A 72,089-nucleotide genomic window follows, 5' to 3' on the forward strand; every position below is an offset into this window, starting at 1 on the left:
TAATCTCTAATCACTAATTTCTAGTTTTTCTCTCTCTATCAAAATGAAAAGAAATGAGGGTATAAATAGCATCCTCAATTACAATGAACGGTCCAAATCAAAAAAGAAGATCAATGGCCAAGATTATGACACCTAAACCCTAATTAGGGTTTATTACAAATAGTCCCCTTTTTACTGAACAATATTAAATGCATAGCCAAATATTAAATTTTGGCACAAAAATCTAGGAGACATAGACCAATGACAATTAAGGTGCCATGTCATCTATAACAACCTTTCTTCTAGAATCTTATTCCCTTTCCAATGCTCCTTCTTAGCATATACAATGAATCTGGATACGATTCCTTCGATCTCAGCAATTGGAATCTCGAGAAGATTCCTCATTCGTTCTTCCAAGTGGATGACCTGATCGAAAGCCTTGAGAAGAGCAGCGTCCCATTCAGGTTCAAGTTCTTTGGTCTTCTCAATCAGGAGCATGGTAGCAAACATCTGGTCCCGTTGCTCATCTGTAATAACATTTTCATCTTTGCAAAAGATGACCTTAACTCTTTCCTCCAATTCTTGCAAATCCACATCTGTCTCAACTTCGATCCTCCTGCCAAGAATAGTACGTAGTACCTCAAACACTCTGTCCTAGATCAGGTGGATAACCTCCTCAACATGATTGCATCTAGTACTAATGTCCTCAAAGAGAACTTCCTTCATCTGGAGTAAAGTCGACCACTGAAGTAAACTATGAGGTCCACCATCCACTATCTTTTCTTGTGCTAGGACTTTTCTCGATGTTTGTCTGATTACTTGCAGGACAGGAATGATAACATCTTTAGTATGAGCAAAGGCGGCTACCGTTATCATCAAATTGTGGATGATCTCAAGAACCTGGATAGCTCGGTGAATAGTCTGCATCATCCTTGTTGCAAATTCCATAGCAACTGTATGAGACTTGTCAATCCAAGAGCTCATAAGCTGGACCAAACTCCTGACCCTCTCTGCCTCACCAATTGATTGAAGGGGAAGTGCCTGTACGGGTGATCTTGCTGGATCCTGACGTCCCAAAGGTTGATTGAGATGGCTGAAATATGTTCTCCATGCACCGACCTCTCTCTCAAGCTTTCTATTTTTCTCCATTTCTTCCCTAAGCTTATCTTTCAATGCTTCGAATGAATCGATGGCCTCATCCAGTGTCTGTTCGGCTATGAGTGGACCAAGCTCAAATGTTTCTACATCATACTCCTCTGCAAGGATTTCACCTTCATACTTGTCCACTGCTGGTGTAGCTATCTATAATTTCCTGGATCCTGTCTCATCTCTGATCATCTTGGACATTTTAGTGGCCTTCCTCCTTTCTGTCATTTCCTGAGAACTTCCGACAAGGCTCTCTAAATCAATCACATTATCTTCGTCCTCAATCACAATCACCCTTGTCAGTCTCTCCTTTAACCAATCTGGAATGGCAGATCTTGTTTCTCTAACTTGTATCTCCTTAAGCAATGTTTCTTCCTCTCTGAGAGGAGATGTCACTTCGTTATCATTCTTGTCTTCATGTAGTTCATTGACTTGGAGAGATTGGTTTGATGAGCGTTGAGTTGCCTGTCCTTCTTCCTGTTTATCGTTCTGTACCATTGATTCCATAGACTCCTCCATTTCAAGTGTCCTCTTCTCTTGTCGAGAAGATGTGTCGGATGAACGATCTCGATTGGCCTCTTGCTTCTTCTTGGAGGATTCTCTTTTCTCAGGCCTCTCTTTTCTCTTTGAGCCTCTAGGATGGGGATTGCCTTCACTTACACTTCGGAGGTTGCCTTCACTTGCGCTCTTGGTATTAAGATTACCTTCACTTACACTTGCTCCACCTTCAGCTGGTTTTTCTTCCAAAGTAAAAGTCATGGATATGCCTTGTTCTCTCAACTTCTGATGCTGCACATCAACCCATCTGCGAGTACAAGACAAAATTGGAGCCATCAAAGCATCTAGATCCACAATCTCGGGTTCATTCCAATCTAGCCTCACTGATTTGCTTTCTCGATCATAAGATGATTGAAGATGTCTGCCACTGTCCTGAGCTTGGTCGGCCACTCTGTAAATTTTGCATTTCCTGATGAAGTCCAAAGGTAATCTGGAATGCATTTTCCTTTTCACTTCAAGATCATCTGAGAGATTCATCATAAAGTCCTCTATCTGAAACTCGTGCTTGTATTTTCTTCCGACTGTCTCCTCTATATGCCCATAAGGATCAAAACTCTCTCTCAAGGCAAAGAATGAAAATGAATATAAAGCTAACTACTTCTCTGCATCATCCATGGCTAGAGCATTGGGACATACCTCAACTGAATTGCCTAATATGATAGGTACAGGAACTCCATTTCCATGTCTGTGTCTAAATGCCTTCACATAAGCTGCCAACTGTCTAGTTATTTCAAGTAACACTATTTTGTCTGTCGGATATCTCGGCAACATGTATGGAGGTGAAGGACATCCATGAACTCTAATATAAGTAAATTTCGGAAATTGGATGAACCAAGCACCGTACCTCTTTACTAGCTCTTGTGCATCCTGTGATAGCCTATTGTGAATTCCACCTTGCAACGTCCTGGTGGTGCTCATCGTGAAGGTATCATTAACTAACTTGTAGTTACTTCCTGGCGGATGATGCAAGTGAACATAGGAATCACAGACTCTGACCTTGCCGGGTCCTCTTCCAATCACTCCTCTGTGAGGTAGTCCTGCGTACTCAAAGCTCCTGACCAAGGCATATATGATGTATGAACTCATGTGGAAAGACTTGGTAGCCTTCAACCTCCTTAACTGTACGTCCAAGCAATGGCTAATCATTCTAGCCCAATGAATTGTTCCTTTTCCTTGAACTATCACTTGGATGAAGTAGAACATCCACTTCTCGAAATAGAAGGCTTGAGGGGCTCCTGTGACTCGGTTGAGCAGTGTTATCAAATCTCTATACTCCTGGAAATCGATCCTGTGTGGTGTATTCGGAATCTTGCTCAGGCGAGGACGACTCTTAAGTAACCAGTTCTTATTGATGATGCTTAGGCAAGTGTCTGGATCATCTTCGTACATGGACTTGGCTCCTTCTATACTTTTGTAGATCATATCTCTGTGCTCTGGCAGATGAAAAGCTTCACTTTTAGCCTCCTCTGAAAGGTAAGCCAAAGTGTTTCCCTCCTTGGACACGATCGATCTGGACTGTGGATCATAATGGCGAGCACACTCGATCATCAACTCATGGCACTGGATTGCTGGAGGGAAGCCGACCGCCTTAATGATGCCACTTTCAATTATTCTCCTGGCGATAGGTGATGGCTTGCCAATGTAAGGGACCTCCCGAAACTTCTTCGTACTGAAGTTCCCCAAGTAGGTATCTCCAATGTTGCTCCACTTAGATGCGATCTTGGTCTCCAATTCTTCGTTCTTTTGATCTTCCTTCATGAGAGCTGGACGACTGGTGGATGCTCCCGCCTTCGGGGTCGCCATCGTAACACCTACACAACATTTCATAATAAGTAATAGATTTTGCAATGTATAAACATAGATTAGAGATTAGAGATTGAATTTAGGAAACTTCATGATAAGTTTTTGAGTTATCATTTCCTAAATTCGATTGAGCTACAGGAAACTTCAAAATTTCAAAATTCAAAATTTAAGATAAGGGAAGACTTCGCCATACCTTACTTGAGAGCTAACTCTAAAAATGCAAAATAAGGAAATCGCCTAGGTAAAAAAATCGAAATTTGAAGTATCAATGCGATCCTCCTCTAGCAAAGGCATCTTCCTTGTCAATTCCACCACCTTGGAGTCTTCAACGTGATGATGGCAAATTCGCTCCACTACAAACCAAGTTCACACTACCTTTGATGAAATTCGCACTTCCTCCTTGATGAAATTCGCACTTCCTCCTTGTCTTCTCCAAATTGCATGCAAAGGAATGTTTAAATGATGATTTGAAAATGCAATATCAAACCCCCTTATATAAGCGCTTACCCTCTTAATCTCCCCTAGGTCGACTTTTGGAAAATAAAGCAATTAAAAAAACAAATTTTAAATAAAAATCAAGGCCGACTTTGTTAAAATATGGAAAATAAAACCCAAGCGCCCCAATTTATTTATTTAAAATAATAATTAATTAATTTAATGCCTTCGTATTTAATAATTTCGATTTTTAAAGGCAAAATTAATTAATTAAATGTCTTGTGCGCACTTATTAAATGCCCATTTTAATTGAATATTTCAAGTTTTATCGATTTTTAGCATTTAATATAATTTGAAAATGATGTTGGCGCCAACATTTGGGAGATGTAAAGAGGTACAAACCACATCGCCCTGGTCCCTGGGAGAGGGACAGGAGCGATTTAGCATTTTGCTCTTGAATCTCTCGTTTTTAACGTTCAAGATCACCTCCTCTACGTCGAAACTGGCATCTTCATTGGGAATCCTGAACTTGATTGATTCAATGTTGCAAATGAATGCCCTTTAGATCATTTTCGCCCTGGTCCCTGGCTAAGGGACAGGAGCGAACTTTGCATTTACCCCTTGGCCTTTATCTTCTAAGTTGCCAAATTGATTCGTGAGGTAGGCAATGATCTCCTTGTTTGTTTCGCACACACCAAACTTCTTCTTTGTAAAGCAAATTTGTCCTTCAAGTGGTTTTCGCCCTGGTCCTTGACTGAAGGACAGGAGCGAACTTTAGTTTCTAGCTCAAATTTGTGATCTTTTAACATTCACTTCTTGTTTATCACCTTTCAAATGACATTTTCAACCTTGTATAACTTTGCTTTGACGTGATCTAGGAAAGAAAATGATTGATTTTATGAATATCGCCCTGGTCCTTGACTGAAGGACAGGAGCGAATTTGCCTCTTTGCTCAAGTTGATCACTTTTTGACGTTTGGTTCCTTGCTTATCATCTTCCCAAAGACATTTTCGACCCTGTGTGACCTTGTGCGACCTTGCCTTGACGTGGTTTTTGAAAGAAATGGCCAATTTAGTGAATATTGCCCTGGTCCTTGACTGAAGGACAGGAGCGAACTTTGGCCTATAGTGCAATTCCTTCATCATATTGATGTCAAATTGTCTTCAAGGTGTAAAATGACGTCCTTTATTCCTTCTTGAACACTTGAAACGAACGTGGCCTTCAAAATTTAAGCATACTTAGAGATTTCGCTCTGGTCCCTAGGAGAGGGACAGGAGCGAACTTAGGTGATTTCATCACATTTGGCGGTCTTTGCAACTTCATTCTTCGTCGAGGCGTTCCAAACATCATTGCCTCCTTGTACCTTGACTTGGAGTGACTTAAACTTGGAGGGAAATGTTAGATAACCTTGATTTCGCCCTGGTCCCTGGCTGAGGGACAGGAGCGAACTTGCACTTGTAGGCTCAATCACTTTTTGCCAATGCTTAAAACTATCTTCAACGGACTCGTCATGCTCCCTTTCATTCACCTTTGACATGGCATTCGTTTCATCTTGGCGAGAAATTTGTCTAAGGAAGAAATCGCTCTGGTCCCTTGGAGAGGGACAGGAGCGCCTAGGACAACATGAACTTCACTTGGCGTTTTTGTAATTTTCAAATTATCTTCAATGGGTTCGTTACGCCTCCTTTGCTTGCCTCAAACTTAAAACTTACTTGATCTTTGCCCAAAACTTGCCTTATAAGAAAAATCGCTCTGGTCCCTGGGAGAGGGACAGGAGCTATCACTAAAATTCGCCCTGGTCCCTGGCTGAGGGATAGGAGCGAACTTGCTTCTAGGGCCAATTTTCCTCATGGTGGTATTTTCAAGTTATATTCAACTGATAAGATGTACTTCCTTTGTCCTTCTCAAATTGCGAAATCATTCAAATCTTTCAAGGATAAGGCAATTTTGGATTTCAAGCTCCGGTCCTTCAATGAGGGACAGGAGCGATTTTTGTTCCTGGCACATTTCCTTGTTTGCAAATTTCTTCAAATTATATTCAATGGACAGAACATGCCTCCCTTTATCTCTTCCAATCCAAAATTCGTCTTGATCCTGCAAGGACAGTAAAATTTTGAGAAACGAGCTTCGGTCCTTCAGTGAGGGACAGGAGCGATTTTTGTCCTCGAGGGCAAATGTTCATCTTTTCATTGCAAATGACTCAGTCTGGACACTCCGTCATGTTGATTTCACCTTTCATTATGCCCTTAACACTTTAGTTTGATCAAAATGAGGTCAAAATGGCCTAGGCAAGACATTTCGCCTTGGTCCCTCACTAAGGGACAGGAGCGATTTGTCCTCAAACTCCAAAAATTTGCCATTTTCGAATCTCAAAATCTTCAAAGCTTCCAATTTACATTCAACTGCATCTCCTAGCGACCCTGCACAAGACAAATGAAACAAATTAATAACCAGGATGCATAAAATATCATTTTCGCTCTGGTCCCTGGCTGAGGGATAGGAGCGAACTTGCTTCCTTAGGCCAAAATATCATGATTTTAAGGCTTTAACCACTTGACAAGGCAAAAATAAGACTTTTCCAATGCCCGGAATCGATTATTAAAATTTCCAAAATTTGGTCAAAATCACAAAAATTCACAATTCCATCATCAACACTTAGGCAAAATTTCGGACTTGCATTCAAAAAAACTGACTGAACCTAGACAAACTTACTTGACCCCTGACAATTTACCCTATTTCAAAATTGCATCCTGCAGGAGGAAGCTCAATAATCTCTCAAAATTGGACAGGACTCTGGATCATCAAAACAGAAACCCTAAGGCTTAACCCTAATCCAGATGACTCAAAAACCCTAAAAGCAGAGAGAGAAACAGGCAAAACCGAGCAAAAAGAGGGGGTCCCCATTTTAATGGGGCGATGTGTGAAATGGTCACAACAGGAAGGAACACTCATGTGACAAAGGTAGATGGCAAACAAAGACAAACATCAACCCCCCCAAAGCACTTTATAAGTAGTTCATGTACAATAAGACACAAGATGTGCAACATCCCAAGTATACAATGCATGGTGGCACTTTATATCAATGTGTTTGCATAAATAAAATGCAACAGAAAGAACAACCAAAGACGAAACATCCTACTCAAAAAAAAAGATCCCAAGACCTGAAACATCCAAGATATTCACCAGATTGCTGAAAATAAAAAAACTGAATAAAATATACCTAGAGCAGAATCTAGAAAGAAAACGCATATGAATGGAAAGAACACAAAACAAATTTTTCAACAATATAAAGTTTTCGAAAAACAGAGTTCGAACGCTCAATTGATGTCTCTCGGAGTGCAAAAAAGAACCTCTAGCTTTGACAGCAAAAAAAAGCCATAAAAAAACAAAATCAAAAGTTCAAACCTCGAAATTTGGATAAAGCTCGAAAAGAGTTTTCCGACGATATAAGGTTTTTGAAAAAGCACCTACGTATGACCAAAAGAAAAAAAACCCCTATTGTAGGGCATAAATAAAAGTAATTTTTTTTTTTGACGAAAATACACATTCGCAGGTATAGTCGTACGGATTTCTGTGCCTCAAAATTCGTGGAAACGACCTTTTGAATCCAATTGTGAGGTCCTTTTGGCACCAAAATATACCAAAAAATCAGTTACCCCCAGAAATGGTAAAAAAACAACTGCACAAACCCCCGAATACTCAAATCTAAAGAACAAGACCTAAAATCTCTCATGAAGAGAACAGGGGCATGCAAATCTGGAGCTCTGATACCATATTGGAGTTGAGGAAAAATTAACTCTACAGCTCCCAAAGATCACCTGCAAAAAAGCTATGGAAGCCAGAATTCAGAGATCCAGAAAAAGAAGTCATATTGATTGTGCAACAAGAATGCAATTCAATAATTACAGTTGTTAAAATACAAAGAGAGAATCTTTATAAAAGGATACTCGAAACCCTAAAGGTGAAAACCCTTAAGAATTATAAGATTCTTAAGTTTAGCTTAAGCATGGAATATAATAGACTAATAATTAAATAAATAATTATTAGCTAATAAAAAATAACTCCAAAGCTAATAAAAGATAACTCCAATAGTAACCTTAATGTTGATCATTTTATTTTGTAACTTCTTAGATAAAAATTAAAATTTAACAAAAATTATTCAAAAACACAAAGGAAACGAGATATAAATCTTAAAGAATGGCCTAGGTCTATCGCCTATTGTTTAAGTTGTCGCCATTGGATATTCCCTTTGGTCCTTAGAAGGGGCTTTTTGATCCTTAGAAGGGGCTTTTTAGTCCCTTCTAATAATTTTTTTAATATTAAACAGTATATTTGTACATATTACAATGTTGTTTGGTCAATTGCATTGACCAAAATATTATTAAGGAAATGGTCAATACCCAACTCTATCCCTTGCTTCTCTAAATACACAACAAAAATGTCACTCTTGCAATTTCTCCCACCAAACTGTGAAAAAATAACTAGTTCAAAAACTGTTAAACTCTCTTTGGATCTCCTCTTTATCAAACTGTCAGACAACCATTCTTGAAAGAGTGGCCTTCAACCTACCTGTTCGAAGGGCAACCAAGTAAATCTACAATGTTTTTCATACAACATGCTACCAACTTGTAATCTATTTGTTAGACAAAATAAATATGTGCATAGCATCTTTTAGAGAGGAGAGAAAACAATCACACAAATGACTCAACCTATCAATCTCAATTTTAAATTAAAATCCATTTATATTCAAAGCAAAAATGGAATGAAATGCATACACAAGAAACACACAAAACAAAGGCACACAAAAAAGTGATAAAAACAAACTAAAAGGTCGGCACATATATGTACCAGGTCCCTGAGTTAAAAAATGGGATTTCAACCTATATTCTATAAAATATGCTAACCTAAAGCCAAGGAAAATTGTATGCTAGTATCCCATTTGAAATAGTAAAGAAAATGAATCAATGGTAAACAAATTTCATGAACCAACAAAGCTCAACAGGATGATACTTTAGCTTACTATTTGTAGATGATTTTTGCATGTGCAAAATGTTTAAAGGCCAATAAACAATACAATGCTACAACAACAAATTGCAAAGCAAGGCATCTACAAACATACCAGAAGCCCAATAGGGCATTGCAGATGTATGTCCTATGAGGTTAGTGAACTACTGAACTGCATCTAATGGAGAAGAACCTGCAAAGATGTAGAAGTCCTGTGAACCCCCAATAACCTGCTAACTTGAAGCTACAACAACAAATTGCAAAACAGGGCATCTGCAGACATACCAGAAGCCCAATAGAGCAATGTAGATGTATGTCCTATGAGATTAGTGAACTACTGAACTGCATCTAATGGAGACGAACCTGCAAAGATGTAGAAGTCCTGTGAACCCCCAATAACCTGCTAACCTGAAGCCAAAGAAAATTGTATCCCTACTTCCCATTTGAAATAGTAAAGAAAATGAATAAATCCAACAAACCTACCAAGAGCTTCCAAAACAATGAATCCAAAAAAAATATTAAACCTTGAACCAAAATTACTAAAATTCAATGGTAAACAGATTTCACGACTTGATAAAATCCATAACCAACAAAGCTCAACAGGCTGATACTTTAGCTTACTATTGTAGATGATTTGCATGTGCAAAATGTTTAAAGGCCAATAAACAATACAATGCTGCAACAACAAATTGCAAAGCAGGCATCTACAAACATACCAAAAGCCCAATAGGGCATTGCAGCTGTAACTGCATTTAATGGAGACAAACCTGCAAAGAAGAAGTCCAGTGAACACCTGATAACCTTAGTTGCACATCAATAACCTTTACTATGTCAGCCAGTAAAAAACCCATCCCATAGTTTTTTTTTTTAAGCAAAAGGCTAAGGCCTATAATATATTAATTATAAGATAAAAGAGATTACAATATATATTGATTATAAGATAAAAGAGATTACAATTCTAGGATGCTAGAAACATTTGACCCCTAAGCTACTAAATCCATCCCATAGTTGTGTCCATCAATCGAACACTATAATAAACATTAGTAAAAATATTTATGATAATAAACATTTAGGCTTTCTAAATCCACAACTATCAAATGAATGTTTTTTAATCACAAAATAATTTTAAGTAATGACTTTTGGAACAGTATTTTGTCATTCATGGCTTTTTACCTAGAGATAGTAAAAAATCCATCCCATAGTTGTTCATCAATAGAACACTACAATAAACATCAGTAAAAATATTTATGATAATAAACATTTAGGCTTTCTAAATCCACAACTATCAAATGAATGCTTTTTAATCACAAAAAAATAATTTTAAGTAATGACTTTTGGAACAGTATTTTGTCATTCATGTTTTTTACCTACAAAATATTTTGATGGACAACAAAGTATAGAATACAGGGGAATTCTATAATCATTTTAATGATATTAAAAAATCATCATTTATAAGAAATAGGAAGATAAAAATGACAGAATGGATAAAAGGTGCAGATAGCATAGCCATTCCCTCAACAATTTCATATCTGCTCACCCAGCTAAAATTACCCTTCCTATTATTAATCAATTCAAACTGAAATAGTAGTGAAGCTGATGTGGGAAGGCTTGTACTGATCACCTCTCCATGGGACTTGTGCTCGATAGAAAATTCCAAATGGATTACTGTGCAGGAGAAGATCAACTCAATGCCTGAGAACACAGAGAATTCAAATACTGGTTTAGCTGTTTTGGAAATATGGCTTCCTTCTAGAGCAACTAATAGTGATCTAGGAAGCAGGTCATAAAGAAATTCCCATCTCTTCTTCTGTGCACTGGTTATATGAACTCTTACTGGGTCCTGCTTCTCACGCCTGCATTAGAATCACACTTCATAAAATACATAACCAACAAAGCTCAACAAGCTGATACTTTAGCTTACTATTGTAGATGACTTGCAAGTGCTAAATGTTTGAAAGCCAACAAATAATACAATGCTACAACAACAAAATACAAAGCAGGGCATCTAACATACCAGAAGCCCAATAGGGCATTGCAACTGTATGTCCTATGAGATCAGTGAACTGCTGAACTGCATCTAATGGAGACGAACTTGCAAAGAAGAAGTCCAGTGAACCCCCAATATAACCTTGTATGTCAGCTTACAGCCAGTATATAAAACATCGATCCCCTAGTTATAACATCGATCCTCTAGTTATTCATCAATAGAACTCTATAATAAATATTTATTAAAAATATTTATGATAATAAATATTTAAGCTTTCTAAATCCATAACCATCAAAGGAATGTTTTTACAATCACAAAATAATTTGAAGTAATGACTATTGGAACAGTATTTTGTGATACATGTTTTTCACCTACAAAATATTTTGATGGACAACAAAGTATAGAACACAAGGGAATTATATAATCATTTTAATGAAATTATATAATCATTTTAATGATATTAAAAAACTATCATTTATAAGATACATTTGATCCCAACATAAGAAGATAAAAAAGACAGAATGGATAAAAGGTGTAGATAGCACAACCATTCCCTCAACAATTTCATATCTACTCACACAACCAAAATTATCCTTCCTATTATAATCAATTTAAACGGAAGTGATAGTGAAGTTGATGTGGGAAGACTTATACTGATTACCTCTCCATGGGACTTGTGCTTGATAGCAAGCTGTGTAGGAGAAGATCAACTCATTGCCTGAGAACACAGAATTCAAACACTGGTTTACCTGTTTTGGAAATATGGCTTGCTTCTAGAGAAGCTAATAGTTATCTAGGAAGCAGGTCATAAAGAACTTCCCATCTCTTCTTCTCTGTATTGGTTATATGAACTCTTAGAATCTCACTTCATAAAATACATAACCAACAAAGCTCAACAAGCTGATACTTGATACTTTAAACTTACTATTGTAGATGACTTGCAAGTGCAAAATGTTTGAAAGCCAATAAACAATAAAATGCTACAACAACAAACTACAAAGCAGGGGCATCTAACATACCAGAAGCCCAATAGGGCATTGCAGCTGTATGTCCTATGAGGTCAGTGAACTGCTGAACTGCATCTATGGATATGAACCTGCAAAGAAGTAGAAGTCCAGTGAGCTTCCAATAACCTTGTATGTCAGCTTAGATCCGGTATAAAAAAACATCCATTCCATAGTTGTTCATCAATACAACTCTATAATAAACATTTACTAAAAATATTTATGCTAACAAACATTTAGGATTTCTAAATCCATAACTATCAAATGAATGTTTTTTAATCACAAAATAAATAAGTAATGACTTCAGGAACAGTATTTTGTGATTCGTGTTTTTAACCTTCAAAATATTTTGATGGACAACAAAGTATGGAACACGGGGGAATTTTATATCATTTCATTGATATTAAAAACTATCATTTATAAGAAATATTCGATCCCAACATAGGCAGATAAAAAATACAGAATGGATGAAAGGTGCAGATAGCACAAATATTCCCTCAACAATTTCATGACTGCTCACCCAGCCAAAATTACCCTTCCTATTATTAATCAATCAAATAGAAGTAATAGTGAAGCTGATGAGGGAAGGCTTGTACTGATTACCTCTCCATGGGATTTGTGCTCGATAGCGATTCCAAATGGATTAGTTGTGCAGAAGAAGATCAACTCATTGCTTGACAACACAGAGAATTCAAACACTGGGTTAACTGTTTTGAAAATATGGCTTGCGCTAGAGCAGCTACGAGTGATCTAGGAAGCAGGTCATAAAGAACTTCCCATCTCTTCTTCCTTGCATCGGTTATATGAACTCTTGCTGGGTTCTGTGTCTCATGCCTGCATAAGAATATCACTTCAAAAGATACATAAGCAACACAGCTCAACAAGCTGATACTTCAGCTTACTATTGTATATGACTTGCAAGTACAAAATATTTGAAAGCCAATGAACAATACAATGCTACAACAACAAACTGGAAAGCAGGGCATCTACAGACATACAAAAAGCCCAATAGGGCATTGCAGTTGTATGTCGTATGAGATCAGTGAACTACTGAACTGCATCTAATGGAGATGAAACTGCAAAGAAGTAGAAGTCCACTTAATACCCAATAACCTTGCATGTCAGCTTACATCCAGCATAAAAAACATCCATCCCATAGTTTTTCATCAATAGAACTCTATAATAAACATTTAGTAAAAATATTTATGATAATAAACATTTAGGCTTTCTAAATCCATAACTATCAAATGAATGCTTTTTAATCACAAAATAATTTTAAGTAAAATGACTTTTGGAATAGTTGTCATTCATGCTTTTCACCTACAAAATATTTTGATGGACAACAAAGTATGGGACACGGAGAATTCTATAATCATTTTATTGATATTTAAAAACCATCATTTATTAGAAATAAATGATCCCATGTCCAACATAGGAAGATAAAAAAGATAGATGGATAAAATGTATAGATAGCAGTCATTCCCTCAGCAATTTCATATCTGCTCACTCAACCAAAATCACCCTTCCTATTATTAATCAATTCAATCAGATGTAATAGTGAAGCTGATGTGGGAAGGCTTGTACCGATTACCTCTCCGTGGGATTTGTGCTTGATAGCAATTCCAAGTGGATTAGCTGTGTATGAGAAGATCAACTCATTGCCTGAGAACACACAGAATTCAAACACTGGGTGAGCTGTTTTGGAAACATGGCTTGCTTCTAGAGCAGCTACAGTTATATAGGAAGCAAGTCATAATGAACTTCCCATCTCTTCTTCTCTACATGGGTTATATGAACTCTTGCTGGGTCCTGCATGTCATGCCTGCATTTGAATCTCACTTCATCAGTCCTTTACTCAAGTCCGAAGGATTAAAAAGAAAAAAAGAAAACCACAAGCCTAATGTTACCTTACAACATTTTGCTGCAAGAATATTAAAATAAACATCAGTGAAAACAAACCAAAACATTCATTCTCAATAAAATAAAATAAACACTGAAAACTGAAAGATAAAGAGAAAAATGGTCATCTAAATTTGAAGTGTTTTATCTACAGATCCAAAATTACAAAGGGGCAAAAACAACTATTGGGTATTAACATTAAAGCATTAAATCATCTCCAAAATCAAACATGTCATGCCAACTACTGTCATCGTCATGCAAACAACAACAAAAGCTTCAAGGGTAGAGGGTAATAATACTAAGGGTGTATAAAACAATTTGATAGAATGTCTCAAAAGAATGTGGTCTCAAGACTATTTAGACAGAGGGTTAATAAGGGAATAATAGTAAGGGTAAATAACCAGGGCTTACATACTATCCATCAGCCGAACGTCATTGTGCTGCACCAGTTGTTTGTGGTTGTGTTATTTATCTCTTGTTTTGTTTATTGAGGTGGCTTTCCCAATAGTGACCAAAAGATTGTGAAGGCAACAGTTTGTCATGTAATCATTGAATCACAACTAACATTTAAAGATTATACAGGTTTCAAAATATACCCAAATATGTGTAGCGGTCTGAGTTATATGAATTCCTTGAGAATTATGGATAATAGCATTTAATAGTAATTTAATGGTAAGAAGTAGAATAGGCCATCTTGTTAGACAAAGAGGAAAAATGGCTAAGAGATCATCTACTATGTTCTTGCTATTAAAGCTCTTCCCTTAGTATTGAGTAGTGTCATTTGTAGCTTCATTTCAGCAGATTGCAAACTTGTATGCAACTAATTTTCCTATTGAAAAGAGAATGAAATCAAATGAGATATACTTTATTAAAATATCCAGACCGGATGTGTGTTGTACTGAACACATTTTCTGTCAAAGAGCACGGAAAGCCTTCTGGTGAATAGACTTCGAGATGATTAGGTAAATACAACTCCAAACAGGTTTCCAAAAAAGGTTTCTCAATCAAAGGACAATGTTACAAAGAATTCAATTTGATATCTGCATAGATCAGACAATTTGAAATAACATGCAGTGCACGATGGCTGATAATGCATGTATCCTACTCCCCTGTTTTTCCTTTTCTCCAAACCTATGCTATGATCAATATTTATATTAATTTGATATCAATCGACATAGGAGATGTTAGTGAAATCAGACAGATCAATCTACATTTTTTCCAATACTTGTGGATGGTCACGTACCCAAAACAAGGACATTTCTTGTTCAATAATCATGCTCCGTTGTCTATAGAAGATGAAGCAGACAGTAAACTTAGAAAGAAAATTAACTTTGGTGGAGTCGAAGATTTGAAAGTCTCAAGCAGGTTACAACCTTGGTTGCAACTGTGAGCAGACAATTCTATGTAATTGATAAATGCTTCTACATTCTTTGTTCCATTGATGTCATATAAATTCTATGATGCTGAGGATCACAGATTCGACTTAGCTCATCCAAAACTTATAATAGTGCTTATTGTACTTAATCATAGGCTATTTTCTTTTTATTTGTTTTTCTTTGGAGAAGTCCACCTTGGTTATATTTGAATCAATTGGCATCTATCATTCTGCCATGTCTAAAACTATGTGAAATTATTGGCTACACAGAATGAAATATTTTGGACCCGTGCCATCATTTGTACTATTACAGAAGCAAAAAATTTGATTCTCATAAGCTTCAGCATGTAATTTGATTTTGGAGAGTATTACTAATGCATCAGGTTAGATTTACCATTTGTTCAATAAATCGAATTCAGATGACACAGACCCGTTACTATAGATTAATTGTGAGTTAGTTTATGTTAATATTAAAGTATCTGAACCATATAAAAGCCTAACTATTTATCTATCTTTATGAATGATAATCTTGATCAGTTAAGAGTAATTTGATAAGGAGTATCACTGCAATTAATCAATTATTTATGGACTACATAAATGAATTTAAGATGTTATTTATGTGGTCCTGTCTAGTTAGCTTATTTGCTGTTGAGTTAGATATTTCTTAGCAACAGGCCTATTGAGTGTAAATTGATTGAACAACTTGACTGGTCTTTCTTTTGTGCACACATGATTACCTAGAACCGAACACTTACTACCATTGTCACTGAGCTTCTTGCTGCCTCTGAATTCAGTGCCATTTTTGCAGGATTTCAAGCCTGTTCTTTTATCATCTAAAGATAGCCAGAGTCTATGGAATGAGAGATAAAACAGTTAGAAGTGTTTATGAGGTTACGGTTTGGCATTTTCATGGTAAAATTTGAACAAGTGGATTCATTTTGCAAAATGCAGCATACATGAGATTGTATGAATGCTGCTTAAATAGGTGCACTGCCAATTGATATTAAGTAAATTTTCACTTTTAAAAATATGAAAAAAACCAAGGCAACTGGCAAAAACAGTCCATACAGATTTTCTTGTATTCAGCAGTTTCAACTATTGTATGTCATGTAAAATTTGGATGTGCATCGATACAGGAGTTTATCTTTGTATTTTGCATATGATTTGGCTCTTCCCATTCATAACTACTAGATACTACACTAAAATCATTTGCAATTGAATAAGATGGTCCCATAATACTTGAAACAACTTTGTGTTTAAATATATGGGGTTGCTAGTTTACAACATGTGAATAGCATATCTAGGAAATTGCATTATATTGGGTTTCATGGCATGACATCATCCATGGCACTGTAGGAAAGTTACTAATATGGTGGTGAGAATAAGTTCATAATCCTTGGATATAATCCTTGAATCAGAAACAACTTAAGAGACAAACTAAAATGTTGTTTCATATTATTTTACTAAGAATCATATCCAACTGTTAGTATCTTTTGGTTCACTATTGCAGTATAGCAAATTCTGGTAAAGTCTATAGGAACAGTATGCACAAGAAACACTCAAAACAAAGGCAGTAAGTAACACAAAATGGTGGTAAAAACAATCTAAAATGTTACATACATATACATATTGGCTCCTATTTTTTATCATTCATGTCAACCTAATCAAACACTTCAACTTCAACTTCAATATTGTTGATATTAATTAGGGAATGGCGGATTCCAATTGCCTTAGGCAACATTGGAATCCGCCTAAAAGGGCTGGGCCCTTTTCCCATACGTATAGGGCAGAGCCCTATCCTCACAGCAACCCTTAAACTGCGCCTCACAAGCCTAAAAACACTCAACATGTTGCTAATAGGGCCGACCCCACTTACATGGCATTTAAGTAAAACAAATATAATTAAATTAAAGCTAAAGGAAGCCGACCTACACAAAAGGGTTTCTCTCCACATATAAGTAAAGGAAAGATCTTATCATTATCAAATCAATTCAATCTGCTTCTTCATGCGAAACCTATATGCCTAATGCGAACTCCAAGGAATCACAAGACATCTGCAAATTAAAGGTGGTGTGAAATACATGACAGCTACAGCAACATACATATAGAAGGAGGTGCGAAATCATGACAGCTACAGCAACATACATCTGCCATTAGAAGGAGGTGTGAAATCCATCACAAGGAATCAGCGAATTCCTTGAAGGTCTGCAATTTAGGTTAAGGCAACATCAGCATCCATCTCTCACATAATAGCAAGTAAATGTTGAAGGCAGCCACCTCGATCTACCATACCTCCAGTGACAACAAAATCTGAACCTACAAGCACATGAGATAAGTGTTGTAATGTTTGCATAACTATAATCCATAATCAAATCTGAGGATCTTTTCTGGCTAGGTTTTCCTCCTAGGGTGTTTTCCCAGGGTAACTGTGACTTGTCTCTATTTCTTTATTTTTCTTTGTTGTGTGAAATCTAAAACTATAAATCTCTAATCTAATTAATCTAATTAGTAAATAAATTCTGATTTTCCGAGTTTTAGTTAATCTGAAAGTGTTAAAATAACATGGTATCAGAGCTATAGGCTAGATCAACTTTCAAATTTTAGAATTTTAATTCTCCTTTATTTCCAGATTGTTGTCGCATTCACAGGTCAGGTCAATGGGGCTGAAAGTTGAAGATAGGCTTGATGGGAATCTCAATTTTACTGCATGGAAGGTTCGAAACAAGTTGGCTCTAGAGGAAGAAGATCTTCTCCAATTCATAAAAGCGAAAGAGCTAACTGAACCTACGAATGTAGCTGAGCTAAAACAATTCAAAAAGGATGTTGTCAAGGCTAGGAAGATTCTCATTGATTCAGTCAAAGACCACCTAGTCACCTCTATTGCCTCATTTACTACTGCAAGGGAAATGTTCAGATATCTACAAGGTACATATGAAGTTAACAATCTCAGTAGGGCAATTACTTTAAGACAACAACTACATAATATCAAAATGGCAAAAGAAGATTTTGTTATTTCCTATTTTATGAGAATTTCAGAACTAAAGAATCAACTAGGTTTAATTGGTCATAACATGGAAGACAAAGACCTTGTCATGATTGCCTTAAATAGTCTACCTCACTCGTGGGAATCATTTATCCAAACCATAAGTGGCAGGACTAAGTTACCTACCCTTGATCGCCTTAAGAATGATTGCATCCAAGAAGAGTCTCGCCTCATCACAAGAGGGCAAACCAAAATTTTCCATATAGATGATCACCATATGCTTGCAGCTCAATGCAAGAAAGGGGGAAATTGGAAGAAACCTTATCCAAAAAGAAATAGGGAATTCAGACCTTTTAGTTCCCAACACCCTTGGAGGAAACCAAGAGATACCTCTCGTGTCCGATGCTTTAGGTGTGACAAATTTGGTCACTATGCTAAAGAATTTCAGAATAACCCTAACCAAAGTGAAGTCAACCTAAATGAAGTCTCAGATCAAAATAATGACTTCTTATTCATCTCCGCTCTGTCTAGCAGTGTTCCTTCCGATAGTATTACATGGCTGATTGATAGTGGTGCCTCCAGACACATCACAGGCTACTGTGATCACCTTTCGGACTAAGTAGAAAAGGATACCAACTTTCACGTGGTAATTGGTGATGACGCTCGTTATTCAGTAAGAGGTTATGGATCTACTTCTCTAAATTTAGACTCTAGTATTTCCTTGCACCTCAGTGATATCTTGTTTGTTCCTGGAATTAAAAGAAACCTAATTTCCATTTCTGCTCTAGAAGATAAAGGTTATCAAATTGCATTTTCTGAGGGAAAAGTTCTTGCTTGGCCTAAGAAATCTAGTTTTAAATCTGCTCGTATAATTGGTCATAGATATGATAGTCTGTATAAGCTCTCTACTAACCCTATTCAAGCCCTCATTAATGAGGTTCCTGAATCCTGTCAGTTATGGCATAGAAGACTTGGACACTTGCATTATCAAGCTCTTCCATCCCTTGAAAAGCTAGTCAAAGGTATGCCTAAACTCAGTCAAATCCATGATAACACTTGTAAAGGTTGTGCTATAGGTAAAAATGTTAAAAGTCCATTTCATAAAAGTGAAAATAGAGCTAAAGACAAACTAGAACTTGTTCACTCTGATTTATGTGGTCCTATGTCTATAGCATCTCCTAGTGGATTTCTTTATTACGTAATCTTCATAGATGATTTCTCTAGGAAAACTTGGATCTACTTCTTGAAATCTAAAGAATCTGATGAAGTCTTAAGTAAATTTAAAGAGTTTAAAGCATTAACTGAAAACTCCTCTGGTAAAAGAATTAAATGTTTAAGATCTGACAATGGAGGTGAGTACACCTTCGGTAGCTTTCATGACTTTTGTGTTGAGTTAGAAATTAAGAGGGAGTTTTGTGTTCCATACAATCCTCAACAAAATGGTGTTGCTGAAAGGAAGAATAGGACTATTGTTGAGGCTGCAAAGGCTATGATTCACGATCAAGATTTGCAGACCTTCCTATGGGCTGAGGCTTCTAGAACAACAGTATATATCTAGAATAGATATCCTCACCGTGATCTAAAGAACATGACCCCTGAAGAAGCCTTCACAGGATCCAAACCAGACATCAGTCACCTCAGAATTTTTGGAAGTCCCGTTCATATTCATGTGCCCAAGGAAAAGCGATCCAAGTTGGATCCCTCCGGAAAAAAAGGCATGCTAGTCGGCTACAGTGAATCCTCCAAGGCATTCAGGATATACATCCCTGGTCAAAGGTATGTTGAGGTAAGTAGGGATGTTACATTTGAAGAAGATATTGCTTTTAAGAAATCAAAAGGTTCTTGTGTTATTGATGAAGCTAATGACAATCAAGATATGAATGTTGATACTAACCCTGAGATTCAGAGGGAGCTGGTTGAACCTCCACCTCAAGATGAACATAATGATCCACCAGAGCCCATGAATCCCACTGATATTCCTAGTGACATTGTCGTTACCAAAAAGAGGCCTCTTTGGGTAAGAAACACCATTCAAGAAGCCGAAAGATTTGCTGCCCCCAGTGGCACCTTCCATGAAACTAAGAGACCACAAGTATTCTCCAACTACGTTGCATTGATGTGCAATCTCATCGAAACTGAACCTTGCAATGTTGAAGAAGCCTTGAATCATCATGCCTAGAATATTGCTATGGATGAAGAATATCAGTCAATCATCAAGAATGATGTTTGGGATATTGTGCCCAGACCCAAAGGCAAATCTGTTGTTTCCTCTAAATGGTTATTTAAAATTAAACATAATGCTGATGGTAGTATTGAAAAATATAAAGCTAGATTTGTTGCTCGTGGTTTTTCTCAAAAGGAAGGCATAGACTATGAAGAAACTTTTGCTCCTATTGCTAGATATACTTCTATTAGAACAATAATAGTTATTGTTGCTGCTAGAGGCTGGAAACTACATCAGATGGATGTTAAGACTGCCTTCCTTAATGGTGTCATTGAGGAAGAGGTCTATATTGAACAACCTAAGGGTTATGAGATTCAGGATAGATTAACTCATGTGTGCAGGTTGAAGAAAGCTCTGTATGGCCTTGAACAAGCTCGTCGTGCTTGGTATGAAAGAATTGATAAATACTTGTTAAGTCTAGGTTTTCATAAAAATGATGTTGACACTAACATATACTTTAAGTTAGTCAATGATGAAATGCTAATTCTAGTTCTATATGTGGATGACCTATTCCTTACTGGTAAAAATGAACTTATTGTTAGATGCAAGGAAGAACTAGCTTCAGAATTTGAAATAAAAGACTTAGGTCTAGAAGTATGGCAAAGTTCGAACAAAATTTTTCTAAGTCAAGGAAAGTATACTATTGACATTTTGAAAAGATTTAGAATGATGGATTGTAAACCTATGTCTACTCCTATGGAATCTAACTTAAAGAAGTTAAGTGTTTCTGCAGCTAACTCTGATTTTACAGATCCATCAGAGTACCGACAGTTGATTGGATTACTGATGTATCTAGTTAACACAAGACCAGACATATGTTTTGCTGTGAATGCTCTCAGCCAGTTTATGAGCATGCCCAAACATGTTCATCTTGTCGCAGCCAAGCACATCCTAAGGTACCTGCAAGGCACAGTTGGTTTTGGGCTGAAGTATCCACTTAACACTTCAATAACTTTGGAAGGTTATTCAGATGTAGACTGGGCTGGAAGTGTCAAAGGCAGGAAAAGTACCTCTGGTATTTGCTTTAGCTTGGGATCCACAGTGATCTCATGGGCTTGCAGAAAACAATCCTCAGTGGCATTGAGTACTGCTGAAGCTGAGTATATTGCAGCAAGTGTAGCTTCTAGAGAAGTTGTGTGGCTTCGTAAGCTTCTTGCTGGGCTGTTTGGTCAGTTGTATAAAAATGTTTGTCAATCCAGTGTTTCATGACAGGTCAAAACATGTGGAAACCCATTATCATTTCATTCGAGATATGGTGCAAAGAGGTGCCATTCAGCTGAAGTACATCAACACTAATGAGCAGGTTGCAGATATCCTCACCAAGCCTCTATCCAAAGTGAAGTTTGTGTACTTCAGGGACAGACTTGGTATTGTGGAAAATGAATCCCTAATTGAGAGGGAGTCTCAATCTCAGTAATTCATTATGTTGTATCAAACCATCCTCTGCAGGCAATGTAAGGTGGAATTGTAATATTCTCAAAAGGAAGTGTAAATATTAACCATCCTCTGCGGGCAATGTAAGATGGTATTGTAATCTCCTCATGGAAAAGTATAATTATTAACCATCCTATGTAGGCAATGTAAGATGGTATTGTAATCTTCTCAGGGAGAAGTGTAATTGTTAACCATCCTCTGCGGGCAATGTAAGATGGTATTGTAATCTTCTCAGGGAGAAGTGTAATTGTTAACCATCCTCTGCGGGCAATGTAAGATGGTATTGTAATCTTCTCAGGGAGAAGAGTAATTATTGACCATCCTCTGTGGGCAATGTAAGATGGTAGAAAAGATCCTCTCCACCCTCTGCGGGCAATGTAAGGTGGATCCAGTCTATGCTTGTGTGCAAGCTAGAAGATTATATTATGTAATTCCATTCTTTACTTGTGTGCAAGATGGAAGATTATAGTTATGGTTCTCCTCCCTAATTAAGAGGGAGTGTTGATATTAAATAGGGAATGGCGGATTCCAATTGCCTTAGGCAACATTGGAATCCGTCCAAAAGGGCTGGGGCCCTTTTCCCAAACGTATAGGGCAGAGCACTATCCTCACAGCAACCTTAAACTGCACCTCACAAGCCTAAAAACACTCAACGTGTTGCTAATAGGGCCGACCCCACTTACAAGGCATTTAAGTAAAACAAATATAATTAAATTAAAGCTAAAGGAAGCCGACCTTTCTCTCCACATATAAGTAAAGGAAAGATCTTATCATTATCAAATCAATTCAATCTGCTTCTTCATGCAAAACCTATATGCCTAATGCAAACTCCAAGGAATCACAAGAGATCTGCACTTAAAGCAATCTGCAAATTAAAGGTGGTGCGAAATACGTGACAGCTACAGCAACATACATATAGGAGGTGTGAAGTCATGACAGCTACAGCAACATACATCTGCCATTAGAAGGAGGTGTGAAATCCATCACAAGGAATCAGCGAATTCCTTGAAGGTCTGCAATTTAGGTTAAGGCAACATCAGCATCCATCTCTCACATAATAGCAAGTAAATGTTGAAGGCAGCCACCTTGATCTACCATACCTCCAGTGACAGCAAAATCTGAACCTACAAGCACATGAGATAAGTGTTGTAATGTTTGCATAACTATAATCCATAATCAGATCTGAGGATCTTTTCTAGCTGGGTTTTTCCTCCTAGGAGGTTTTCCCAGGGTAACTGTCTTGTCTCTATTTCTTTATTTTTCTTTGTTGTGTGAAATCTGAAACTATAAATCTCTAATCTAATTAATCTAATTAGTAAATAAATTCTGATTTTCTAAGTTTTAGTTAATCTGAAAGTGTTAAAATAACAAATATTCCTGGCATTTTTTCTTGTAAAAACAATAGCAGCCACCTAAATTTTTTTAGAACATTCCAAACTTCTCAATACTAGAAATTGAGATTTCATTCTCTATTCTATGAAACTTGCTAACCTGAAGCCAAGGAAAATCATATCCCCATATCCCATTTGAATTATTAAAGAAAATGAAAAAATCCAACAAACCTACCAGAGCTCATAAAACAAGAATCCAAAACAACATTACACCTTGAACCAGAAAAACTAAATCCCAATTGTAAACAAACTTCACTCCTCAGTACAATATAACCAATAAAGCTTAGTTAGCTCATACTTTGGTCTTACTTGTGTAGATGAGTCACAAGTTTTGTAAAATATTTGAAAGCCAATAAACAATACAATGCTACACCAGAAAAACTGCAGAGCAGGCCATCTATGGACATACCAGAAGCCCAATAGGGCATTGCAACTGTATTTCCTATGAGGCCAGTGAAATGCTGAACTACATATAGTGGGGACAAACCTGCAAAGAAAAAGTCTAGTGAACCCCTAATAAGCTTGTATGTCAGCTTAAAAAAACATCCATTACATAGTTGTTCAACAATAGAACTCCATAATTAACATAAAGGCTTTCAAAATTCATAATACCAAATAACCAAGGCTTACTATCCATCAGCCAAACATCATTGTGCTGCATGAGTTGTTGGTGGTTTGTGTTATCTATTTCTTATTTTGTTTATTGAGGTGGCTTGTCCAATAGTGACCAAAAGATTGCGAAGGCAACAGTTTGTTATGTAACCATTGAATCACAACTAGCATTTAAAGATTATATAGATTTCAAAATATACCCAAAATATGTGAAGCAGTCTAAGCCATACAAATTCCTTGGGATAATACCATTTAATAGAATCAATGGTAATAAGTGGAATAGGCGATCTTGTTAGACCAAGAGGAAAAAAGGCTAAGAGATTATCCACTATGTTCTTGCTATTAAAGCTCTTTTCATAGTTTTTGGTAGTGTCATTTGTTGAAATGGATAGCTAGTTCAGATTATATTTTAATGTTGCCTTGTGGCAATTAAAATTTAATCATATTGTAATAACATGAGCGATTCAATGTAATATTGGGCTGGGCCCAAAATTGAACGCGTTATAACTTGTCGAATTTATGTAGGCCCCAAAGTTAGCACTAAAAGGCAAATTGCAAAAATTATGTAAAAGGGCGGCAACCTTGCCCAGCCGACTTGGATAAATCACGAGTATGAATCTTGTATATAAGCAAGATTCATTTCATACATCAAACACATCATTTTCATTTAAGCGAATTTCTTGTGTGCCTTATGCGAACTAAATCTCCTATCATTCAAGTTGTCCTCTTGAGCGAATCTGATCCAGGACAAGGATAGTCATCTTGAGCGAACTTGGGTATCAGTGTGCGAAGTTGGTGAGCGACCTAAGTCTCCATTCTGCTGTGACCTGATCTGATTATTGAGCGAACTTGCTAGGCATCTTGCTGGGCGAATAGGTGTCTTCATACTGCTGCGATCTCCCTCTCCAAGTAGCGCCGATATTATGCCCCTTCTAAGACAGCAAGATTTATATTCTGCAACAGCATATACATTGATTTCAGTTGGGCCAAGTCTCTGTGAATCTGCCCTAGGTTGATATCACAATCAGATAAGTAATCTGATCTATACTGTTCATGTAATCTGCTTATGAATAAAAGATTTGATCTAGATCTTTGATGCTGGGTTTTTCCTCCAAGAGGGAGGTTTTCCCAAGGTACTATTGTGTTGTTCTTGTGTTGTTTTGTGCCATAATGTGTTGCATTTTCAGTTTCTGTTATTTACTTTAAATCTGATTACTAAAATCAACATGGTATCAGAGCTTGGTTCGAATTAGGGGTAATCAGATTGATTGTAGTTGTTCCTCCTCTTCCTATTTGCTCTTATCACTTCATTCCAAATGTTGAATTGTCTTAGGGTTGAAGATAGATTGGATGGTGCATCCAACTTCACGTCATGGAGATTCCGAATCATGCTTGCATTGAATGGTAGTGATCTTGTAGACTTTGTGGAGAGATCATCCATTGAACTTGAGGCAGAAGAAGAAAAGATTTCATGGAGGAAGAAATATTTTCAAGCTCAGAGAATGTTGGTTGACTCCGTGAAGGATCATATTGTACCTATCATCTCTAAGTTGAAGAATGCCAGGGAAATGTTCAAGACATTGGAAGAGATGTACGAAATCAACAAAACCAGCCATGCCCTAGCTTTGAAGCAGCAGCTCCATCACATCAAGATGATGAAAGGTGAATCCCTCATAGCATACTTCATGAGGATTTTTGATTTGAGAGATCAGCTCTCATCCATTGGGAAGGTTGTTGATGACAGTGACTTGACCATGCTTGCTCTCAATGGTCTTCCGGCATCTTGGGAGTCTTACATTCAAGGAATTAGTGCAAGATCAGAACTTCCCAAGTTCGATCGTTTGAGAGCAAATTTCATACAAGAAGAGTCACGGTTGATAGCAAGAGGAATTGAGCATGATCATTATGATGTAGAAAATCAAGTCCTTGCTTCGCATATGGTTAAAGGCAAAGGAAGGAAGTGGGATAGAGACAAAGATTCAGATCCTGCCCCTAAAACAAAAAGGAAGAAGGACTTATCTCACATCCAGTGCTTTAAGTGTGACAAGTATGGTCATTTTGCTCGGGATTGCAAATTCAGGTCCACTCCTCTTGCTTCTTCTGCAGAAGTTGGCATAGGGACATTTCAAGAGGAGCAAAGGTCAAATGAAGACTTCCTTTTCTAAAAGGAGGAAATGTTAGAGTGAGCTTGACATCTTTAGCTTCAGAGGGAGCTTTGTCAAGCTCAAAGGGAGCCAGTTTCTTTCAGCCTCAGAGGAAGCCACATCTTTTGGGTAATGCATTCTTCTCTGGGAGAAGTTTGAGGTGAAAGCCCTCCTTCCACCCTCTACGAGTAGGCATGGTGGATCCACCCTCTGCGAGTAGGCATGGTGGACCCACCCTCTACGAGTAGGTATGGTGGGCATCATTGAAGAAATCCCATCCTCTGCGAGTAGGCATGGTGGTCCCACCCTTTGCGAGTAGGTATGGTGGGTATCATGGAAGAAATTCCATGATGAGTTCGTTCACCCTCTGGGAGTAGCTATGGTGAACGTATCATTTGTTTCATCCACGGGAGTAGCCATGGTGGTAGCCACTATGTGACTTGATTATTCATAGAATCCTCTCTAGCTAAGAGGGAGTGTTGAAATGGATAGCTAGTTCGGATTATATTTTAATGTTGCCTTGTGGCAATTAAAATTTAATCATATTGTAATAACATGAACGATTACATGTACTATTGGGTTGGGCCCAAAATTGAACGCATTATAACTTGTCAAATTTATGTAGGCTCCAAATTAAGCGCTAAAAGGCAAATTGCAAAAATTATGTAAAAGGGCGGCAATCTTGCCCAGCCGACTTGGATAAATCATGAGTATGAATCTTGTATATAAACAAGATTCATTTCATACATCAAACACATCATTTTCATTTAAGGGAATTTCTCATGTGCCTTATGCGAACTAAATCTCCTATCATTCAAGTTGTCATCTTGAGTGAATCTGATCCAGGACAAGGATAGTCATCTTGAGCAAACTTGGGTATCAGTGTGTGAAGTTGGTGAGCGACCTAAGTCTCCATTCTGCTGCGACCTGATCTGATTACTGAGCGAACTTGCTAGGCATCTTGCTGGGCGAATTGGTGTCTTCATACTGCTGCGATCTCCCTCTCCAAGTAGCGCCGATATTCTGCCCCTTCTGAGACAGCAAGATTTATAATCTGCAACAGCATATACATTGATTTCAGTTGGGCCAAGTCTCTGTGAATCTGCCCTAGGTTGATATCACAATCAGATAAGCAATCTGATCTATACTGTTCATGTAATCTGCTTATGAATAAAAGATTTGATCTGGATCTTTGATGCTGGGTTTTTCCCCCAAGAGGGAGGTTTTCCCAGGGTACTGCTGTGTTGTTCTTGTGTTGTTTTGTGCCATAATGTGTTGCATTTTCAGTTTCTGTTATTTACTTTAAATCTGATTACTAAAATCAACATCATTTGTAGCTTCAATTTTGCATATTACAAACTAGTGTATGCAGCTAATTTTCCTATTGAAAAGAGTATGGAAACAAATGAGATGTACTTCATTAAAGTATCAAGACCTAATGTGTGTTGTACTCAACACGTTTTCTATCAAAGAGCATAGAAGGCCTTCCAGTGAATAGACTTCAAGATGATTAGGTAAAGACAACTCCAAACAGGTTTCCAAAAAAAAAATCTCACACAAAACTTGATATCACACTCAATTTCCATAAGAGTTCACATTTGGTGTATAAATAAGACAAGCAAACTGTTTGAAATAAGATATGGTGCACGATGGTTGATAATGCATAACATCAACCATATTCTTCTTTACTCCAAATCTACGATATGATCTATATTTATATTAACTAAGATATGATCTAAATGATATCAATCCACATAAAAGATGCTAATGAAATTAGACAGATCAATCTACATTTTTGCCAATCTGATTCGCTTATTTGCTGCTGAATATATTTCTTAGCAGTATTCTCACACAAAACTTGATATCACACTCAATTTCCGTAAGAGTTCACTTTTGGTGTATAAATAAGACAAGTGAACTGTTTGAAATAAGATATGGTGCACGATGGTTGATAATGCATAACATCAACCATATTCTTCTTTACTCCAAATCTACGTTATGATCTATATTTATATTAAGTAAGATATGATCTAAATGATAACAATCCACATAAAAGATGCTAGTGAAATTAGACAAATCAATCTACATTTTTGCCAATCTGGTTAGCTTATTTGTTGTTGAATATATTTCTTAGCAGTAGGCCTATTGGGTGTAAATTGATTAAGCAACTTGTCTGGTAACTATTTTGTGCACACAAGAATACCTAACCGAAAACTTGCTACTACTGTCACTGAGCTTCTTGCTGCCTCTGAATTCAATAACGTTTTTGCAAGATTTCAAAGCCTGTTCTTTTATCATCTAAAGGTGACTTGAGCCAGTGGAATTAGGGATAAAACAGTTAGAAGTGTTTATGAGCTTAGGGTTTGGCATTTTCATACTAAAATTTGAACAAGTAGATTCATTATGCAACATGCAACATAAATGAGATTGTATGAATGCTGCCAATAAAGGTGCACTGCCAATTGATATTGGGTAAATTTCCCCTTTTAAAAACATGGAAAAAACCAAGACAACTGGCAAAAAACTGTCAATACAATTTTTATTGTATTTAGCAGTTTGAACTATTGTATGATATATAAAATTTGGATGTGTATCAGACAGGAATTTATCTTTGTATTTTACACATGATTTGGCTCTTCCCCTCCTAACTACTCGGTACTACACTCTGATCATTTGTAACTGAGTAAGATGGTCCCATAATACTTGAAACAACTTTGTGTTTAAACATGTGGGGTTGCTATTTTACAACATGTTAATAGCATCTCTAGGTTAGAATTGCATTATATGGAGTTTCATCGCATGACGACATCCATAGCAGTGTAGGAAAGTTGTTAATCTGGTGGTGAGAACAAGTTCGTAATCCTAGTTATATGCATACTGGATTTATTCCTTTAATCTGAATAAACTAAAATTTTGTTTCATATTATTTTACTAAGAATAATATCTAATTGTTAGTATCTTTTGGATCACTCTGGCACTATAGCAGATTCTAGTCAAGTCTAAAAGAACGGCATACACAAGAAACACTCAAAACAAAGGCAGTAAGTAACATAAAATGATAGTGAAAACAATCTAAAACATTATGCACATAAACGTACCGGGTCCCATTTTTAATCATTCATGTCAACCTCATCAAGCACTTCAAATTCAGCTTCAATAATCCCCACAGTTTTTCCCTAAGAAAAAAATAGCACCCAACTAATAAATTTTCAAAACATTCCAAACATCTCAGTAATAGAAATCGGGATTTCAATCTCTATTCTATGAATACCTGCTAACTTGAAGCCAAGGAAAATCATATCCCCGTATCCCATTTGAAATATTAAAGAAAATGAAAAAATCCAATAAACCTACCAGAGCTCCCAAAACAAGGAATCCAAAATAACATTACACCCTGAAGCAGAATTACTAAATCCCAATAGTAAACAAAACTTCTCTACACGGTAAAATACATAACCAATAAAGCTAAGTTAGTTGATACTTTGGCCTTACTAGTGTAGATGATTCGCAGGTTCTTTAAAATATTTGAAAGCCAATAAACAATACAATGCTACACCAAAAAATTGCAGAGCAGGACATCTATAAACATACCAGAAGCCCAATAGGGCATTGCAGTTGTATGTCCTATGAGGTCAGTGAACTGCTGAACTACATCTAGTCGAGACGAACCTGCAAAGAAGTAAAAGTCCAGCAAACCCCTAATTAGCTTGTGTGTCAGCTTACTGTTAGTATAAAAAATATCCATTACATGGCTGTTCATCAATAGAACTCCATAATTAACATTTAATTAAAATATATATGAAATAAACATTTAGGTTTTCGAAATCCATAATATCAAATGATTGTTTTTAATCACAGAATAATTTTAAGTAATAACTTTTGAAACAGTAATTTGTGATTCATGCTTTTAACCTACAAATTTTTTTTCTGGACAACAAAGTTTGGAACATGGGGGAATCTAAATCATTTTATTCATCTTAAAATTCCATCAATTATAAAGAAATATTCGATCTCAACATAGAAAGATAAAAAAACATAGAATGGTTAAAAGCTTTATCTCCTACATCAAAATATACACATTGAATTTTCTTAATTCAATTGTAGAATTTAATGACGGTGACAAGTAAATACCTGGTGCAATGTAAGCGCTAGAGCACATGGTGGCTTCCCTCTGCATGAGTCCGACTATCCAAAACAGATATCCGAGCTTCAGTGTGGATGTCCATTAGTACATTGGTGCACATCTCCATGCACAACCACAGGATTACAGTCATGGTACAGATAGCACTGCCATTTCCCCAACAATTTCGTATCTGCTCACCCAGCCAAAATCACTCTTGCTATTATTAATCGATTCATAAAAAAGTAACAATGAAGCTAATGTAGGAAGGCTTGTGCTGATTACCAGATACTGAAAACCAAGCTACCATATGAGGAGTTGAACAGAACCTCTCCGTGGGATCTGTGCTTGATAGCATATCCAAATGGGTTAGCTGGGTAGGAGAAGAACAACTCATTGCCTGAGAACACAGAGAATTCAAACACTGGGTTAGCCTTTTTTGAAAATATGGTTTCCTTCTAGAGCAGCTACTTGTTATAAACAAAGCAGGTCATAAGGAACTTCCCATTTCTTCCTCTCTGCATCAGTTATATGAACTGTTGCTGGGTTCTGCATCTCATGCCTGCATTGGAATCTCACTTCATTAGTCCCTCACTCAAGCCAAAAGGATTAAAAATAAACATGAGTGAAAATAAACCAAAACATTCATTCCCAAAAAAATAAAAGCAGTGTGGAAACTGATATATTAAGAGAAAAATGGCCGTCCAAATCTGAAGTGTTTTATCTATAGATCAATATTCCCAAGAATAACTAATGGGTGTTAGGTGAAAATGTATTAATTACATTATAGCGTTAAATTATCTCCAAAAGAAAACATGTCGAGCCCATCACTGTCATCGTAATGCAAGCAACAGCAAAACCTTCGAGGATAATAATACCAAGGGTAAATAAGCAGGGCTTACAGCTTCGAGGGTAGACGATAATAATACTAAAGGTGTATAAAACTTATTTAATTGTTTCACATGAACATTATTGTGTCAGACGGTATGGTTGGAAATGATCCGGCAGATATGTATGCAAAGGAATGTGGAACCCTAGGCTTAGCGCCTGAACTGTTTGACAGAATTTCTCTAAAGGAATGTGGAGTCATAGACACTGCGTGTGAACTGTTTGACAGAATTCCTCAAAGAAATGTGGTCTCATGGCGTGCCATGATCTCTAAATTCACAAAATGGTACATGTGGAATGACCAATTAAAGGAGATCTGTATTAATCTGGTTATGGCGAATGTTTCACCATTTCCTCCATCTGATACGATTGGGACTGAATCCATTCAAGTGGAGGGTGAAAATGGTGTGAATGGTGAGAAAAGGTAAGGAAGAAAGGAATCAGGAAGTTGCTATAAGAGGATTAAAAAGTTACTGAGACTAAATAATTTCAATCCAAAATGAAAGTTCCTTACTAAGTTTATCAAGCCAACTTGAATTGATTGGATTTGTAACAAACAATAATGAAATCTTTCTTGTCTATGAAGGATTACCTGGAAGAAGAATTTGCCCTCGGTTGCTCTGTCTCTTCCTCTGCTCTGCCTTTCCCCTGCTCTGCCAGAAAAATGTAACACCAAAAAAAAGACAGACAGACCAGCGTGCACGCTGAAAACCAGAAAAATTAAAAATGAAAACAAAGCAAACACACAGAAATTTGAAGAAAACAGAGAGAAAGAACAGGACAATGACAGAAAGGGACAATCAGAAAACAGAACATCGAGAGAAAGGGGCAATCAGAGAAAGAAAGAATGTCTGTAACGGAATGTAACTGAATTGTTTATATTTATCTTGATTTCAAATGCTTTTTCACGCTCCCATTTGAATTTTCTTTGCCGTTATCATTCTCACAACGGCTAGTATTTTATGGGTGATTTTATTTGTCGCCGGCGGCCTTCCAGCTAAGGGCTCCGGCACGATGATCCATCTGCTAAAGGCTTCTTTGGTCACCACGAGCATTTCTATTCTGTTTGATTTCCCTTACCCGCCATCATTATGTTTGATTTATTTTATATTATTCTAAACTATATATTAGTATAATTATTTATCTTAAACTATCTAAAAATGATATCTATTGGAATCAAAACTCAAGAAATCCACTTGATTTGATCTGAAGGGGACCAAAAAAATAATTTAGAGCATATAACTGTGAAGTCATCTAATAGTCTGTACCAAACAGATTGGCATACTATACATATTAGTATTAATCAATTAATGTTATTATACAAAGAATCTTCCTATCTCATGAGTTGTGACATTGACCCAACAATTAAATTTATAATACTTTTAGGGTAAGGACTTCATTGATGTAATTGCAACTTTTCTTGAATATGCTACAAATAATAAAAGAGACTCGAGTACAACAAAATCAATGCTCACAATAATCTTATTGGAGCTATCACTCTTGTATTTTTCAATTATATTTCATTAGACAAAGATAGAGGGTCATTTGACCTTCCCTTGCAATATGCCTATATCTCTAGTTAACACATAATAATCAAGTGACATTCATTCTCCTAACACGTGCAAAGATTAAGGATGGACATCTATTTTTCATTTTGACAAGATTTGTTGCTCATATTTTTGTTAACATCTAGAAGTATGTTATTAAGATGATGAAAAATACCGAGAGTTAATATTTTCAAATCCAAAAAAGAAATTTTATATCGCCAACTTGAACTGATTGGATTTGCAACAAGAAATGATGATCTCCATCTCTTCTTTTACTTTGCCTCTTCCTCTACTCTGCCACAAAAATGTAACACAAAAAAATAGAATAAATTATAAGATGAATAAGATGAACAGATGGACCAAAGTGCAAACTACACACGAGGAAAACAAAAAAAATCAAAATAAAACAAGCACTTGAAAATAAATTGAACAAGTAGATAAAAAGATTTGAACATTGACATAAAGAGACAATCGATAAACAAAATATTTGATAGAAAGGGGAAATCACAAAAAGAAAGAATTTCTATAATGGAATGAAACTAAATTGTTTATCTTTATCTTAGTTTGAAATGTTTGTCCCACTCTACATCCAAATTTGAACTTTATTTTCCATTGTCATTCTCTCAACTATTCATTTAGTGTTGTAATGCGGGGAAATGGGGTTCACTAGCTTAATGCATGCAAACTAGGAAGCTAGGCCTATTTCCATCTTTGATTACATTCAGAAGGAGAATGATCCACTAGACTCAAGATGGATCAAGCACAAAGTGGATGTAGTGGTCCTTCACTATTAAGTTGAAAGTGACTATGCAAATTGTAGGGAAGAATAAATGAATCAGGGGCAAGTAAGCTAAAATGATAGTTTTTTACATGTACAAGAAGGCAACAGGGCCAAAACCCAATTCTGGAAAAATATGCAAAAGTATAGACTGTAACTAACCTATAGTCCAAATTTGAGGTATAATTGCAACTTGGACTTAGTCACTTGGCTTGGGCCACTCTCAGGACTCAATTGCCCAAGGCGTCTCACTCCCATCAATTTCAGCTTCAACAAATTGCAGACCATAGATATTTGTCTAATGATTTTACACCTCTTTCCACATCTTCATCATCTATACCTACACATAGAAAAGAGAAGAAATTGTTGTGGATATAGGGGTTTGCCTAAGTCAAACCGTAGTTTAGGAACTAAACTTGAAATTGAATTGAATTGGAATTGAAATTGAAAGTGTGTTGTTAGGTAGCAAAGGATAGAACTGAAATTGAAATGTTTATACATTCATAAGCCTTTTTTGTGTCGAAATGCTCATGAAGATTCTTGATGTTGACTTGTAATTGACTTAGAAAGAGAAGATCATGGAGGCCATCACAAATACATAGATCTTCCACAAACTCCTAGTCTTCAATGTCTTAATGCTTGATCTCTTGCTCTTGAAATAGAGTTTCATCCTTGTAGTTGATAGATTGATTCATGGATCTCAAAATGAGGGAGAGTATATTTCTTATATACCTCTCCCAAGAATTTTGGGGTGCAAAGCACAAAGCAGGCCAACACAAGAAAAGATTTCTTGCTAAATCTACCTAACCATTGTCTGATCTCAATTTGGAGACAAACTAAGGGGAGCTAGGCACCCTAGGCATCATGCTCCCTCCAAAAAAGGTCCAAATTGGGACCTAAGGTTCTAAATGGGACAAGGAATTTGAAAAACATATATGTAATTTAACTAGGTCAAGCATATCGGGCATGAAAGTCTAGGAATGCTAAAATGGGGCCTAAATAAGCATGAATTTTCATAAGGGTGCAATTATGCAACACTAAATTTAGCCCCCACTTTAGAGGTAGTATGAATCTACATTCATACTCATGATAAAGGAGATAGAGGCAAAAGAAATTGTCATCAAGGTCAAAGAGACAAGGATCACCAATCCCCCAAGTGACTTAGAACCTTATCAATCTAAAACCAAGATAAAAGGAACAACATAATGGAGAGAGAGAGAGAGAGAGAGAGAGAGAGAGAGAGAGAGAGAGAGAGAGAGAATGACTATGCTAGCCTAGTAAGGTTAAATCTTACTATGAGTCATGTAAAGAAAATGGTGCAAAAGAGAGCTAAAATAGTCTAGCAAGTTGTGTTATGCTAGTCAATTGACCTTAAGGATAACCAAGGAAAGCATTGTATCCAAGGAAATCAACCAAAAGAAGATTACAAAGCAAAAGACACAGTTTGTTAAGTAACCCAAAAATAATGACTACAAAAATTGATCAGTGGTGTGTGCATAAAGTGTAACAAATAGCAAAGTCTATGCCTCCATATTATAGCAACTGCACACACCTTATCAGGAGTAGTTTCTTTAAGGTATCTTATAAACATGTTAAATATTTGGGCAACTAAGAGGGGGGGATGAATCAGTTGACAACTAATTTTTTTCTTCAATTCATTCACAGATCCAGAATAACCAACAAAATTAATTTAAACAAATATAACATTAAAGCACATACACAAAAAATAGATCACACGATGAACATCGGATATGACGTGGAAAACCCAAGAAGGGAAAAACCACGGTGAATGTTAGTTCTCAATAGATATCACCGATTAAGGTGATTTTTACTAAAGGTGGCTCACTGCAAGAATGCTCACTGTCAAAGGGCTCATTGCCCATAAAGGCTCACTGCCAAAGGAAGAAGAAAGAAAAGAGAATCCACCACTATGACATAATCTACAATACCAGAACTGCTTTCGATGCCTCTTAGCAACAACACACTTCATATATCAACATCAATCAATTTTTTCCTTTTTAGTCTCACAAATATTCCATACCTCCACACATTCAGATCATCCCCTTATTTATACTATCTTTGAACAACATAATCTTCTAAGTCAACCAAACAAAGATTTGAAATAGGTCAGCACTAAACATTCTGGTGGTGGAAAGGAATGAGAAGTAGACTTTACCACAACACACTTCATCAAAAAAATCAACATGTTACATCCATCATAAATACCAAACCCAAATCATGACTCATATACTACACAAATGTCATTACTCATTCTCTGATTTTGGATCAAACTATGTAAGGAAGTTAAGTAGCGGAACAACTTCCTACACTAAACTTGAGAGGAGGGTAATGCAAAAAAAATTTATATATCATTACGGCAATTAAAAAAACTTAATAACAATGAACATAATATCATGCATACCACAACACAATGATTTACGCGGGGAAAACCCTTTTGAGAGAAACACCCCACACTCCAAAAGTAACTCAATATATTATCGAGCAATAAATAAAATATTACAATATATTTGTAGATAAATCTCTTCATAGGAATACCACTAATCAGAGATTCAGAGGCAACTCAATAACCATAAGACTCTTACACCCAACCTCTATCTCACGCACCTCATATATAGGAGATACAATACAAGAAACTGTCAAACAATATTACAAAACCATTGGGTAAAACCACCCAATAAAGTAGAGTCGACCTTATCTCCATTCTAGATACCCTATGATGTGTCAAAACACACATCAACACATGTTCCTCCCTTTTACAACTCATTTATGTGTCCGATGCATTTTATTTTTCCTATTTCAGGAGTCTAAACTTCTGGAGGTCATAACTTGTGAACCGGGTGTCTGATTAACGAGTCGTTTGATGCGCTGGAAAGATTCTGAAGTGCTCTATCACCTCGTATATAGATATACTAGTTATGCCTACATTTAAAGGCATTTTAGATGGTCTAAAGTCCTCAAAATTAATTTCAAACCTTTCATTGCACCCTCCAAAAATATAAACTAATATCTTCAAAACTAGTAACTATGGAAAGCTTGAGACAACAGTTGGAAGGAGCTCTTGAAGATTTTGATGCAGAGAAATTGAAGAATATCAAACTGGAAGATGAACTCAGAACTTCTCGGGAATTTATCAAAGCACTTCAAGATAACCTGGTTATTGCAAAGAATAAGAGAAAAGAACTACATGTGCAATTGCATAATCAAGATGATAAAGAAAAAGAAACTCTCAGAAATATTGCAGACAAATTGAGGATAGAGAGCAGTAACATGATGAATGTGATGCAATATTTAACCATGAGGCTATGTAAGGATATTGAAGATAGAAAGAAGAATGAGGAAGTTTTGACCAGAAGACTTAATGAAAGATCAGATGAATCTTTAAGGCTCTGTCATGAAAATGAAATGCTTAGGACTAATTTGATTCACATGCAACATGATAAGGAAGAACTTATAAGACAGGTTAGAACCTTGGAAAGCGAATTGAACATTGCAAATGAACACAAAGACAAATTCAAGAAAAGTTCAGAAAGACTTGATGATATGTTGAAAAGTCAGAAACTTGATGGAGACACAATTGGACTTGGATTTGAACATGGAGAAAGTTTTGTTACTGCAAATAATCAAGATCACAACAAACCGGTAAGGCAACCTAATGCTTACAAATTTAATGGGAAATGTTTTAATTGCAATAAATTTGGTCATAGAGCAAATCAATGCAGATTTAGGAATTATCAGAATAGAAATGTACCCACTGGTCAATGTTCAAAATGCAATAAAATTGGTCATAACTCAGAAAATTGCAGAATGAATGTGAAACGCTATGTTTGTGGTAGATTTGGACATTTATCTAATCAATGCAGAACTCACATCAGTTGATAACTTTAAGAAACCACCCCCCAGGCAACTGTGTAAAATCCTGGCGAATCAGATATTATTTTTTGGGGGAAATTTTCATATGGATGGCGAAAAAAAAATTTTAAATGGGGAAAAAAATTATTTTGTATTGACAATTTTTTTTCTAGGGTACAAAAATTCCATAAATTTCTGGCGAAGAGTACCTTGTTCTATGGGGAAAATATTTATTGTGGGAGGCGAATAATTTTTGTTTAAAGGAACAAATTGTACGTTAGGAAATGGGAAATCATCACACGCAAATCAAAACACTAATTTAGCCCAATCATGAAAGCACAAAATGCAATGATCTATCCTAAGCACACTCAATAGAGACATGAAGACAAAACATTCATAAGTAAATACTATGCAAACCAAACATGGATATGCTTCCTTCATGCGGCTCCATTGTTCTTCTTTCCTCTTCAAATAGTTTGGTTGTGGATTTCACCTACAAGTGCACATACATGATTGAAAGCAAGTAGGTAAGAAAATTGCTCAAAAGTACTCGAAGCGTGATTGATTAGAAATTCGATAATCTGATTAGGGGATTTGATTGAAGAAATTCATCCAATTTATAGACAAATTGGAGAGAAGACAAGATTAGCATGAAATGGATATTGGAAGCAATTAATTTCAAAAACTGGCACAATTGAGTGGAAAGAAGAAGGTTATGACACCTTCTATGTCATGAATTATGACATATTGCCAATGCAAAGACTAGAGAACTAGAACCTTATGACATCTTGCTATGCCAAAAGTATGACGCATGAGAAATTCATGCTTCCACCAAAGCACAAAAGTAGGGAGAACTAGAGACAATTTAATTAGGTGGAAATTAAATTTGACAAATTAGAAAATAGGTGGAAATTAGGAATTGGGAAATTTAGGAAATTAGAAAATGAGGAAATTAGGAATTTAGTGAATTAATTAATAATTTCTCATTTATTAATTAATTCACAAAGAGGGAATGAAAAATTAGGAAACTATGAGTTAGGAGAAATTAGGTAAATCAATTAATTATTTGTCATTTATTAATTAATTCACAAAAAGAGGAATAATTAGTTAACCAATTAAATTAAACATTTAATTGTGATGAGAAGACTTTAGGATAAATAAATAAATTATTTAACCTAGAGGAAGAAATGACAAATTAGGTTAAATGAATAAATCATAAAACCTTAAAAGATGAATTAGCAACGCAAGGACGACAATTAGGTCATGACAAAAGATAATTAATGTCGATTTGATTTGATCATGATTTTGAATTAATGAATGACCAATGTGATAAATGATTTGATTGACAAAATGCGCCAATTGACGAGGAACAATGACTAATTGATCCAAATTGACGTGATTGAGAGGACGACGACGATTGACAATAAATTGATCGCAAAAGGACGAAATTGACAAGAGGACAAGGATCGATGACAAAATAGATGACAATGACCACGATCGATGACAAAATTGATCGCATGATGATAAGATTGACAAGAGGACAAAACCCTAATTAGGATTGACGATGTCCAAAATGATGACAAATAAGCACGCACATTGATGCGACAGGATAAGTTTGACCAAAATCATGACTGAAGATTGTTGTCGACAAGACCAAATTTAAGAGCGAGACGATTGAAGAATGCAGAAGAATGACTCGATGCTTGCACATGATAAAGACCAAGTGCGAATCATAGAAGAAATGTTAATGTGACACAAAAACCTAAAATGAGGCAATGCGTAAATGTTAAAGTATGACTCCGCAAGCGTTGACCAATTTTAGGTGCCTACATTTTCCCTCTTTGAGACAATGCGATTTTAAGCGTTGTTTCAAAGAACTTAAATGAAAATGCCCCAGACAACTGAAAACGACATATGCATGCCCCCTCGAGGAATTGGCCGGAAACATGCAGAAAAGAGGCCAATTGATCGATAAAAAATGATAGGATCGAACGGACTGACAATCGGAGATCGGATGCATGAAGGACAAGCAATTTAAGGTGTAAAAGACCGCAACCAATATAAGATGGAGAGGGTGCACGTCCATCTATGCACTGACAAAGGTCTATAAATGGGACCAACAGGGTGAAAAGAGCTCATTTGCACTAGCCAAAGAGGAGGATTTGTTGCTCTGGACAAGGACACTTGCAGAGAGATGGCGAACATTCCAATGGCGGATCACCTCAGAGAATGTGTACGCACTTATAGACGATCAGACGATGCAGGAGCAGCGGTATGGATCTCAAAAACCCATGTTTTCAATTCCATGAATTTTAATTGCTTGCGGGACATTGCGGGGCCCACAGGGGATGCCGAAAAGGACTCCTGCGCTTGTGTAGGGCGAATCCTGCGCTTGTGTAGGGTCTTCTGCGCTTGTGTAGGGAGACACAGGTGCAAGTTACCTAACACAGGCATAGGTTCCTTGACACAAGTACAATTGTGCAATGTAAACCCTAATTTTGGTCAAAATGACATGCAAATGATCCGAAAAGGGTGAATAAGGGTAGGATAGGTCAGATTAGATAAAAAACATCCTGATTTGGACATAAAACAAAGGAATGTAGCCTGTAGGAACAAAAACCCTAATACTTACAAATTGTGCCCCAATTGTGATGTAGAGTCGACAGTATCTGTTGATCACACGGGAGAACCGACAAGACTGTTTCATGCTACGACATAGACTCAGAAGCACGGACAGAGATATCCTAGCAGGACTTGGGATATATTACATCACATTCATGCCCGAGATTAGGGCAAACACAGGATTGCTTACCGCATTGGCAGAGCGATGGCATTCGGAGACCTCCTCTTTCCATCTGGCGACCGGAGAGGGGACAGTGACATTAGAGGATGTATGGCGCATCCTCCGCATTCCGATACATGGGGAGATGGTAGAGTATGACCCAGTGATAGGGAGAGATGCATTATGTAGGCTATTTGAGTGTGATACAGATGATATAGACATCATTGAGAGGGAGATCCGCTGGGAGACTATGGCAGGAGAGTATGATCAGCGATGTGTGGTGATAGTAGTGGTGATAGCATGTCTACTAGCAGGGGACAGACGAGGACATGAATTCCCTATTGGATGGGGAAGAGTGCTAGAGAGAATGGTGACAGAGGGGACGGTGTATGCATGGGGACCATGTGTACTGGCTATGCTATATTTTCAGCTGCATCAGATAGCATATCAGGGAGTTCAGACTCTGAGCTGTGGAGTCACATTGCTTTAGGTATGGGCATTTGAGCACATAGCCATATGTCGACCGATTACAGAGAGACAGGTAGTACCACACCGACCATATGTGTATTGTTATGGAGGAGCACTGAGACAGGGTCCTTTCGGATACATATTGTACTAGCGACATGAGCTAGACCGACTGAGAGAGTTTACATGGAGGCCATATCTTGATTGCCCTGGATGGTCAGATGATCATGCGGAGCTACCATATTGTAGAGAGGAGAGGTACTTGATTGGGCGACCAGTGAATCGCTAGAGAGTGATTGAGATGTACTTGCCAGAGAGAGTCAGACGACAGTTTGGAGAGAGGCAGGATGTAGGAGGATGGCACAGTTTGCCCGATCGCACAGAGAGACGAGTCAGTGGGGGAGTATGATTCAGCCACACATAGCATATGTCGACTTTGCACAGCTACAACAGAGATAGTGGGATTGGAGGTCAAATGTGGTGGATGCTGGGATGACAGAGGAATATGAGATATGGTTTGCACGACGACGGCCAGTGCCATTGACAGATCCGGACATTCCAGTACCTAGGAGACAGGAGGACTTCCCACTCGCAGGAGAGGAGGAGGGAGATGAGGATGGCGAGGAGGATGAGGGTGGGGATGAGGACAAAGGGGATGATGAGGACAGAGATGAGGAGGAGGATGATGATGAGGGGGATGACGAGGACAGAGATGAGGAGGAGGAGGAGGATGATGAGCCAGACTCAGCTGATCAGGAGGCATTGCAGGATATACCTATAGAGCCAGAGACAACTAGCATAGAGGAGATGGAGATGTGCAGGGCTACCATAGCTAGGCAGCAGGATCACATTGCGACATTAGAGAGACAGAATGCCATCTTGAGGACAGAGCGAGATACAACAATAGCTCAGGCACAGCGAGAGGAACAGAGAGTCACTGAGTTCATTGGGTCGATTAGAGATGCCAGTGCACGGGAGATGGCACAGATGCTGGTAGAGACTGGAGAGGAGATACGCCATTGGAGGACACTATATGAGGGTGTCGTTCCACCAGAGCAGAGAGCAACTTCCTATCAGGCACGGTCGAGGACAGAGAGCAGGGCACGCTCTCGGAGGTCATCGAGCAGCATGGGGGTGAGTGGACCTATGAGACCACCACAGCCAGAACTTGGGACAGGAGGGACATCATCCATGAGACATGGCAGGGATGAGGAGGATAGAGGGAGCACCCAATGACAGAGGCACGTACTCCTTAGGACAGACAGATGACATATGTAGTTTGATATTATGTAGTCAGCCTACGAGCCATACTTAGGACAGACAGTCCGATTTTGTATTCCAATATTATTGTGATATGCGATATGATATGCATCGATAGGATGGGATGCAATGTGTTATGACTTATATTTATTTTTCATGTATGGATGACTTATGCACTGTGTATGAACATGTATGGATATATTTTTATGTGTTTTTTATGCATTTATAATATGAAATGGATAAAATGCTTGATGTAATGCATGAGATGATGTTTGATATAAATGCAAATGTACTAACCAATGAATGCAGGATGCAGCATATGTGTGGAGATCAGAGCACTAGACCGAACTGACTATCTGAACTGACGGAAGAAACGTTAGTAAGAAGAAAAGAGATAGAGGACAATTAGAGACGAAAAACTTGCTTTTAGTGATGCACTTTGTAGGTGAGAACCTTTATTTTTATGTAGCAAAATGGATGCGTAGCATCATGGCATTGAAGGCCAGAGCTGAAATGCAACCCTTTTTGCAAAAGACAGACACATCACAGACAAACAACAATCACAACAAAAAAGAAAGGGACCATGAACCATCCCGGTCACTCTAAATCACTCAGTGACATCATCGAGCAACATAGGCACATGATTGAAGATAAATCAATAAAAGATACGATGCACAAATTAAAACAAATCAAACAAACATCTTGATCTTCATTGTCAAAAGTTGAAAGTGCTGAGAAGATGATCATGTTGTCTAATTTCAGGACATGTGGTACCCCGTCTAAGACAGAACACAGTCTGGTTTCGAGTATACCACACCCTGTATAAGACCCATGATAGTAGGAACAAGGACAAATGATTTTGAAGGTGATATTCGATTGATAAGACAATGTTGATCAGTTTGAATGTCTGGTTTGATGGAAAAGCTCATCTGTTAACGCATGATTTCAGTTAAAGAACAATGTGTGATTGCGCGTCGTTGGAGGGATGCTTAGTGATCTGTCTATGCACAAAGGGATGATTTATTGCAAAATGCTTTTCAAGTTTTATAATGTTTTTGTGTTCATTTTTTCAGGACTTTATTTGATGTTTTTTGGAGATTTTTTTTTTCAAGACATTTTTCAATTTTTTTTGTGATTATTTCAAGACATTTTTCAATTTTTTTGTTTTTATTTTAGGACATTTTTCAATTTTTTTTTGTGATTATTTTAGGACATTTTTCAATTTTTTTGTTTTTATTTCAATTGTGAAAAGTTCCAGTGATTGATCATGACAAGGGGAACGCACCCAATGCACATCTGAAGGACATATACCGAGGTCAAGACTGAAACATATATATAAGAAACCGGGGTATGCAAGACAATGATGTTGACCAATCACAGGCTTGGAACATAACATTGAGTCAGGACAAAGATAGGCATGATAAATCGGCCGAGAGAAAGCATAGCTAGAAGGCATGACAGATGACGGAGCAACGATCTCTTTACTCATGGTGCCTGATTGCCAGGTTTTCACCATGGTACTTGCCCAAAGCGCCTGTTTGCCAGGTTTTCACTAGAGGGCGAATCATTTTTCTTTACTTTTTTGCTCTTTTTTCTTTGTTTTTCTTTTTCTCTTTTTTTTTTTTTTGTATTTTTGCATTTTTTTGATTTTTTTATATTTTTGCAAGATCATACTTGAAGAAAAGCTGCTAAAAATTATGCCCAATATTTGCGAAGATGCATACTGTTTACAGGATCAGACAAAGGTTCACCTTCTGGAGTGGCAAGCTGATATGCCCCCGAGCCATAGGCTGCAGTTACTATGAAAGGCCCAACCCAATTAGGTTCAAACTTGCCTTTGATGATGTCAGTAGACTGTGCATTCTTAGGGTTTGCCTTTAAAACTAGGTCTCCCACTTCGAAGTGTCGCCCTTTGACTTTCTTATTATAAGAGCGACAGAGACGGTTTTGATATGCTTGCAAATGTGTCAGGGCTGTCTGATGTTTCTCATCTAACATTTCAAGCTGTTGTAACCGAGAGACTCTGTGTGTCTCATCATCAATTAGATGTTGCAAAGAAACTCGCAAGGAAGGAATCTCCACTTCCAAGGGTAAAATAGCTTCCGCACCATACACCAAGGAATAAGGTGTTGTGCCAGTAGGTGTGCGGATAGAAGTGCGATAGGCCCATAGTGCTGGATTCAACTGTACATGCCAATCTTGACCAACGTCATTGACAACCTTTTTTAGGATCTTGATAATGGTTTTATTGGATGCTTCAGCTTGACCATTACTCTGTGGATAGTATGGACTGGAGAAGCGGTGTTGGATATGAAACTTTTCACAAAGTTCTTTGACATCTCTATTCTTGAAAGGTCGACCATTATCTATGACTATGGCAAGGGGTACCCCATATCTGCATATGATATAATTTAGCAAGAATTTTGAAATTTGGACACCAGTGATATAGGTCATGGGGATGGCCTTGATCCATTTTGTAAAATACTCTGTAGCTGTAATGATGAACTTGTGTCCATTTGTAGATGTCGGATGAATCTTGCCAATAAGATCCAATCCCCACTGAGAAAAGGGCCCTGGAGATATGACAGAATGTATATCTTGGGCTGGTGCATGAATATAATTTCCATGGATCTGGCACTTGTAGCACTTTTTAACAAACTCGTGAACATCTTTTTCCAGAGTGGGCCAATAATACCCAGCACGAATCAACTTTTTGGCTAAGCTTAGACCATTAAAATGGCCCCCACATATACCATCGTGAACCTCGTGTAAAGCCGTTTGTGCTTCGTCAAAATCCAAACACCTGAGGAGGGTATGGTCAAAGGAATGACGGTAAAGGGTGTCGGCAATGATGACATATTTGGCCGTTTGTCGGATGAAGGCTCGGCGTTGGTTAACGGAGAGGTTAGGTGGTAAGATTTGGGATTTCAAATATTGATATATATCATTGTACCACGGGGAGTTAGGACCAACAAGTACGCACATCACATCTGCTGTCAGAATGTCAAAAGAAGGCACAAGCAATTGTTCAACCAAGAATTCACACTTGTCCATATTATGGGGCATATTCAACATGGAAGCGATTGTAGCCATCACATCTACCGACTTGTTTTGCATTCTTGGAACTTGACTGAAATGGATGGCCATGAATTTTGTCTTGAAGAAATCTACCATGTGCTTATAGGGAAGCAACTTTTCATCTTTTGTCTCATAGTCATCATTCACTTGTCGGATGACTAATTGAGAATCTCCATAGACTTGTAAATGTGTGATGTTCTAGTGGACCGCTACTCAGAGTCCTATGACCAGTGCTTCATACTCTGCAATGTTATTGGTACAATGGAAAGTTATTCTGTAAGACTTGGGAATAGCGTCACCTTGAGGGGTGACAAACAAGATGCCTGCTCCGGACCCGAACTTGGTATGGGACCCATCAAAGTATAACTTCCATTCATTAGAAGATGTAAAAGCAAAGACTGATTCATCTGGAAAATCTGTCAACATGGGATGGTCATCATAAACAGGAGCCTCTGCAAGTTGATCTGCTATGACTTGTCCTTTTATTGCCTTTCGCTCCATGTATTCAATATCAAATTCACTAAGAATCATCACCCACTTTTCCAGGCGACCAGTTAAAGCTGCTCTGCTAAGCAAGTATTTCAAAGGATCAATTTTTGCAACCAACAATGTTTGGTGGCTTAACATATAATGTCGGAGCTTTTGTGTTGCAAATACCACTGCTAAGCATGCCCTTTCAATAGTTGAAGAATTTAGCTCATAACCGACCAGTGTCCGGCTGATATAATAAATAGCTCTCTCTTTGTCGCTCTCATCCTGTTGGGCCAAGAGAACTCCTAATGCCGTTTCAGTTGCAGAAATATACAATATAAAAGGCTTCCCTTCTATAGGAGGCATTAGAATAGGCGGTGACAACAAATAGTCTTTGAGAGCTTGAAAGGTTGATTGACATTGCTCAGTCCATTTACACCTTTGTGCAGTAGATGTTGGAATGGATGACATTTGTCGGCCAACTGAGCTATGAAGCGACGGATGGACTGGAGCTTTCCTTGCAGACTTCTTAATTGACGGAGATTAGAAGGAGGAGGCATATTCATTATTGCTTTAACCTTAGCCGGGTCGACTTCGATGCCTCTGTGGGAAACAATGTATCCTAGCAATTTGCCGGCTGTGACACCAAAGACACACTTCTTTGGATTAAGTCTGAGCTTGTAGTTTGCCATTCGGTCAAAGATTGGGCCCAGGATGGCTAGATGACTATCTCTAGTGACAGATTTGCATAACAAGTCATCAACATAGTCCTCCATCAAAGTATGCATGAAATCATGAAAAATTGTCGTCATCGCTCTTTGATATGTTGTGCCTGCATTTTTAAGACCAAAGGGCATCACATTCCAGCAGTAAGTACCCCAATCACAGGTGAATGTTGTCTTATGTTGATCTTCAGGAGCAATGCGAATCTAGTTATAGCCGGAGAAACCATCCATTAATGAAAGCATCTCATATCCAGCAGTCATGTCAACAATGATGTCTATGTTTGGCAGTGGAAAATCATCTTTAGGGCATGCTTTATTAAGATCCCTAATAGATTCTAATGCCCCCAGTCACTTTGCTAACTGGTACCAAATTTGAAATCCAGTCTACATAATCAATGGGTCTAATAAAGCCCACATCTAGTAATTTTTTCAGTTCCACTTTGACCAAAAGAGCCACCTGAGGATGCATCTTTCTAAGTTTCTGTTTGACGGGCTTGGCATCTGCTTTCAATGGCAAGTGATGAAGGACTAATTCTGGATCGAGGCCAGGCATATCTGCATAGGACCATGCAAAGCTGATCTTCTTCTCTAGAAAGAAATTGATAAAATCTATCTTTTCCTATTTTGATAGTGAGGCAACAAAATGAATGACCTTAGGGTTGTGAGGTGTACCCAAATTGATTTCCTCGGTCATTTCCACAAGCAATGTTGATTTGTCCTAACTTGATAGGGGTATGTCCACTCTTCCACCTTTGGGCGCCTCAGAGAGGTTTTCACCCGTAGGTACGTCTTTTATTTTTACTTTTGTATGATCAGAGAGCGCCTTACGGTTTTCACTCAAAGACCTATTCTTTTGATTTTTTTCTTTTTCTTTTCCTTTTTCATTTTGATGCCTAGAAGAGGGAGTTGAATCCCCAAAATATGCTGTGGAATCCAAATCAATAGCAAATCCTGCCTTATGATCACCTTGTGGTATGCCTTCCCGTAGCCCTAGGAATTCTGCAATTGCTTCATCATTTTGAAAACAATCCAATGTGAGTGGTTCTTGTTGGTCATGTTGGATAAGCTGGGGATAAACGAGGGGCATGTCATCGTCGATTTTAAGGAAGGAGAGGACTGAGATGGTAAAGATGTGAATATCTGTAGTATCACTATCTGAACTACTGGAATTCGATTCGGAGCTTGGGTCCCAGAATGACTTTATCCAAGCATGAGGACACATTTTAGGAAGAGGAGTTATTTCATGTTTGTCTTCCATGGGCAAATTATCAGGGTCAAGGAAAATATTGTCAAGGGCATAGGAGCTAGACGAAAAAGAACTCCATTCCCATTCATTGGAATCAGTTTCGGGTCGGGTATCCTCAGGTGTTATTTCATCATCAGAGTTACGCCCTTTTCCACAAGTGGTCACTTTAGTAGATGAGGATCCAATTCGCAATGGCACAAAACCTAACCCTAAAGTTGGAGGTCGCATCTCGGGTATAACAGGTTCAAGCCTTCCCTTCTTGTCCGGGCCTAAGCCACTGCAGCCATCATATCCTTTCTTTTGCAGCATAGTAAATCCTTTGCCGTACAGTTCCACTGGCAACCTGATAGGTGGGGTCTCAGTTGGATCCTTATAAATCCAATCTACAACATCATCATCCATAGTTTCTTTGTCAAGTTCACCCCATCTTGTAAATATAGTGGGAGGTTGACATTGGATAACTACCTTAGATTCCTTTTGCAACAAATTTGGTTTGCCATATGATTTCGGAGATATTGGTAAATTCCCAATGAGGAATGTTTGATCCATTGAATATTCTCCACATCCTTGGTCCTGTATCTTCAACTTTCCCTTGACAGCATCTAACAATGGATTAGGATCTACAAAACTATCTGATTTGGCTTCTCTATTGACTGGGACTTGCTGTTGCGGAGAATCCTTTAGGGCAGCACAAAATTGAAATGGATTAGGATCTCCCGGAATTGTTATCTCAGTTCCATTGTAAGGATATTTTAAACATTGATGATAGGTGGATGGAACTACTTTCATTGCATGGATCCATGGACAACCAAGAATCATATTATAAGGGAGATCGAGGTCTAAGACCTGCAAAAAAGTGTTTTCTGTCACTGGACCGACTTTGATAGGCAATGTAATTATCCCTTTTGATGGGCGCTCAGCATCATCATATGCTTTGATGGTTATTCTTCTGGAAGCATCAATGTCATTTTCTATATAACCAAGGGCAATGACCACTCTCAAGGTACAAATATTAAGACCCGCTCCCCCATCTATCAAGACTCTTCGGATTTTGCAGTTATGGACAAAGACTTCAAGATGTAAAGGATCATTATGAGGAAGCTTATTAGGGGAAATATCATTATCAGAAAATGCAACATTTTGGGAAACAGCTAGATGTCCTATTCGAGCTTGGAACTGGTCAACATCAATGTCTGTCGGGACAATAGACTCAGTTAGAGCTTTATCTAAGATTGCACGATGCATAGGGGACATTTTCAACAACTCAAGGATTGATATTTGTGCAGGTGTCTTTCCTAGATGATCCAGAAGATTATATTGACTTGCGGGAGTTGGTTTGGGAGGAACTACAGGAGCTCCTTTCAGGACTATTTTGGATCGACGAGTGGTGACTGCACAAGAAGAATCTTGTCCCTTTATTCTTAGAGTGGCAACATACTCATTTGACACTCAGAAACAATTGATAACATTGTTATAACCAGCACTTGCATAATTAGCTGTTTGGGTAGAGTTTGAAGAAGATGCTTTACCCTTGTCATGATCAAGTAAAGGAGTTTTAAAAATTGTATGATCATTATTAGAAGTCACGTTGGGTGGATCTATCTCAATGACTCCTTGCTCCAACAAGTCTTGAATAATACGTTTCAATTGAAAACATGAAGCAGTTTTATGTCCTTTCGACCGATGGTATTCACAATAGGCATTATCATTCCACCAATGCGGTTTCACTGCTGGTTTTACCTTGATATCTGGTAGCTTAATAAATTTTGCTTGTATTAATTGTTTCATTACCGATTCAATTGGCTCTCCCAATGGTGTAAATTGTCGAGGAGGTCCATCCCTTGATTGGAAAGGTTTGCGTTGCTGGTTTTGTTGCTGACCTTGTTGTTGATTGTATTGTTGAGTGTATTGTTGAACATGTTGTTGGTATTGCGGCTGTTGAGTAACATTGCTCACTGGTGTTTGATTTTGTTCTACAGCTGACATATTAGGAGCACTCAATTTCTTGATTGTGAACGGGGGTTGATTTGCATTCACCGCTCTTGCATCAACAACTCCATCATTGGTGACATTTTTGTTTTTATACCAAAATCTATTTCTGTCTCCTGAACTGTTTGTGTTGTCACTGTCTTTATTAAGCTTAATGATTCCCTTGGCTACAAGAGTAGTCTCAATGTTCATCCCTTTCTTAATAAGTTTCTCAATAGTACTGGGACTTTTCAATTTGAGTTCATACATCATTTCTGGGACTAGATTTTGGATAAAAAAATTTACTTGTTGTTCTTCAGGTATATCTAAGGAAGAATGACTATACAAGCTTCGCCATCGTTGCAGGAAAGTCACCAATGGTTCGCCTTGCTTTTGTTTAGTGTTGCATAAATCTGACATGGTCACGTCACTATCGATATTGAACACAAAGTGAGATATAAACTTTTGGGCCAGTTCTGACCAAGTCTTTATATTTCTTGGCAGATGCGAATACCAATCCATGGCTTGTCCTGTGAGACTTCGTGTAAATAAGTGCATTAAATATGTTTCTTCATAGCTCACTTCAGTGCATGCCGCAAAAAATGCTCGAATGTGATCTTTTGGATTGCCATTCCCTTTATATTTCTCAAAATTAGGTGCCTCAAAATGCTTAGGGAAGGGAGGCATATATAAGCTCTTGTCAAATGGATTAGGACATAAATCTTGATCTGTATAGAGCTTCTTTATTCCTTTGGTTTCCAATGCGTCAACTTGTCATTGCAATTTCTCAAGTTGTTGTGCGATTGTATCAGATTTTGGAGGTTCATCATTAATCCTGGTGGGTATTCTTTGCTGATACATCATGTTTCTGATCGGTTGTTGATACTCTGACATTGTCATCTTTGGTGTCTCCAGCATATAATGTTCTTGGTACGCTTCTTGTTGTTGTGGTTGTGCCATGCTTTGATATTGTCCTTGTTGCTGTGCCTCTTGTAACCTAGGTTGATATTGCAATTGGGAATGTTGTTGATATTGCACAGGCGCTAATTGCGGTTGTGGAGTATGATAGCTTGTTTGTCTTGGCACATATTGAGGCCCATGTTGTTGTTGATGCTGATGAATCGGAACTTGCTGACCTTGTGCCAATTGTTGTTGTTGCGGTGTAAATCCCATCATTTGCAAAAAACTTTGTTTAGGTGGTTTTTGTTGTTTCTCCCTAAGATGGGGTATGGCACTTGCATTAACTTGCTGTGTTGTTTGTCCAATCCATTGTGATGGTTGCAAGTTTGTATTAACTTGTAAGGAGGCAGAAGGTGCTGCAATTTGTTGTCGAACGCGATATGGTTGTTGTTGTGCATTGTTGGTTTGCACATTCGATTGTACCATTTGTGTATTACTCAATTGTTGCAACATTTGTTGTTGGTGCAAACCACTATCCATAGCTCTTTGTGTCACCATTATTGAAGGATCTGTCACCATAGTGTTTGGCAAATGTATTGAGCTTAACGGGACATAAGAACTTTGTTGCACTGTAGAATTGTTTTGGACATTGGTGAGATCAGGCATTCCAGTCGTGAAGCTTTCTTGCATCTTGGATTTTGATCCAATTTTATGCATGTGAGGAACCACTTCTTGTTGAGGGACAAGTGTCAATGTTTGCGTGGTCTTCATTTGATGTTGTGTTATAGGTGTTGTGTTGAATAATGGATTATTTATCGTCTCAAATGGTGATGGCTTTTGAGGAATAGTCACCGTCAATTCCTTTGAAGCATGTTTACTCATCAAGGTAGGTTGAAGTTCCTGTTGCACATTTTTTTCATTTGGATGTGAAGAGAAACTTAATAGCTCACTGCCTTGTTGCGATTGCACATTAATTTGTTCATTTGAGGAAGCCACATTACTCATCATATTAAGATATTTTTGCGGGAACATCTTGAAGACCTTGGTCAATAATTTGTCCATCTTTTTTGTCAACTTTGGATCTTGAAGGAACATATCAACATCATCTGAAGCATTAGAATCTGATGAAGAATCTAGTTGGACATTTGGATTTGTTTCTTGTTGAATGCCTTGATTTGAACCAAACCCTTGTGAAAGAGTTTGTTCCTCATGTAATGTTTGAGTTTGAATGTCGTGTTGCAGGTTTGGTTGATTCCAATTGAAAGGTGCACTTCCTTTTGGTGTTGGTGGAACACTCCCATGTCCTGGTTTCATGGGTACAAATACTGGTTCATATAATGGAGGTGGTCCAAGTTGAACCATTCCATATGGTGGTAATGATGTGTTTGATGGACCTTCAACTTGCACTACTTGACTAGTTTGAAACTGCAAATTTGCTATGTTGTCCATGGGTTGATACGTTGGTTCTCCCATCTTCTTAGATTTTTACCTTGTCTCAATAGGCATGTCACTTATGCAAATGTAATATTTTTGGAATTTTTGAAGGATAATATATGATATGCCACTAAATGCAAACTAAATAGATGAAAATGCAATCTATGTTTTTGGTTGTTTTTCAAGATTCTGACAAACTTTTGAAATGCAAATCTAAAAGAGACCTTTAGGAAATTGAAATGATGTCTAGACCTTAAAGGACAAAAGGACCAAGTGACAAAAGGACAAGATGACAATGTCTCCCCTATATGCTTGGATACTAAGCTAGGTTTGACGAAATGACAAAAGATAAAAGTTTGATAAGGTCAAGACTTCTTAACAATGACTTAGGGTTTATCAAAGATTTGGATTACTCAAGTATGACAAAACCTAGTTTTGACACTATATGCAAAAGGACAATTAATATGCAAATGACCCTAATATGATATGATAATGACTTAAGCTTAATGAAGAGACCTAGGATATGCAAATGTGAATGAATGACAATGGTATTTTCTCTAATGCAAGAGGACATATGCAAATGGATGACTCTTATTGATATGCAAAGGAGTATGACTTAGGTGAAACCTAACCTTGGTACTTGACAATGAACTTTGCAAAATGCAACCTAGAATGAACTTAAATGTAAGTGACATGTATGTTGAGACAAAATTTTGAACAATGTTTGACAACCATGTTTGAAGATGTGCTTTGAACCTTGTACTTTTGTTGGATGAATGTCTCTTGTGTTTAATCTTATGTTGGATCAATTTGCCTTGTTCTTGAAATGAGATACAATTCAACTTTTGACAAGCAAAGAATACAAGATATTTCAACTTAGACTCAAGACAATCATGCTCATTCCCACATTTCTTATGGTAGGCAAGGACATTAGGTACTTGAGAGGTAGACTCATTATGGGATTCAAGGAGAATACATAGATGCTTGACCCCACAGGCTCCCCTCCACGGCACTCACTTCTCAGGGCAGCCAAGCATCAGTCCCCATGGAAATCTCCCCATGGCGAACTTAGTATCTCTTCCAAGTATCCGAACTTGTCCTTCTCAAGCAACTAGAAGGGTTTTTGGCCTCTAAATACAAGGTGTTTAGTAAGGATTTCTGTTAAGTGTTACTCCTTGATGTCACGCAAGCGTGATTGAGACATTAAGCCCACCAAGATACCAAACAAATGTAGTCGCCCAAGCATGATTTAGACCGTGAGGTCCTACTTAGATGTTGATATGAGAAAGAGTCCAAGGGTCATCACTTCCCAAGTAACTACAATTCCCACGTAACCCTTCCTTCAAAGCTTTCGCTCATCAGGTATTTGTTTATAGTGAGTTAGAATGCCAAGGTATTCTAGTTGTACTCACTTTGGGTCATTCCCTTCTCACAATTATCACTTGCTTGCAAAAGCAAAGTGGTCGGGAAGGCAGGCCCTCTAAAGGTGACACACAATCAAAGACACGAGCATGGTATCGAAGATCTGGATTTCTGATCACCCTAAGAAGGATGAGAGCATACTCTCCTACTCCAATGTCACACTCAACAATCAAAGCAAAAACATGTTCATTCCAACCTATCTAGAAATCACTAGGTACCTAAAACATTAATGACAAACACCAAGTTTAGTTGTTTCTCCAAGGCAACCTGCAAAACCCAAGTTAGAAGTTTGAGGTGTTTATTCTTTGACTATCGATTCTGCATAAAACATGTTAGTAGTTTGATTTGTTGTCTTTGCCATGCGTATGCCAAGATTCTGCACAGATAATTAGTACCAAAAACCAAAAAAACAGAAAACAGAATGCAAAAACAAGACAATTTTCAAGTAAAACACTGCATTTTTACCTCTGTTCTGGACTTTACACAGGCGCAGAACTCAGGACACAAGTGCAGGATGCATGACATAGGCACAAAACTTATGACACAAGCGCAGGTTGTCTTACACAGGCGCAGGTTGCTTCACACAGGTGTAGAAGTCCCCAGAAAACCCTGCACGACCCTATTTTTGGGTTTTTGGCCTGCAAATCAACTTGAAGGCACTCAAAAACACAGTTAAGGGGTTAGATGGTTAGTGTTCACGTCGGGTTCACCAATTAATGTATGTTAGGAAATGGGAAATCATCACATGCAAATCAAAACACTAATTTAGCCCAATCATGAAAGCACAAAATGCAATGATCTATCCTAAGCACACTCAATAGAGACATGAAGACAAAACATTCAAAAGTAAATACTATGCAAACCAAACATGGATATGAATGCTTCCTTCATGCGGCTCCATTGTTCTTCTTTCCTCTTCAAATAGTTTGGTTGTGGATTTCACCTACAAGTGCACATACATGATTGAAAGCAAGTAGGTAAGAAAATTGCTCAAAAGTACTCGAATCATGTTTGATTAGAAATTCAATAATCTGATTAGGGGATTTGATTGAAGAAATTCATCCAATTTATAGACAAATTGGAGAGAAGACAAGATTAGCATGAAATGGATATTGGAAGCAATTAATTTCAAAAAATGGCACAATTGAGTGGAAAGAAGAAGGTTATGACACCTTCTATGTCATGAATTATGACATATTGCCAATGCAAAGACTAGAGAACTAGAACCTTATGACATCTTGCTATGCCAAAAGAATGATGCATGAGAAATTCATGCTTCCACCAAAGCACAAAAGTAGGGAGAACTAGAGACAATTTAATTAGGTGGAAATTAAATTTGACAAATTAGAAAATAGGTGGAAATTAGGAATTAGGAAATTTAGGAAATTAGAAAATGAGGAAATTAGGAATTTAGTGAATTAATTAATAATTTCTCATTTATTAATTAATTCACAAAGAGGGAATGAAAAATTAGGAAACTATGAGTTGGGAGAAATTAGGTAAATCAATTAATAATTTGTCATTTATTAATTAATTCACAAAAAGAGGAATAATTAGTTAACCAATTAAATTAAACATTTAATTGTGATGAGAAGACTTTAGGATAAATAAATAAATTATTTAACCTAGAGGAAGAAATGACAAATTAGGTTAAATGAATAAATCATAAAACCTTAAAAGATGAATTAGCAACGCAAGGATGACAATTAGGTCATGACAAAAGATAATTAATGTCGATTTGATTTGATCATGATTTTGAATTAATGAATGACCAATGTGATAAATGATTTGATTGACAAAATGCGCCAATTGACGAGGAACAATGACTAATTGATCCAAATTGACGTGATTGAGAGGACGACGACGATTGACGATAAATTGATCGCAAAAGGACAAAATTGACAAGAGGACAAGGATCGATGACAAAATAGATGACAATGACCACGATCGATGACAAAATTGATCGCATGATGATAAGATTGACAAGAGGACAAAACCCTAATTAGGATTGACGATGTCCAAAATGATGACAAATAAGCACGCACATTGATGCGACAGGATAAGTTTGACCAAAATCATGACTAAAGATTGTTGTCGACAAGACCAAATTTAAGAGCGAGACGATTGAAGAATGCAGAAGAATGACTCGATGCTTGCACATGATAAAGACCAAGTGCGAATCATAGGAGAAATGTTAATGTGACACAAAAACCTAAAATGAGGCAATGCGCAAATGTTAAAGTATGACTCCGCAAGCGTTGACCAATTTTAGGTGCCTACACAAATATATAATTGTATGAGCGAAAATGTTTACTCCGAAGGAAAAAATATTTAAATGTATTGGTGATTTTTATCCACCGCTTGAAAATTATTTAAATGTATTGGCAATTTTTATCCACTGCTTGAAAATTATTTAATTTGTTTTGGCGAATATTTTGTTATTTATGGTACAATATATAATTTATTGGCGATTTCATGTATTCATTGCCATTAATAGACAAGGCACATCACATCACATCAGTAGATCACATCACATAATACATTGAGTCCAGACTATGCACAATGTATCAATAAGCACGACCTCTTTGACATGTGAAGGGTGACACATACCTAAAATCTATCAATGATTTTAAACCGTTCGATGATCGTAGATCAATGGCTGGAGTTTATTTCAGCCCAATTTTCTAAAGAGAACTTAGCTCACCAGAAAGTGCCCGGAATGGAATTGGATTCAATAGACATGTATCAAATGTCACAAATCACGATCAATAATTTCATTCATTTAATATATATCTATTCACTTACGACAATTGACTCTGTCCCCATGACTTCCAATGTGATACTTGCCAATTTGGTACTAGTTCATAGCTGTTTCCATTTTCGCATAATAGTGCATTTATGGGAAAGATTTGCAGAGATACGAAAGATTTAAATTTTTTTATAGCAGTTAATATTGTTAAAGAAGTCTTTCAGCTTATGTTGTTTGAATAATTCTACATGGAAGGAGGGCCAGATTCTTAGGGCAAAATTGTAAACAATTCCACTACTTGTGTCCTAGCCCCGCCCCTCTGTAGTTGTTTTTCCTATGTCCTCAAACCCTAATAGGATCAGTGCCAGTGGCTCACTCATTTTGGCTTTTAAGTTTTTAGGGGACTCAAGTCTCAGACGAAAAAATTGTAAATCTCAAAAGCATAAATATTAATGATAATTTTTCAAATTCCAGTTTATTTTAGTTTGCCTCTTACAGTCTTATGGATATAAAAATGTTTTCTATAATTCTATTTCATTTTTATTAATTAATTTCTTTCAAATGCTTTTTGTATATGAGCTACGTTATTTCAATTATTTATTAAACAATGGAAATAAATTTAATACTGTGGTTTTTTTTTATGTAATTCTATAAAAAAGAAATTCAATTTGTTCCATTAATTATTTGTACATTGATTATGGTTGATTATAATTATATATATATATATATATATATATATATATATAGTCATTCAAAATACAAAATTTCAAAAGTTTCAAGATACAAAATTTGCAGTCATTCATGCATAAACGTAGACAGAGAGAAAACCCTACTGCCCACAACTTATAGCAAGCAGACAAAAAAACCAGTTCATTGCCGATAGGCCGCTCACTCAGTCTCACTATCCCCCTGGGTCGCCTCCACCCAGTCCCTTCCCTCCTCGAAGGTCAATGCTTTGGCTTTCCCTTTTGCCACTTCAGCTTTCATTTTTGGAATGCAGTTTAGGCACCCGAAGTCGAGGTCGCCCTCCAAGCTTGCCAGTAGTTGTATGGCCCTTCCTTCTTCAACCCTATCTCTCAATTCCCTAACAACCTCCATCCTTGGCACCACATGCAAAGCCTTCAGGACTTCATCCACCTTGGTTAATTTCACAAAGAGTTTCATCGCTTCCCACCCCACTCGGGCACGTTCATGGCACTAGTATTTGATTTCATCCTCTAGGCCACGAATAAAAGGAAGCAACTCCTCCTGGTTGTCCCCTTCCTTAATTCAAATGCCAACTCCCGGCACCACCCACTCCAAGATTGAATCCAGGTTAATCAAAAAAGCCCCATCAATCAATTTGACCAATGAGAGTTTTACCTTTTCCACCTCTGGTTCGAATTCATAGGCCCACACTAGAATCAAAGAGTAAACATCCATGTTAGTTCGATACCGGTGACTGATATGTGCCACCTCCTTCGCAAGCATCAGTCGAGCTGTGGCCCACAACTTCTCCTCCTTAAACCTGAATAGTCCTTGCATTCGTTTATTAGATACTTTGCCCAAAAAGGGCACCAACTTCTTGTCTGTTTGAAGTGTGAAATTGGCCTCCATGGTCACCTGCAATTTCAAAATCACTTCCTGCAAAAAATGTCTTACAGAAGGTACCATTCTACGAACTATAGGTTTGTTATGCTTCAAAGCAAAAACTGGTACAAAAGGTGATAAATTCTACCTCTGTCTTATAGGTCGGGTAATGAATGTGCACGATAAGGCATTAATGCCATGAGATCAAGAAAAAGATTTCCTGACATCCTCCCCTTCCTCCGTTCTTGTGACATGCCGCAGAAAACTCCTTCTACACCAATTAATCGCCACCTTGGCATTTGTCCTTTCCAAATTTGCTCGCCTTAACAGGTTGAGGACTGCACATTTTTTAAAATTAATACATTAAATTTATGTTGAACTTTTATATATATTTTTGAAACTATTTTTTAAAATTACATATCGTAAACATATTTTCAAAGAATTTTGTTAAACTTTAAAATAATATTTTAAGTTTAATATTGAATGTTTTCTTTTTTATATTAAACTTTTACCTTTCAAGTTGTATATCAAAATTTATATTTTTATTTAGTTATTTGTTTTATTCTAGAAACTAAGTTTCATGTTTTATATTATTTTTTAATTTCAAATTTTTACAAATAATATTAACATTCTATTTAATAGTTATCTCAAACTATTGCACTTCTTTATTTACAAATAATATTAACATTATATTTAATAGTTATCTCAAACTATTGCACATCTTTAAAATTTAAATGTCTCTTATTATGGGACCGACGACATCTGACAACACTCAAGTTCTCAATAGGTATCATTGTCCGTCGGATGAGCAAAGATCAATAGCTTAGGGTGGATTTTGGCCCAAATGTGGGTAGTGAACACATTTGTGAGAACTTCGCCCAGAAATCAGAATTGAACATTTTAAATTTAATTAAATAGAATTAAGTCTATAGTCTATAGACTATAAATCTCTTTTTCAGGCGGAATTTTAAAATCATTAAATAGACTTTAAAATCAGACCCGAAAAGTGACACGAGTATGGTGACGTGCCAGAAAAATGGCAGAAGTTGTGGGACCCACTTCATCTGAAAACAGGTACCATCGACCATTGGATGAACAAAAATCAATGGCTAGGGTGGATTTCGGTCCGAATTTGGGAAGTGAACACCTTTTTGAGAACTTCACCCGGAATTGGACATTTTAAATTTAATTAAATATAATTAAGTCTATAAAGCTTTTTTTTGGGCGGAGGTTTAAAATGATTAAATAGACTTAAAAATCAAACCTGAAAAGTGACATGAGTATGGTGACGTGCCAGAAAAATGGCAGAAGTCGTGGGACCCACTTCATCTAAAAACAAGTACCATCGACCATTGGATGAACAAAGATCAACGGCTTAGGGTGGATTTCGGGGTGAATGTGGGAAGTGAACAACTTTCTGAGAGCTTTGCTCGGAAAAGTGACACGAGTATGGTGACGTGCCCGAAAACTGGCAGAAGTCATGGGACCCACAACAACTGACAACATGTACCATCGTTTGTTGGATGAGCAAAGATCAACGACTTAGGGTGGATTTTGGCCCGAATGTGGGAAGTGAACACATTTGGGAGAACTTCGCCCGAAAATGAAACGTTTTAAATTTAATTAAATATAATTAAGTCTATAAAGCACTTTTTCAGGCGGAAGTTTAAAATTATTAAACAGACTTAAAAAACAGACCCATAAAGTCACAACAGGTACCTTGGTCCCTCGTCCGTTGGATGAGCAAAGATCAATGACTTAGGGTGGATTTCGGCCCGAATGTGGGAAGTGAACACATTTGGGAGAACTTCACCCGGAATTGAACGTATTACATTTAATGTCCTCAAAATTTATACTGAAGTAGTGAATGTTTTGTCCTTCGACATCGAATAGTTATTAATAATAATTAATAAAATTACAACATGATTCTTAATGTCCTCGAAATTTATACTGAAGTAATGAATGTTTTGTCCTTCAGCATCGAATACTTATTAATAGTAATTAATTTTGTCCTTCGACATCGAATAGTTGTTAATAGTAATTAATAAAATTACAACATGATTCTAGATATTTTGCCCTTTAGGTTTGACTTTTCTACTTTTCAGAGTTTTCAAAATAAGAGACTCATAAATCATAATCGTCTTTCATTTCTTGGACAAACCTGTGAATTGAGGGAGATTAAAAAACAACTACTAGATTGAGGAATGCAAGTTGCAACAGAGACTATCTGCACCAATCTCGTGAAATAGAAATTCTAATTTCTGGGTAAAATCTAGAACACCTACATCCCGCCTTTTTTTCTTTTGGTAATCTCATGGTCCAATTTGAGGGTTAGCATTTTTAGGTTTTTATCTAGCATTATTTTGAATTATTGACAATAATAGTGATGGGGAAAACGGGAAGCAGTAGTTCAACAAGAGGCCAAGTGAAAAACAAAATGTACCTAACCGAACTGGTTAAAACACCAGGTTTCACTGATGAATACCATGATATTTATGACCCTGCTATTCGTGGTGAAAGGCGTATCATAGATATTAGATATGCATTGTCTAGTAAGGCGGCAGATGCAAACAGGGTAAAATTTACTGTTTTCAACCCAATGTTAAAACAAAAAACAAATAAAATCGAATCGTGGGATGTTGGATTGGGAAGCATGGTGTTACCTGAAGTATTCCCTTGCCCTGATTTTGTCATGGTCTACGCTAAAAATTATGATGAAGATAAAAAAGCAATTATCAATAAAAATACAAAAGAGGAAATTCTATCCATAAATGAGGGAGAATTTGCTCGTTTGTTGAACCTAGGATTTGAAGCCCAAAACTCAAACGTCCAAATTGACCTTGAAAAGATGGCAGGGAATTATGAGAGTCTCAATCCAATTCATAGAGATTCATTTATCAAAGCTCTAATAAAGAGCGGTACTGGTATTGTGTTGGATCAGAATCATAAGCCTCCTTATGATTCTAACATTTTTGTTCCATGGGTTGGGGATACCATTTCCTTGCTATCGTTTTGCCTGGGATTGGAAAATGATAGGGAAGTGGGTGCAAGCCTTCTTGAAATGATTTATAATATCCATTGTGTAGGTCAGCTAGTAAGATATAATTTTGTTGAGCATGTTGTTCAATCCATGCAAAAACAATTACTAATGATCAAAAAAGGTTCCTGTAAGACATTTAGGTTCTCATCCTACTTGTGCTATCTTCTTCTATCCAAGTATCATGCAATATTCGAGACCAAAAAGCTTCAAATTGTGAGCTATAAGATTGATGAGAAGACTGGGAAGAGAACAGAGTGTCCAATATATGATTGGACGCCAAAGATAAGGATGCATGATAACATAAAGAACTACAACCATTTTGTAGACTTCTTTTTGGCACCAATGTATAATAAAATTACAAGCACTCCAATGCCTAGGTTGCCTATGTCTTGTAGAGATTGCATTCAACTTGGAAGTCAAATAGAATTGGCTGATTGGTTCTTCATGGAAGAATTCACTGTTTTAAGGTTTTACAGATCGGCAGTAAAACCATACAGACTTCCAATACATGTGACAGAGAGGGTATTTGCATTAGAGTATGTATGACAATTGGAGAGCACAGATAGGCACTTCCATGGTCAGCAAAAGAAGAGCATATTTCCTTCCTTGCCTTTCTCATGTGGAGGGTTCACATTTGAGAGAAAAGCATTCAATGTGGCACATTATTTTTTGAGAGTTTTTAACTTTGGTGATGAGGGTCTCTGGTAGTATGATCCAATTGATGTAGTTCAAGCAAGGCTTAAGAAAAATGGGAACTCTTTAGCATTATGTCAACATGAAAGTAAACCATTGCTAGAAAAGCTTAGAAACATGAACTCCTGGGATGAGGTTAAAAAAGAGATGGAGAAAATTGCAGCTGACAAAAACATTTCAATAGAAGAAATTTCATCACAAATTATGGCATTGCAAATGCACATAGAGAGGACAACAGAGGAGGGCTAGGGCATCCAAAATAGTTGGTCTTACAATTTCTACCTAAAATATGCTAATCCATCTAGCAAATCTATTCCCAAATCAATTCTGTACGAATGTAAAGAGAATTATTTCTCTCAAAGCAAAATAAATGATTTTTGGACTATGAGGAGGAATCTTGGTGAACCAAAGACAAGTGCAGAATTTGAGAGCATCGACAAGGATGCAGAGTTTAGCAAATTGTGGGATATGGAGCATGACAGGACTGAAGGTGATGATGATGAGCATGAGGTTGTCATTGAGCCCCCTCCAACAACTACTACAGTCTCGAAAATATTAGGTGGAGTCAGTGAGTCCATGAAAGAAAAATATAGCAAAGGGGCAAACCTTGTGGAAAAAATGGGTTTTGAAGGTGGTGGTCTAGGTGCCAGAGGAGATGGCATTTGGTATCCACTTCAGGTACAACTTCCATCACAGTCAAAATTAAAAGGTCATCTTAAACTAGTCATTGGACTTGATTCTTCAGATTCATCATGGATAGGTACTACTCATTACCCTCAGGGTCCACCTACATTTATTTCAGGTTCAAATCCACAACCACCACCACATCATGGTATTCCCATTGGTGGTGAATCAAGTGCCACTTCCACTAGTGGGGAATCTGGGGATAGTATTCCTATTATTGTTCAGTCAAGTGCCACTATGATTCGTGGGGTTTGCATGGGTACTACTACTGATACTGGTTATCTTAGTGTTGGACAAGGGCAACAACAAAATATCTCTCGCAAGAGGCCACTAGAGGTAGATACTCAATCTCATACTATTGAGAATCCTATATCAAGTGCCACTGACACTACAAATCAATCATTTGCAGCTTCAGATCACACACCTCAAAAGACTATGAAAACTACACATGAAAGTGTCAGTGGGAGTGGGACAACATCAAGAACTGTTGTTGGTAATCTTGGTCAAGCATTAGTTAAAACCACACGAATAAGTGGAACTGGAGCCTATGGTATTCCTATGTCACCTTTCAAACATTCAATTGCTTCAGCAAGCCCAGATTTTCAATTTTATGATTACTATGAAAAATATGAACACACAACAAAAGAAAATAAAGAAAAAAAGAAAGCACTTCATAAGAATTCCGTGTCTGAAGTTGTAAACAAACAGCCTGCAAGGAACAGGGTATTTCCAACATATGACCCATAGAAAGATATGATGGAGTTCATGGTTGTTATGCCCTCGGGCCCATCTAAAGATAAAAATCCACCACACAGTCAGATAGATCCCTCTCAATTTCAAGTTAGCACCCTCCAAATGGATTTTTCCAAAGTACATAATGTGGATAAAATTAGTGTGTCAAAAAGGACTAACGAAGTGGTCTACACTTCATTGCTAAAGGTGGAGAGAGAAAAAATAAACTGGAGAAACAAATAGAAAAGTTACAGGCAGACCTGGAAAACAAAAAAATCAAGGAGGAAAGCAGCAGATAGCAAGTGCAATGATTTACAGAAAAGGATAAAAAATTTGGGCTCTGTAGTAGAAATTGCAGAGCAGGAGAAGAAGGATGCAAAATTGAAGGACCTGACAGAAAAACTGGCTAAAAGCAGTAAAAAAATTGTTGAGGAAAAAACCAGTTTTCAAAAATTATACAAAAGTTATGAGTCTGCTGCCGCCGAAATGAGAAAATTACAGGACCTATTGGATCATGGGAAGGAAAAAGAAAAACATTTGCAAGAGGAAGTAGAGGAAGAAAGAAAAAAATGTGCACAAATGAAAGAAGACATGCACAATGCAAATGATAAAATACAAATTTTGGAGGATAAATTGAAAGATAATATAAAAAATACAACAAAGTATATACAAGAAAACATTTGGTGGCAAATAATGCAAAGGAGTGAGAAGTTGTGTGAATGGTTTCAATTGACTAAAAGTATGAGACAAATTTTTATAAAAATCAAAGGGCACTATGAGAAGAGCACACATGTTTATTCAAAAGAGGAAATGGCAAAAAAGATTCTAAAAGTAGTCTACAGTTCCAACGACAGCTACTTGGCATCCAAGGGAATTAAGAGTTGCATTGATGCCACAGTTAAGACATCACCTATCATTCAAAAATGCTAGAAGCTAAGGGAAACATCAAAAGTTATGGACAGTTGTGGAAAAAAGATAGTGAAGCTGCAAGAAAAGAAAAATAATTTGATTAAACTTGGTTTGCCTAAGCCTGTTGACACATCAAATAAATTCATTGGAGAAGAAGCTTACAAAAAAATCATGGAGATAAAAATGAAGTCTGATTTAGACTTGCTTCCAGAGGACACAACTCCCAAAAGCTTTCTGGAATTCATCCAACCATTTACAACTCTAAATTCTGTATTGGATGAAACAGTGATGTCAAGTAAATCTTCTAAATATGGAATGTTGACGAAGTTGGAGTTGACTTTCCATAGTTTACAAAATATTGACCTTCCATCAGACGAAGAGTGGACCACCCTACAAAAACTAGCACAAAATTCTTAAGAATCATAGTATGTATTGCACAATTTTCTTCTTTTATTCTTAATTTCAAGGTTTTATGTTTTTTATGTTTGCTATTTTGCTAATCCAGCCTATGAATCTATTTTATGAATAGGAAAAAAATAGCACTCGCTATTGCTATTTTACTAATCCAGCTTATGAATCTATGATGCACAGTGCAAAACTTCAGCCAGTAAATTTGTATTCTCAAATTCTCCCTTGCTTTAACATTTATGCATATCTCTATTTTCGATTAGTAGGTTTTAGGCACTGCTATTATCTATGTTTAATTTGTCATAGCATGAATTAATATTTAATTTTGAACTCTGTTTTTTGAACAGGAGACATCAAACATGTAGCAGATGTTAAATTGCTAATACAGCCTGTGATGGCCATATAAATATGTGCTGAGTTTGTGATTTTGATGTTCAGTGTTCACATGTTGCAAACTTGCAATTCGACCTAAAGCTGTTGTTGCTCCCTTGTTTCTATAAAAGGGAATTCAGGGTCATTTGCAATTTTGCAAAGGGTTCTGAAACTTTGTATTCACTTTTTCATGGACATTGGAGAATCACACAAGAGTTGTTGTTTCTCTCTTGTTTCTATAAAAGGGAATTCAGGGTCATTTGCAAAGGGTTCTGAAACTTTGTATTCACTTTTGCAATTGTCATGGAGAATCACACAGATTGGTGTATTACTATTGAATGAATTGTATCATATGGCTATATTTTGAAAGAATTAATGAAAATCTAAGTTCTCTACATGTGTATTACTATTGAATGAATTGTATCATATGGTTCTGAAATGTATCACATAGATTTGAGACTCAAACATGTATAAATAAACAATAAACATCTCTATATCAATAAATACATTATGGTTTTTTTTTTATTATGCTATTTTAAATCTGGAAATAGAAAGTTGAAAAATACAATTACAAATCAATATTAAATTCTAATTGCAAAAAGTAATATGCTTTTGCAATATGAATGATGAGATACAATAATTAGATTAATAAATACCAATCTCTTATAGTTGCCATTCATCCTCATCAAATTCAGTGCTTTCTTGATTCTCGTTTGTGGTTTCTTCACTCTAAGTCCGAGTCTACATATCTTCACCGAACTGCATCTTAATGCTACCAGTAGGTCCAGTAGTCCCACTAGCACTTTGGTTTGAAGTGTTGCCCAAACCTCTTCTTTCACATTTGGACCTCCAGATTTGCAATGCCCTATTGTAAGGAAAAGTGTGGACATCATACCTAGATGTATAGAGCCTCAAGCAATTTTCCAAATTTTTGTCTAGTTTGTTTCTTAGCTTTGATTTTAGGAACCCCAAAGCACTGAAAACTCTCTCATCTTCCACCGAACCCAATATCATGGTAAGACATAAATCGGCAAGCTTCACATATTCTGGCATTGAATCATGCAAGGATGCGTTCTCAACTATATATTTCCAAAGCCTTGTTACTGATCCCTCTTCATGGGGGTTCTCCATTTTGGCATATTGTTCTTTCATAGTGTATGAAAAATGAGATGATTGCTCTCGAAGATGAGTTTCATCTAATATTCCATTTATAGTTACTCCATTAAATTCTCTGGATATGCAAAATTGTTTTACCAAATTCAGTAGCTTACTTCAAAAATCAGATGCACTGTTGAGGCTCCAATAATGAGGAAACACAATAGACATGGCTTCGAGTAGGTTGTCAGGAGGGAATCTGCTTCTAATTTGTGAGGAAAGATCATATGAAATTTTCTTCATAGAAGTAGTTACAGTCTCAACAATCTTGTCGTAATCTTCCTTTGTAACTCTTGCTGGTTTCTTCCTGGGGCGCTTTCCTGGTTCCTCGGGGTCGATTGTGGCATAGAAGTGCATTGGTATCTCAACTCCTCGTACATTGGCACATACCTCCCCATCTGCACCGATTTGTAAAAATTTATCAAGATTGTTCAAATCTGTGAGTGTCCGCCACTTAACAATTTTTTCATCAAATAGTGTTGGTTGATTTCGATAGAGATTGTCGAGGGTCATGAATGTCATCTTACGCAGCGTAGCATATTTTGCAATATACAAAGCTCTTTTTTGGGCAGCCTTCATAATATTCCTCATTTCCTCTAGCATGGGCAGAAGAGCTGCTAAAGTAAAGAGTGTCACTAAATTACTTAACCTGCCAAGAAGTTCAGGAAATTTTGGTTGATCTGATTCGTCATGAGTTGTGTGAAATAGTCCAATCAAGGATGGATATTCTAAAAACACTCGATGCATTGGACCATCCAAAGAGATCCATCTGGTATCATTATCCCTGAGAAGCTTGTTCCCATCAGTTAATCCATCAGCAAAGTGTTGAAATTCCATAAATCACTTGGGACTTCGACAGAAGTGTGAGTAGAGCTCTTTGGTTAAAATTTTATTTTTTTTAACCGAATCAAACTTGCTCACAATTCCAAAAGCTAGATTTATTATGTGAGCCATGCAGTGAATTGTAGTAATGTACGGTGCAAATGAAGTTTCAATCTTTGTACAAAGACCATTCCTATGACCTTGCATTACTGAAGCTCCATCTGCTCCAACACAAACCATTTTTTTGGCTACCATCATGTCATCCATACCTCCATATTCAATTAAACTTCTCTTTACTAGTTGAAATAAATTTTCCGCTATCGCACTCTCCTTCATTTTAGCAACATATAGTAGATGAGGTTGGCGGGTATGATTCTCTACAGTATAAACATGCATGCATACCCATGAAGTATTGTCTACTGCCGTAACTTCGTCTAAAGAAAATGCAATGAAGTTTGACTCTCTTATTTTTTCCTGTACATCTTCTTTTCCAACCTCAACAAGACAACTTGCTCATTCCCATCCACTGTTTACTGACCAGTGTCTATTAGGATAGTTAGGAACTTTCAAAAAGTATAATAGACCACTAATTGATGGGAAATCTGTCATAGCACGCCCTCTGCTCAAAATATGAAAAACAATGCTTAACTGAACAACTTTTCCCAGTTGTTCTATTTGCATTTCTTTTCCAAAAATAGCTTCAATAAAACCTTTAACTTCAACAAGCTTCATCTGTAATTTCTCATGAAAATAATACTCTTCGGTATTCCTCACATGCTTACATTCATCCTTTGTTTTCCATCTTATCATTGATTTTTCAACCTCGTCTATCATTTATTTTTCATAAACTTTACCCATATGCTTTTCTATGGTGTCAAATTTTAGTTGCAACCTAATTTCCTTGTTATGTTTCCAAGTGCAAATCTTATGTCTGCATTCTATTGGAGGCTCACCTTCAATTGGATTCTCCACTGGTTCAATGAATGGATACTTTGATGCCCAATTAATTTAAAAATTCCACACTGACATATCCCACTCCTGATCCTTTTTTGATATGGCTTTTCTTTTCCCCTTTCGTGCATTATCATCAATGGTATTATCACCCAAGTCAATTATATCATTCCGACTAACTTGGGTATCTACTAGATAATCTTCTTCAAGATCATCCTGATCTGAGATATCAGGTTCGTCGTTGTTTTCAACATGCGGTGCAGGTGGAAAATTTTGTACTTGTACTTGTGATGATGTACCTTCTTGATTTTCACCAGTACCACAATCTTTTCCAATGCCAAAGTATGAAGACAATGTTTTGCTTTTTGTTGGCCTCTCCTGGCCTTCCCCACATTTAGGTTTCCTACTCCTATTCCTATTCGACATCTCCAACGAAATAAAGGCTGCCAAAAAAATATCAATTTGTTGAAGAAGCAATAATAGACTATAATGTATAATATACCACTTCAAAATATGGTCGCTCACCTTTAGGCTTTAGGTCACTAGCAGTCGCCAATACAGTCAACAACAATGATTTTCCTTGGTCTGAAACTTCGCTATTGATAAGAATTCAGAGCCTAGAACCCACAAGATTGTGTTGAGATAGATCTGATCTTTGCATGTATTTATACCAATCCTTATATGGTGAATTCCGCGGGAATTTTATATGGTATACAAATATTTGGCGAATCCTGCGTAACTATAACTCGACTTATGTAATTTTCAAGGTGATTATAGGTTGTCCAAATACGACTTATGTAATTTTTGAGGTGATTATAGGTTGTCCAAATAATAGGTGAATACAATATAGTTAGCAAAAGTTGGGGTGAATGGAGACACGCATCGGCAAGATGTTGTGCGAATTGGGTCCCCCTGGCTAACAAATCTTCACATGCCTATAGGCGAATTAAGGTAATCTATTAAGGCAACCTCAGAGAGTGTAGGCGAAACAATTAAATTTATCGTGTGTCCACCATATATTGTATTGGTGAAATCATCGCATAGAAACATTTAATTGCATAAAATATATAGCGATCGGGCCGTGACTTTGACAAAAAATTGATAATGTTCTGTCGACATGGCCACCCCCAGACGGTACAAAATATTCACCATTTCCAACATGGCCGACGTGAAAAATTCGCCATTGGTGAATATTCACCACTAAAGTAATCTCTGGTCAAGGATATGGAAAGGCTATTCAAAGGAATAATGTGACTTGTTATGCATGTAACAAGATTGGGCATATTGCAAAATTTTGTAGAAGCAAGGCTACACCGGTGAACAATAATGGATCTAACAACAAGGGAAAAGAGAAAGTAAATGAAATAAGGCAAGAATTTTCAAAACAATGGATCAGGAAGAAAGATCAAAGAGTTGATGAATCTATCTCTGCACCAGTAAAATAGAGTAACCCTCCACTGGTAGGAGATTCTTCATCTAACTAAGGAGAAATCCTTAGAGGGTATGACAGTAAGACTGAAAATCATGCATTCTACCCTTGGTTGATGGTAAGAAGTTTCATTTCTTCTTTACCAGTAGATATGTTAAGTTTTCACTTGACCAACATGCATTAAATGTGGTTGTTGGAGAATACTTTGTTATAAAATACTAGGAAATCATCATTTCAAATTCACAAAGCATTCAAACACTCGAAGAGCGCGAAATTGAGTGAAGGCATTTGAAGGCGAAGCAGTGAAGGTTTTTTAGAGGCATTCAAAGGATTTCTGTCAAAGGTATTTATTGTATAATGGCATCTTCATCTTCTGTACCTGAATTTATTGCAAACCCTACAGTTGTAGAAAACGTGAAATGCCCTAGACTCGTATTCAAGATTATTCCAGAGATAGCTAAAGAATATGATTCAACTGGAGAATTTTCTAAGATCCCGAAAGGAGTAGCATTTGCAGAGGACCCCATAATTTACATTCATTGCAACATAGAGAACTTAGGGTCAGATGATCTAAAAGCCATGTTTAATGATGTGATAACTAATGGTCGAGGAATTGTGAAACCTAAGCATAAGATAGTGGAAGACTTAGGATTTTCAGATATTTTGAATATCCCTGAATTTCCAGACAAAATTATAAGAATTGTTTTAAGAAGGGTTCATGGTGAATTCATGTGGTTGGATTCGGTCTTCAAGATTTCTAAGGAAGCCATCAAGGCTGTCACCAGTTTACCTTCCACTAGTACTAGACCTGATAAGAAGAAAAAGATACCTAACAAGGGAGTAATGGACTTAACAGAGCAACCTATGACAATAGATCTCTTAGGGTGAATGATATCACTAATGCCAATGTCAAATTTGTTAGTATGGTTCTTGGATACCGAGTTACTCATGCAAATAGGTTAAACTCTGTTTCTAGCTTGTGTATTCACAGTGCATACGAAATGATCAAGAATAATGCAAAGATTGATGTATGTGAATGGATTAAGGATGAATTGATTGATAATCTAAAGTAGATCAAAGGAGATAAGAAGGGAACATTCCGATTTGGGAATCTACTGGTATGCTTAATGCTATATTTCACTAAGGAGATACCCGGTATTGGACATAAGGATTTTGCATTTGATATACCTATTGGTAGGCAAATCCTAGATGGTATTACCGGTATTGGCCCTGATAGGTAATGACATTGTTGATAAGTATTTCAAGGATTTCCAGACTAAAATGAAGGCAAGAGAGAGGCTACCACAAAGCATAGTTGATAAGTATGACAAACAAATTTGCTTTGTTATCGAGTGAGATGAAACTTGGATGGAGGTTGTCTCTCCTAGGACTATTTGGGTGAATGAAATGGGCTATGAGGTTGACTTGAATGTTTTGGAAGCTTATGCCAAAACTCTTCTTGATGCCCGTAGGGAACCTTCTGAGGAATTCTTTGGTAGTGTTGAAACTATAGCAAGTGATGTAAACCTGCAAAAGGCAAGGAAGAAAAGAGAAAATTTTATCAGAGATGCTTCTAAGAAGGCTAAGGAGATTAAAGAAAATGTAATGAACTTAAGTGGAATTACTGCAAGTGAGCTGGAAGGATTGGAACCGGTAGCTCATGTCTCACTAGTAGGCAGTTCATCAGACTCAGATACCAGCAAGGCTGCAGAATTCAAAAGAGTGGTAAGGAAAAGGAAACCCTCATCGGTACCTTCTCCTTCTCCCAAGAAGGCCAGAACCCCAAGGAAGAAGCAATAGACAGTTAGGGAACCTAAGAAGTTGACACCTAAGAAGAAACAACAACCCAAGACACCAGTTACCCCTACACCGGAGGAGCTAATCAATGAAATAACTCATGAAGGTAACTCAAGCAATGTAAATAAGTTCTATCATTCTTTTTATGATTCTGATAAGGAGAGCATAGAGGAAAGCATTATTTTGTATTTGGATATATATATAAGAAAGTTTTGATAGAGGTAGTAGAAGACTTACCAAATGAACTATACCTAAGGCTAGAAGCGAAGAGGGTGTCAGTAATGGAACTTGACAAAACACTTAAGGTTGAAGTTGTGTTGGTTGTTCACCCTGTCAATTCCAGACAGGAGATTGATGATCTTATAGATGAAGCCAACCAGACAGTATTTGTGAGTGGACATTGGCAAGTTAGTTTAATGGCTGGCAGAGTTAAGGAAATAGCTGATGAAACTGTAGACAAATGGGACATATTCTTTGTTGAGAAGGAAATGCAAGAAGAAAAGGAAAGATAGAAAATAGACAAATCATTTGGGAAAGTATATCAGAAGATTAAAGAAAAAGGTAAGATTGGTAATATTTTGGATATCACCATTAAGGATAACCTTCCTCCATCGGTACAAGACACCACACCTTTACCTACTAAGGTACCGACACATATAGTTGATCAACCAGTTGTGGAATCGAAGGATATAGTTGTGGAACTTGAGGATACTGCACATGATAACACTAATCTTGAATCAGAAATGATTTTCACTATGAATTTAGATACTTAGGATATTCTTATTGTGGTTGATAAGGAATCTATAGAGGTTAAGGAAACTAAAGTTGCACATAGTGGTATGCCGACATAAATTGAAGTGACAACACAGACTGTGGAACCGATACAAACATAAGAGGTAACACAGGTAGAGGAACCGATAGCTACTGTAACTAAAGAGGTAAATATTGGTCAACTGAATGACATTGTAAAGGCAGTTGGTCAGGTATCTGATACTTAGAGAGTTGTGATAAAACCCAGCACATCCTCCTCTAATTTCAGACCTACAAATGTCACTGATGTTCTTTTGGATTCCATCAAAAGGATCATAGAGTGCAATGCCATGGCATTCAAGGCCATTGATAACACATTGCCTATTCTCAAGATGATTGCATGGACATGCCAAACTAATCATATTACTGATTCTTTAGGTAAATTGGATGCACTATCTAAATTTATTTCATCAAATCTTTTGGTAGTAGATAAGGTAAATGAGGATACAGTAAGGGAGATTGTGAATAAAGAGAAAAATGAATGTTTTGATAAGGCCATAAAACAATGTAATGATCATATTAGTACTTTATTACCAACATTAAATACAACCATTTTGGAATTCAAGGACTCATAGAGAGAAACTTGTAAGCCTCACCATTTAACCGAGGATATTGATGAGGAGATAAGGAAAACTCAAAAGGAAATATATGACATTGCTGATAATTTGATAGGTTCTTCGAAACTTACATCTATTTTTTATCAAGAGATGATTGTTTTTGAGGAGAAGATTGAGAAGTTGTAAATGGAGAAGTCTAGAATAAGGTCTAAGGCTCGGGAGTTGAAGAATAAATTAGGTCCAAGATTGGACAATCTTATATCTCAATGCATTGAGCCTACTAAGGTAACTATTCAAGATAATTGGTCACCGGAGTAGTAGATGCACTTTTTGAAAGGTTTAATTTAGCAGATAGAGGCTCTTATGTTTGGCAATGTCAAATTTTTGCAAAGTCTAAATGTAGCTGTAACAGATATTTTTCAGATAGTACTTAACCTGCTGTAGGCTATTAGGTAGTTTTGACTCCTTTTGTCATCCTTT

General features: G+C 37.1%; 1 long non-coding RNA gene across 12 annotated transcripts; it reads right to left on the bottom strand.

Annotated features, from left to right (window-relative positions):
• Positions 1-7,487: 7,487 nt before the first annotated feature.
• LOC131046248 (uncharacterized) lies at positions 7,488-32,069 on the bottom strand. Of its 12 annotated transcripts, XR_009105954.2 has the most exons (17): positions 31,579-32,069; positions 30,384-30,660; positions 30,110-30,291; positions 29,570-29,647; positions 29,077-29,154; positions 23,632-23,709; positions 13,508-13,738; positions 12,915-12,992; positions 12,520-12,750; positions 11,932-12,008; positions 11,574-11,630; positions 10,940-11,095; positions 10,547-10,778; positions 9,642-9,692; positions 9,211-9,288; positions 9,041-9,118; positions 8,116-8,490 (listed from the first exon to the last, which is right to left on the bottom strand). It is a non-coding gene; the product is annotated as an uncharacterized LOC131046248 (long non-coding RNA). The 12 variants fall into 12 exon arrangements; XR_009105957.2 differs by lacking the exon at positions 29,077-29,154 and having other exon boundaries at positions 8,117-8,490; positions 31,579-32,068; XR_009105956.2 differs by lacking the exon at positions 23,632-23,709 and having other exon boundaries at positions 8,118-8,490; positions 31,579-32,068.
• Between the last annotated feature and the right edge of the window lie 40,020 nt (positions 32,070-72,089).

This window comes from Cryptomeria japonica, chromosome 8 (genome assembly GCF_030272615.1).
Source record: "Cryptomeria japonica chromosome 8, Sugi_1.0, whole genome shotgun sequence".
NCBI lineage: Eukaryota > Viridiplantae > Streptophyta > Pinopsida > Cupressales > Cupressaceae > Cryptomeria > Cryptomeria japonica.